The sequence below is a fragment of the Amia ocellicauda genome, chromosome 11, assembly GCF_036373705.1.
Source record: "Amia ocellicauda isolate fAmiCal2 chromosome 11, fAmiCal2.hap1, whole genome shotgun sequence".
In the NCBI taxonomy this organism is placed as follows: Eukaryota; Metazoa; Chordata; class Actinopteri; order Amiiformes; family Amiidae; genus Amia; species Amia ocellicauda.
This window is the reverse complement of record NC_089860.1, coordinates 5,745,433-5,815,299: the sequence shown is the minus strand read 5'-3', so window position 1 is coordinate 5,815,299 and position 69,867 is coordinate 5,745,433. Positions and strand designations below refer to the sequence as shown.

At 40.9% G+C, this 69,867-nt stretch overlaps 2 long non-coding RNA genes across 5 annotated transcripts; one reads left to right on the top strand and one right to left on the bottom strand.

The window, feature by feature from the left end:
* The first annotated feature begins 35,126 nt into the window (after positions 1 to 35,126).
* On the top strand, positions 35,127 to 38,592 carry LOC136762869 (uncharacterized). 4 transcript variants are annotated; one of them, XR_010820921.1, is made up of 4 exons: positions 35,127 to 35,400; positions 35,866 to 36,029; positions 36,244 to 36,642; positions 37,384 to 38,592. It is a non-coding gene; the product is annotated as an uncharacterized LOC136762869 (long non-coding RNA). The 4 variants fall into 4 exon arrangements; XR_010820920.1 differs by having other exon boundaries at positions 36,244 to 36,673; XR_010820919.1 differs by having other exon boundaries at positions 35,139 to 35,400; positions 36,244 to 36,311; positions 36,477 to 38,592.
* An 11,804-nt stretch (positions 38,593 to 50,396) lies between these two features.
* LOC136762763 (uncharacterized) lies at positions 50,397 to 52,768 on the bottom strand. The gene is made up of 4 exons (XR_010820887.1): positions 52,280 to 52,768; positions 51,531 to 51,727; positions 50,985 to 51,140; positions 50,397 to 50,912 (listed from the first exon to the last, which is right to left on the bottom strand). It is a non-coding gene; the product is annotated as an uncharacterized LOC136762763 (long non-coding RNA).
* Between the last annotated feature and the right edge of the window lie 17,099 nt (positions 52,769 to 69,867).

Here is a 69,867-nt window from a genome sequence, read left to right as displayed (position 1 = left end):
TGTAGCGGATACATTTAGGATTGGAAACAAATATAATCTTAGAAAAATAATAACTATCTGAACAGATCTTCTAGGGGGTGGTCAAGGGTTAGCCTTTATCCCAGGCACATATTATTATTATTATTATTATTATTATTATTATTATTATTTGTTATTATTAATTTCTTGGCAGACTTACAAAACATAAGCGCAATACAAAGTGGAAGTGATAACTATACATACATTGACACACACACAGTACACGGAACAGGCTCGGTGGGCGGTCGGATCGCACACACACACACACACAGACCGACATATTACAAGGTGTACTGTAAATAGTATTTATGTATGGAAATGCAATTTAGACAATAGTATAATTGTAAATATATCTGTGTAACACGATCATATATTTAACATGTATGTATAATTGGCTGAGAGCTGTGGGGGTTTAGTATGTCTCAAGTCAACTAGGGAATCCTCCTGTTGATGGTGGGGCCCCATTAGCTCTGGGTTGTGATTAATACAATTAGAATATCTGCTCCCTGAGTTGAACATAACAGGGGGAGAGTTCAGGTGTTGAGGTGCTCAAAAATCTTCGGGCGACATCTGTAGGGCTAACATGTTTCCTTGTTTGTTAATTAGTCATTACTTTAGAGCTGAATATAATCTATCTGAATACTATGAAGAACTGAGTGTTTTTCATATTGTTATACGTTTAAGCAATACCACTCAGCTAACCATAAATGCGAGCTGTGTCAGTCCTCCATCTGATACCATGGCCCAGCTGTAGAGAAGTGGGTGTCTTCTTTGGTGAGGTGAGTGGCTCCAGACATAGAGAGCACTGCACAATAAGCAAAATTACATAATTGGAAAGTACATTTCATAAGATAACCTATACTCCTGACCTAGTTTATGTACACAGGCACACCATAAAAAAGAATTGTAGTATTAAGCTATTTCTCACTGATAATTTTATTAACTGTGCCTCATTAAAGAAGAAAGAGACACTGTTTAAGGGGTGAATTAAATTTTATGACATTGACATGAATTTATGGGTTGCCTAACACCCAGCAACTAATTATGCATGTCCACACAAATAGCGGCTAATTGCATATTTAAAGAGGGTGTTTTTACACACATTATAAAACCATCATGCAGTAAAGTTCAGTGCTTAAGTTAGCTGCTAATTTGAGTTTTAATCAATGGACTGCAAATTATTATATACAAATTGTGCAGCTTTTGAACTGGAAAATTTCAGGGAATTAAGATCGTACACTCTTCCTTAAATGAACTACCGTATCTCAATGTCTTTGCAGTGTCTTGAATATTTTGCAGGGCCGGCTAATAGACCTCAACAGAGATTCAAAGAGAATCATATGCCGGATCCCATTGTCAAACATTTCTTTGTTCTCATTGCTCTCGAAGACAATAATTTGTTTAAATGCAGCTTAGGTTAAATAGTTGAGGCCTGTCCTCATCTTTCAATAATGGAGAAAAAAGGATAAAAAGTACTTCCTATTCGCAGGTCAAGTAAAACGCTTACTTTTCGAGAGTGTTGAAGGAATTTCGAGTGACTCTAAACTGAGCGCTTTCTTTGGATTCTTAAAGAAAGATACTGACTGCAAAGTGTAATCACAGAGAAAGGGTAGATGGGTAAATAAGTAAAAAAATTACACTAGATTAATGATGAATGACTCTTAAGATATGCCCTGGAGACATTATGTGAACCCTTTGGAGATGCAACAAGTATTGCAAAGTCCAATGTGATTAAAACTAAACTGAAACAGACAGGTAACTCAAATGTCATATTATATTTAGTTCTTTCCATTCTCTCTAAAGTACTTTCATTTACATAAAAGTCCCCACAGGCTTTGTGCTGCTGAAGGAGCAGAGGAAGCAGAGGAAGCAATTTTGAAAGGTCGCTAACCTTTGGGAAAAGTTTATTGTATTCTTAATATAGACTACATTGTGATTCTATATAAAAAAGCATCAGATCCACAGATAAAGCTAAACTACATTTTAATTCTGAAAGCAGGAATTTTACAAAAGTAAAAATTGTTTTATTGTTTTATTCAAACCAATCAGAATACATTATTATTATTATTATTATTATTATTATTATTATTATTATTATTATTATTATTCACAATGTACAACTCATTGTAATGTCATTGGCCCCAGAGTCAATCTCACAATACTCTAATTTAAACAATTTCTGACACATGATAGCCATGCCATTTATTTTGAAAAACATGTACAGAAAGGCAAGAGAGACCTTAGCAGAAAAGACCCTTTGACCCACCCACTAATAGAAAACTACAGACAAATTTTTAGTAAGATGCGACTTTCTTCTATACATGAATGTAACCGCTGATGTACAGGTTTGTATTCTGCTATTCTCTTGCAAAAAAAATCAAGAGAAATAAAATGTTGTATAGCACATGCAAAAGGGATAGAGACGAAACAAAATACAAAGAAAATGTTGAACTGCAAAGAGATGTTAAGAAAGGGATCATAAAAGCAAAGAGAGAAATAGAAAGAAACATAGCTCTTGGAGCTAAAACTAATTCAAAGAGCTTTTTTCAATACTACAACAGCAAGAGGTCAATAAAGGAGGAAGTAAAACAGACAAAGGGCAAAAATTGAAGTATCTTGGAAAATGAACAAGATGTGGCAAATGTTCTAAATTAATATTTCACAGAGGTTTTTACAAAAGAAAAAATTGATAACATGCCACGGGTTAACTACCAGTCCAGTCAAACCCTAAGAGAGATCAGGATAAATGAAGAGGAGGTACTAAACGGACTAGCAGAATTTAAAAAAAACAAATCACCTGGGCCAGATGGTATATTTCCAACAGTACTCAAAGAAATTAGGGAAATTATTTATAGGCTGCTAAGTAAAATATTCCAAATGACACTTGGGGATGTGCCAACTGACTGGAAGACGGCAAATGTCATACCAATCCACAAGAAAGGGGACAATGTCAATGGTACACCTAATGGTAGGTGTATTTTAACAGTGAGAGACAGAATAACAACAAAAAAATCAAGAAAAAAGCATTTCAAAAAAGTTATAAATTGATTTGCATGTTAATGAGGGAAATAAGTATTCGATCCCCTATCAATCAGCAAGATTTCTGGCTCCCAGGTGTCTTTTATACAGGTATCGAGCTGAGATTAGGAGCACTCTCTTAAAGGGAGTGCTCCTAATCTCAGCTCGTTACCTGTATAAAAGACACCTGTCCACAGAAGCAATCAATCAATCAGATTCCAAACTCTCCACCATTGCCAAGACCAAAGAGCTGTCCAAGGATGTCAGGGACAAGATTGTAGACCTACACAAGGCTGGAATGGGCTACAAGACCATGGCCAAGCAGCTTGGTGAGGAGGTGACAACAGTTGGTGCGATTATTCGCAAATGGAAGAAACAAAAAATAACTGTCAGTCTCCCTCTGTCTGGGGCTCCATGAAAGATCTCACCTTGTGGAGTTTCAATGATCATGACAACGATGAGGAATCAGCCCAGAACTACACGGGAGGACCTTGTTAATGATCTCAAGGCAGCTGGGACCATAGTCACCAAGAAAACAATTGGTAACACACTACGCCATGAAGGACTGAAATCCTGCAGCGCCCACAAGGTCCCCCTGCTCAAGAAAGCACATGTACAGGCCTGTCTGAAGTTTGCCAATGAACATCTGAATGATTCACAGGAGAACTGGGTGAAAGTGTTGTGGTCAGATGAGACCAAAATCGAGCTCTTTGGCATCAACTCAACTCGCCATGTTTGGAGGAGGAGGAATGACCCCAAGAACATCCCCACCGTCAAACATGGAGGTGGAAACAATATGCTTTGGGGGTGTTTTTCTGCTAAGGGGACTGGACAACTGCACCGCATCAAAGGGACGATGGACAGGGCCATGTACCTTCAAATCTTGGGTGAGAACCTCCTTCCCTCAGCCAGGGCATTGAAAATGGGTCGTGGACGGGTATTCCAGCATGACAATGACCCAAAACACACAGCCAAGGCAACAAAGGAGTGGCTCAAGAAGAAGCACATTAAGGTCCTGGAGTGGCCTAGCCAGTCTCCAGACCTTAATCCCATAGAAAATCTGTGGAGGGAGGTGAAGGTTCGAGTTGCCAAACGTCAGCCTCGAAAGCTTAATGACTTGGAGAGGATCTGCAAAGAGGAGTGGGACAAAATCCCTCCTGAGATGTGTGCAAACCTGGTGGCCATCTACAAGAAACATCTGACCTCTGTGATTGCCAACAAGGGATTTACCACCAAGTACTAAGTCGAAGGGGTCAAATACTTATTTCGCTCATTAACATGCAAATCAATTTATAACTTTTTTGAAATGCGTTTTTCTGGATTTTGTTGTTGTTATTCTGTCTCTCACTGTTAAAATACACCTACCATTAAAATTATAGACTGATCATTTCTTTGTCAGTGGGCAAACATACAAAATCAGCAGGGGATCAAATACTTTTTTCCCTCACTATACCTCTAACATTAAAGTGCAATAAACTTTGGGCTGAAACGTTTTTATGATATCTAACACAGTCTTATAGTATAAGTTATACAAGATATTCAAAAGTAGAAACCAGGACACATTGAAATAATATATAAAACAAATTACATCACTTAAAATTTCATGTAGTTTATTTTGTTTACCAGCGCATCGTAAATAACCGTGTTACTTCTCCCTGTATCATGATCCGATTAACATTGACAATATAGCTTAATTTAAGTATCCTAGATATTCTCCCTTATTATTTATCTGTGGGAGAATGAATTCCGTTGCATTATTAAATACAATGTGCTGGGTTTAAATCTGTCCCGTGTAGCCACTACATGTCTATATATCATGAAATATACAGTATGACAGTCAGAGCCAGTTTCTTAAGCAAAACAAATACAGGTGTATATAAATACGGCTACAACACTCTGGCATCCATAACTTACTTGAACAGTTTTACCACAAATTCAGTGTTAACATGTTTTCTCTGTATATATTTATATATATATTTATCAATGTTGCGAAATAAAAGAGTCACATGGCTTCAACTTTTATTTTAAATGGGATTCCTTTAAAAAAACACCTTTGACACTGTAATTAATGGATCAGTTGTATTAATCGATATGTTTTGTAAGGTTTGTATTTCTGCAGTCAGTAAAGCGTCTATACTTGGATTACCATTAACATACACCGATCAGCCATAACATTATGACCACTGACAGGTGAAGTGAATAACACTGATAATCTCGTTATCATGGCACCTGTCAGTGGGTGGGATATATTAGGCAGCAAGTGAACATTTTGTCCTCAAATTTCATATGTTAGAAGCAGGAAAAATGGGCAAGCATAAGGATCTGAGAGACTTTGACAAGGGCCAAATTGTGATGTCTAGACGACTGAGTCAGAGCATCTCCAAAACTGCAGCTCTTGTGCTGTGTTCCCGGTCTGCAGTGGTCAGTACCTATCAAACATGGTCCAAGGAAGGAAAAGCGGTGAACCGGCAACAGGGTCATGGGCGGCCAAGGCTCATTGATGCACGTGGGGAGCAAAGGCTGGCCCGTGTGGTCCGATCCAACAGACGAGCTACTGTAGCTCAAATTGCTGAAAAAGTTGATGCTGGTTCAGATAGAAAGGTGTCAGAACACACAGTGCAACACAGTTTGTTGCATATGGGGCTGTGTAACCCGCAGACCAGTCAGGGTGCCCATGCTGACCCACATCCACTGCCGAAAGCGCCTACAATGGGCACATGAGCATCAGAACTGGACCACGGAGCAATGGAAGAAGGTGTCCTGGTCTGCTGAATCACGTTTTCTTTTACATCACGTGAATGGCTGGGTGCATGTGCGTCACTTACCTGGAGAACACATGGCACCAGGATGCACTATGGGAATAAAGCAAGCCGCCGGAGGCAGTGTGATGCTTTGGGCAATGTTCTGCTGTGAAACCTTGGGTCCTGCCATTCATGTGGATGTTACTTTGAAATGTACTACCTACCTAAGCATTGTTGCAGACCATGTACACCCTTTCATGGACACGGTATTCCCTGATGGCATTGGCCTCTTTCAGCAGGATAATGGGCCTTGCCACAAAGCAAAAATGGTTCAGGAATGGTTTGAGGAAGACAACAACGAGTTCAAGGTGTTGACTTGGCTTCCAAATTCCCCAGATCTCAATCCAATCGGGCATCTGTGGGATGTGCTGGCCAAACAAGTCCGATCCATGGAGACTCCACCTCGTAACTTACAGGACTTAAAGGATCTGCTGCTAAGTCTTGGTGCCAGATACCACGGCACACCTTCAGAGGTCTAATGGAGTCCATGCCTCGACGGGTCAGGGCTGTTTTGGTGGCAAAAGGGGGACCTACACAATATTAGGCAGGTGGTCATAATGTTATGGCTGATTGGTGTATAGTTACAGCGATAATGAGGGATTACAAATATAATTAAAATATACGATTCTTCTTGTGATTGATCACATAAAAATTAGCTTTTAAGTTTTAAGATAGTGTAAACAGGGGGAAGCTAAAAACAGTGCCATTTAAATATTTTTTAGAGAATTTACAAGACATTTGGACATTTAATTTAAATTCAGGATGAATATTTAATATTTGCATGCATTTATTATCAAAATTAAAAATGTATTTCGTCACGGCACATTGTATTGCAGTATGATGAAGTCCTTTCTCCAGCAGGATTTTTGTGATATTTTCAAACACTCTTAAATGTCTTTCTGCTCCAAGCAATTAATCCTATGTGGCACTTTTCCACCGTACATTAAGAACTGCTCCAGATTAATCGTTTTCCCAAGGTAAACACACACATTCCTTCTTTGGAAAAGTTTCTACCACATCTCTCGCATCGAGAGCAGCTGCCATTACTGTAGTTACAATTTCCAAATGCAGACGTGTTGCGTCAGGGACATCACAGTATGTGACCTGGACCAGTTTGGGACGCAGCCGATATGATGTATGAAACTGTGCCTCCTGAAACTAGTTCGTCCATAGGCGGAGGTGCAGCTGAGCCCTAGTGGAACGGCCATGCTGAGGTGCAGCTAAATGTGGCTAGTGGAAACGGGGCATTAGAGTTCTTTGAACATGCAACTGCAGCTGTAAATCCTGTGAAAGCTTTTGATATGGTTCCATACCAAAGACTGATCCTTAAATTGGAAGCTGTAGACATTCAGGGTAATGTAAGTACATGGACTCCTCACTTTCCCCATCCAAACAATGTGGGGAAGCAATAAAAAAGGCAAACAGAATGTTAGGGTATATTGTCAAAAGTGTAGAAGTTAGAAGAAGTGAAGTAATTTTGAGACTGTACAATGCACTAGTTAGCCTCATCTGGAATACTGTGTACAGTTCTGGGCTCCACACTTCAAGAAAGATATCGCTGCTCTCGAGGCAACCAGACTTATTCCAGGTCTGAAGGGAATGTCCTACTGAGAGACTGAGGAAACTGAACCTTTTCACCCTGGAACAGAGGAGACTATGTGGGGACTTGATTCAAGTCCTGGGGACACAAATGGAAATTAGGCTTCAAGGCATTCAAGAAAATAGGAGACACTTCTTCACACAGAGAGTTGTCACAATCTGGAACAAACTCCTCAGCGATGTGGTTGAAGCTGAAAATGTGTGAACATTCAAAATTAGACTGGATAGGATCCTTGGATCACTTAGTTATTAATGGACACCAAACAAGCACGATGGATCGAATGGCCTCCTATCGTTTGTAAACTTTCTTATATTCTGAAATACAAACTGTTTTGTCTAGCACAAACCAAACACAGCACATCACCCAGGAAACATGGTGGTGGCAGCATCATGTAATGGGGATCCTTTGCATTGGCAGAGGCTGGGGAGCTTGTCAGAGTGGAGGGCAAAATTAATGGAGCTAAATGTAGGCAAATCATTGAGGAAAACCTGATTAACGGCAGGATTAAATCAAAAATGTTCGCAAAGTGCGAACGCGAAAAGTCGCGGAAGAGTCGCAGGAGAGGATCTCGCAGCTCAGTTCCTCGCAGAATTAAATCTAAAATGTACAGACGTGCGAACTGGGAGGAGCCTGTGTTTCTGGCGTGGCTTCTGGGGTGGGCGGGCAGCGCGAGAGACACCGCGAGCCAACCACAGTGTCTGCAATTTGAGTGACAGCGGGGGCGCGAGAGCAGGACGGGCTGCGAGAAGAGCGACGCATCAATAAAGCAGAGAAATCAAAACTGTGACCCACCCACTAATAACAAACTACACAACTGTACTCAGTTGCGGCTGCATTTTCAGTATGATGACATTTCTTCTAATCATAAATGTAACCGCTGTGATGTACAGGTGTGTAGTTTGCTATTAACTGGTGGGTCAAAGTTTTGATTTTATCCGGCCCCACCATGGCGCATGAAGGTACAGAAATATTCCGCTCCGCGCTGTAAATCGAAAGCATGAATCTACCCGCTGAAACAATTACAAACCTGTACTGTGTAGCAGTTACAAATATGAGTAGGAGAAAATAATACAATAATAAAAACAAAAGCCGCGCTTGATGACAGCTGTGTATTTTCATTTTTTTATGTCTTCGCAGACAACCTTATCCAGGCGTTATCTATTAGCCGGGGGATCCAATGCTGGTATCTTCGGGTATATGTGAACCAGAACAATGCAAGTCTCTTATTCAGGGACGCTTTACATCAGCGTTTACTTGTCATGTGCACTTTGTATTGCTCTGTTTTGTAAGACTGCCAATAAATAAATATAATAATAATAATAATAATAATAATAATAATAATAATAATAATAATAATATGTGTAGCGTGGTGCATTCAATAAAAACTGACCCACTGGCTAATACAAAACTACTAAATGAACATCATGGTTACATTAATTATTAGAATAAACGATCAACTGAAGAATGAAGCCGCGACTGAGTTCAGTTCTGTAGTTTTGTATTAGCGGGTGGGTCAAAGATTTGATTCAATCCGGCCCGTAGTTTTCCGGTATAATGTCGGTTGACGTGTGATTGTTCACTGGATGTGTCCCATTGTGATATGTGGTTGTGAAGCAAATATATATTTCATGGAGATATTGATATAAGTTGTTCGACTCCGAAATGACTCAGAATCGCTCATTTCAGATATTTAATGTTCTACATTTTCTGGTGGAGGACCCCCAGACCCCCGCCGTGAATTACTCATTATGCCTCGCACTCATTTTCCTGGCTACGCCACTGATCCATACATAAATACTCTTTACAGTACACGTTGTAATATGACATTGTAATATAATAATATAATATGTATATATAATGTCAATCTACATCATTGATTTTCCACAGTGCCAGCTGTGATAACGGTGCTGATAGTGGCTTGGCGCTCCCACAACGTCCCCTACTGTAGTTTGAAAGGAGCCTGTAACATATAGGCTAACGCGGCACATAATTGTCTCCACGGTGAGATGATGGTTGCGTGCAAATCTATTATTCAATTTATCCTTCAGCAGGTGACACAATAATGCTGTGTCTATCAACCCGATAACGTCTTATTAAAAGGTGATCGGAAGGTCTAGAAAGTTCCGATGGATCTGAAAGTGTAGGGCTGGCATCGTCTTTCACGCCTTCGGGCATCGATGTCTGCCATTATAATTTTAATTGTCATAATAGTCCACTTTCTCTTTTATAGATGGCGATATGGTGCGCATTCAATCCAATTGCGTCATGCGTGTGTGATCTGTGATTAGTAATGAATGATTGACTGATGCTACATTATTACAAGTTTCGTTATGCTTTTGCGTAAATGTTATATATGTAGACCTATTTATATATGAAATTGGCCATATCTCCCCTTCGAAAACCTAGAAACATTACATTGAATAGTTTTACAGGTTATTGTGGCAATTAAATCGACCAATTAGCGGCAATTGCTATTAACATTGCAGCCTTCTTTGTGTGTGTGTCAATGTAACGGTGCAGAGCAGTACAGTAGTGTATCATTATTATTTCCGTGTTATATAGGCTACTGTGTCTAGGATAAAGGCATAACGTTGGCCACCTGCTACTAGATAATTGATTGTTCAGATTATTCCATATTTTTCTAGAATATATATATATATATATATATATATATATATATATATATATATATTTTTTTTTTTTAATATATTGTTTGTGTGTGGGGGGGGGGGGGGTTTGCACCCAACGTGCAGTGCCTAACGTCACACACTTGTATGTGTACTGGCTTGCAAGTTATACAACCATATATGCCTGTAACAATATTCTATAAATGTCATCCAGACGTCTGCAGATGTTTTACCTTTTTGTGTACATATTCATAATAGCAATTATACAGTTACTGACAGTGTAATTCGATGTAGTGTTCGTGTCTTAAAAGTCGCCTTCATTCCCAAATATACCAATAGCCCACGGGCGTCGCTAGACCCTATTCAGTGGGGCTTTATCCCCCATACATTTTCTGTCAGCCCCCCTAAAAATATTACGATCAAAGACGTACGAAGCAACGGAGAACATTGAACAACCCCCCCCCCCCCCCCCCATTACGCCGTCTTTAGAAACACCGTTTTCCAGCCCCTATAACTGTCAGTGAGAAGCGCCGAGCAGCCTATAGAGAGAGATGCGTGAACTGTAGAAATACTGTACTGTCCCAACATCGGGTACAAAATGCATCAATCAAAATCCACATTCAATCCGTGTGAGTGCGTTGTATCCAAATGTATCAAACATGGAAACAACCCCGTTACATATGGTATAGGCTGAATATACTTCATTGTAGTGAGTACGAGTGAGGTGTAATATACACTCGATTGTAGGACTTTTCCCACGAAAGATCTGATAAGAAGGAATCAATTGTTAAGACATAAAAGGAAGAAAGCAAGAGCAGAATAAACGAGTTAAACAAGTCATGAAACCAAAACGAAACGAAACGAACACTGACACATTGCTGAACAAAACACAATATAAAATGTCATTCAATGTCAACATATTTTCTCTCTGTGCACGAATAATAAGCAACATTTCGTTTATGTGGATGTTGGGCGCAACACCTAATGTATTATTAGCGCACTGTACTCAGTTATTTCACTGACACACAGAGCCGCACTGTGAATAAAGCCGGAGCTGCGCTATCTGTCCAATGCGCCACAACCGCGAGAGGCTTTAGACAACTCCGCAGTGTGTAAGACTAGAGGAGCTGCGAGAGCATTTTCAGGGTGTTTTCTCGTAGATATTTTCTTGATTCAATTCAGCGAAAATGTAACCACTCCCACTGTATTGTTGGGCGGGATTAACTACAACTTTAACCAACCGCTAATAGCAAACTACACAACTGTACATCATGGGATTTACTTTAAAAATCAGAAGAGAGTAGCATCCAACTAAAAATTAAAGCGCGACTGAGTACAGTGGTGAAGTTTTGTAGTAGCGGTTGTGTGAAAGCCGTGTTTTATTCTCTCGTATTGTGCCCGAAAGGAGCAGCGAAAAGGTCGTTTTGCGGCGCAAATGGGGTTAGATTTAATACCACGATAGTTTAGCAGCGCGATTTCCATACGCAGACATTTCGCTAATGCTTCTGCGAGGGACTCGCAGCGCGAGCGCGAAGTTTGCTGTACACCAACGATCTCCATCAAACTTGACCGAGCTTGGAACAATTTAACCACGAAGAATGGTTGAATATTGCACAATTCAGATATGCAAACCTGGTAGAGACTTATCCCAAAAGACTCAAAGCTGTAAATGCTGCCAAACATGGTTCTACATAAAGATGACTATTTCAGACACTTAAGAAAAAGTGGGTGAATATTTCTATAACCAAAACATTTAATTTTTTTAAGTGTTGAGTAGGTTGTGTAAATCAAGGGGTGAAAAATAACATGTAAATGCATCAACATTTCTGGTTGTATCACAACAAAATGTGAAAAATTCCAAGGATGTAAATACTGCCTATAGCCACTGTATGTCTGTTGGACCACCATGAACCAGCATCCAAGAAAAACATTAGTTGCAAAGACAAAAGTTTACGTCAAACTGAATGAATTCAATTTCCTGCAATTTCATAAACCCCTGTAAAACTTTGTGATTGGAAAGGGTAAACTAATTGTCAATATTTTGCCCACTGAATTCAGATAAATTGTTATTTTCTTTTGTAATTAGCCGTCTAGAGTCCACAGACACCCACAGACTTGACACACTTAGATTGAGTTAGAATATTATAGCAGATTATGTGTGAAAGTAATTTTTTATCAGGAAAAATAATGTTTGTGTCAGCTATAGCTACCTGCGGAGACTTTGATAGCACATGATACATTGCTGGTTTAAAAGGAATAGACATTTGTCAACACCCAAGGCTGACACGCAACCAGGAAAAAATAGTACTGCTTAAATCACTGCCTTCAAGGCGAGATGAGAGCTTGATAGAGCAAATATTGTTCGAAGGTTCTATCTGGTATTTCCATGTTATTAAAATAAGTAGAAGTATATAGCTGGCTCACCTTTTGACATAAATCTGCCTGATTATTTCTTGTGACTTGGCCTTTGAGGACCTCATTTAATTGTGGTAACTTTTTAAATGAACCTTCCCTGAGGAAGGAGAAAAAAATAATAATAATTGCAAAATATATGTGGCCACATAAATGAAAGCAGTCATGTTCAGCTTCTGGGTGATGGTGTCTAATGACATCTAATGCATTTTATGTAAATATCTGTTTTTAATTTGTATTTTATTGGGGGGGGAATAAACGTAGCAAAGGGTACAACTGGAATAGAAGGCCTAACCGTTAACATTCCACATAACAGAAGAGTACTTACATACATACTTACATGCTTTAGGGAATTGGCCATTTTATTTTGTTTATAATGTCTATGTGCTGTTTGTTTGTTCTAACTTCCTGTAGACATTCAGCTTAAATGTATCGCTAAACCACCCACAACAAGAGCACTAGTAGTGTAGACAGACTTTAATGAAATCAAGTCTATGAGCAGACAGGATTCGTCTGTCCAGTGAATGGAGACCCATTATCAAGTACCTAATATGGTAACAAGTACCCCTTATCAGATATTAACTAATATGTTAGTTAACATGAACTAGCCAGTAACAAATGCATCAACAAGTCATGAAAAGTAATTTATTAGTGGTAACTAATGAATTAACTACTGCATTAATAAATGTATTGGTTTGTCTTTCTTCATGTCTGAATATTGGGAGGCAGTAACTAACATGAACAAATTACTTAGTTAACATGAATAAACATTACTTATATCAAGGACGACATATTTAGATGTTTGTTAATCTTAAGAGTTGTCAAAATAGTCACCAGATTTTCCATGTCGATGTAATGATCTTATGAAATAACATTACATACCTTTGTTAAAATAAAGGAAAATATAGATGTTGTAACAATTCCCAACCAAGACATAAGGGATCACCAGACTTAAAGATAGGGAGGATAAGGACTGCAGAATATGTGGTTGTAGACCCAAAGCATATTATACAAGACTTGTGAACATACATCAAAATCTCAACACCATTCCCCTTTACTCACACAGCAAACAGTATATACAAATACAAAAACAACAGATGAGTACACATTGAAATATATGAAAAACTATAGTGCTTTTTTACAACAGCATCCAATTTTACGTGTTCCTTGTTTGAGAACCCTTCCTGCAAGAGGGGTCAAGGACATTGAACCAAAGTATTACAATGGTGTTACAATGTATTTACTAAACATAATCAGTGCTTAGTCATGTTAACTAAATTATCAGCAAATGGTTTATTAGATGTTTTCTGGGACCTTTGTGCATCATGGTTAATGCGTAGATCATTATTCATTTGTGGGGCAATGACTTAGCCCAAAGGTATATTTAACAGGAATTATTATATTCTCACGAAAAAGTAGTAGCAGTAAGAGTTGAGATGAATGAACAAGGCTTTAATGGATATATGACTGACTTACTTGCTGAACTCCATGCTGCCATCTTCCTCTGCAAAACAGGATGAGAAAGGTGGGTACCATCCGGGTACATCTATGTGTGTGCGGTGTGCTTTACATTCATGATTTATGCCTTATTAATGGCTTAAGAGTTTTAATCACACATTATGTAAGCTAATTAGTGAATTAGTTAACGCTTTTGGAAGTGCCTGATGTAGTGGAAACTGTTCATGACTTACCAGTGTATTACTAGTGCTCCTAATGCATTAGTTAACATTAATAGGGTCTTGTTAACACATTGTGGTGTACCTGTGGTAAACTGGAAACTGTCCATTCCAAAATAATGGTTTGATTATGCTTGAAATGCTTATTAGACAGTGTTTTTAATGTTTTAATGAATATTTAATTCATTTAACTATACTGGTATAAATAACACAACCCAGTCTCACGAGAGAAAAGTCAACAGGCTAAGGTTTAGGCGCTGCACTGTTTTCTACTGGAAACATGTCACCTGGACCCTGTTCCTACCATGCAGAAGGAATAAATGCACCAGCAGAAAGTTACATAAACCTACCTAACACAATAATAATAATAATCATATTTCAATAATCTATCACTAAGGGTAATTATTTCCTTATGTATTTTTTAATAATCATATTCAAATGCAAGATTATGCCATGCAGTACGATCAGCACATTTAATAATAATAATAATAATAATAATAATAATAATAATAATAATAATAATAATAATAATAATATGATAATGATGATGTTAGGTAGGTAGATATATAGCCTAATACTAGCGCATATACATTTAAACCTGATCATGTTTTATGTAATAAAAATGTACATTGGAACAATGAAAATGCAATACATACGGTTGTTAATGCCAGTATACACTCACCTAAAGGATTATTAGGAACACCATACTAATACTGTGTTTGACCCCCTTTCGCCTTCAGAACTGCCTTAATTCTACGTGGCATTGATTCAACAAGGTGCTGAAAGCATTCTTTAGAAATGTTGGCCCATATTGATAGGATAGCATCTTGCAGTTGATGGAGATTTGTGGGATGCACATCCAGGGCACGAAGCTCCCGTTCCACCACATCCCAAAGATGCTCTATTGGGTTGAGATCTGGTGACTGTAGGGGCCAGTTTAGTACAGTGAAGTCATTGTCATGTTCAAGAAACCAATTTGAAATGATTCGACCTTTGTGACATGGTGCATTATCCTGCTGGAAGTAGCCATCAGAGGATGGGTACATGTTGGTCATAAAGGGATGGACATGGTCAGAAACAATGCTCAGGTAGGCCGTGGCATTTAAACGATGCCCAATTGGCACTAAGGGGCCTAAAGTGTGCCAAGAAAACATCCCCCACACCATTACACCACCACCACCAGCCTGCACAGTGGTAACAAGGCATGATGGATCCATGTTCTCATTCTGTTTACGCCAAATTCTGACTCTACCATCTGAATGTCTCAACAGAAATCGAGACTCATCAGACCAGGCAACATTTTTCCAGTCTTCAACTGTCCAATTTTGGTGAGCTTGTGCAAATTGTAGCCTCTTTTTCCTATTTGTAGTGGAGATGAGTGGTACCCGGTGGGGTCTTCTGCTGTTGTAGCCCATCCGCCTCAAGGTTGTACGTGTTGTGGCTTCACAAATGCTTTCCTGCATACCTCGGTTGTAACGAGTGGTTATTTCAGTCAAAGTTGCTCTTCTATCAGCTTGAATCAGTCGGCCCATTCTCCTCTGACCTCTAGCATCAACAAGGCATTTTCGCCCACAGGACTGCCGCATACTGGATGTTTTTCCCTTTTCACACCATTCTTTGTAAACCCTAGAAATGGTTGTGCGTGAAAATCCCAGTAACTGAGCAGATTGTGAAATACTCAGACCGGCCCGTCTGGCACCAACAACCATGCCACGCTCAAATTTGCTTAAATCACCTTTCTTTCCCATTCAGACATTCAGTTTGGAGTTCAGGAGATTGTCTTGACCAGGACCACACCCCTAAATGCATTGAAGCAACTGCCATGTGATTGGTTGGTTAGATAATTGCATTAATGAGAAATTGAACAGGTGTTCCTAATAATCCTTTAGGTGAGTGTATATTCAAAGCAAAATGTAGATATATTCTACTGGTTAACAATGAAGATCTTGCAGCCGACTGCCTACTTGCATAACGTTATGAAACTCCAGAACTACTTCCTCCCGGGTTGTTATCAAAGGCTCTCTGAACTCTTATTGGTTACTTGCCTTTAGGAAGCAGGACAAATACAATGCGACTGATTGGGTAATGTTTTAGGAATTCCAGCTCTTTGACTATTACTGTGCTTAATCCCACCTTCAAGGAGTAAATTATCCAATCAGACCCAATAAGACAAATAACCAAATAGATGTCAGAGAGCCTGTAAAAGGTTAGAATTATTTAAAATAAGAACCCGGGAGGAAGTAGTTTAATGTTATTTCATAATATCATTATATCGCTGTGGAAAATCTAAATATGTCGTCCTTGAAATGAGTAATGTTTATTCATGTTAACTAAGTAATTTGTTCGTGTTAGTTCCTGCCTCTGAATATTCAGACATGAAGAAAGACAAACCAATACATTAATTCATGCAGTAGATATTGAATTAGTTACCATTAATACATGTTTTTCATGACTTGTTGATGCATTAGTTACTGACTTGTTCATGTTAGCTGTCATATTAGTTAATGTCTGATAAGGGGTATTTATTGTAAATTGTTACCCTTAATATTAACAAATTAATATGGGTCTAGCCCTAATATTCCTAAGCACAATGTTTGCAGAAATAATTGCTCTACTGAGGTGCAGTTTGTCTTTTAGCATCTCTTCTTATATCTCTTCTTATATGTTACAAGTAGTAATAATAATAATAATAATTGTAATGAATTGTTGAAAAATGTGTGAGACAAAATAAGGCCAAATGAGGTAAAATACACTGGAAAACTATGTGAACTATAGGAAATGCAATCTACCTCATACTGAAACATTGCAGACTGTCAATCTTTATCACAAAAGCAAGCACCTGTTAAATTACTCAGCAGCTGTACTGTGAATGGAATAATTGTGATAGACACCTCTTGATATAATTTCCCCAGGAGACAAATTCAGCAGACACCAAACGAATGCCTCCATGGCTCACAGAGAGGGAGAGGGAGAGATTGTGCATGTGGCTTTCATAGCATATCTAAGGCAATCACAGGCTTTCAAGGCTGAGCAGCATTTTATTTATACATGTAAATGGAGTGAGAAGGGATCAGAGTGCTCCCTCTGCACCAGTAAGGCATTTGATGTGTAATAGAAATTGGCTAATAACTGACCATCATATGCCTCTAGAATATCTTATTTTTTTCATTTTGGTAACAGCCTGAATGTTCAAGTTTGTATATTATTTCAGACAATTAATAGACTTCAGTTAGAAGAATACACACCTTAGAGATATATTGGGACCCAGCTTTAATATATTGCAGTGTCACCTGTCATTCTCCGCTGAGAGAGTTATCCATCCATTGAACACTCCCTTCAAGGTAACCCTACCCTCAGAGTAACCAGTCTGAGATCAACCGTAATAAAACCTGCCAGGCTGTTCAGTGGATACTGTTTATTGAATCAGTTACCGGTGACAAAACGGATGATGTGGGAATGCATGCAGTAAGACCAACTGAAATGTCCCAGTGTCCCAGTTGTGCTTTGAAGTGATTATTGAATTGTATTTAATGGGTTTAAAGTGGATGCTGTGGTTGAATCATGGCATTGCTTGATTTACACCTATCATATTGGAAAGTTCCTTGAAAATTTCCTGGCATTTCTGTATACTCTGGTATGGGAATAAAGCAAAATAATCCTAGGGATAACCTAGAGCCAAGTTGGTCTATTGGATAAGTACAAGGGCTTGTTGCCAGAAGGTTTTTAGTTTAGGCTTTTCCACCAAGTGAACTCTGGATTACCCTGAGCAAGTGTACTTCAGATGAAGTATAGTACATCGACTGTGTAGCAGCAGTTACTGACATAGTTCACGCTCCAGCCACAGTTAGTTGCTGTGGATGAATTCCTTTGCTGAATAACTTTATTTGAGACAATTACAAAAATGAGAATAAGCTCAGAAAACAATAATAGTAGATTCTAACTGTATTACCGTGTTCTTTATTTTTTTAAATGTCAACCTTGCCCCTTAACAAAGCTAAACAAACTCCCCATTGCAAAGACCATCTAAAGCACTTCTATGAGTCAGCCCAAAAGTAATTAAATCAGAACTCAAGGTGCTACTGTAGACACAGTCCCGGATAAAATGTAAGAATGGCAGCTTCAAAAAGTCAAAGATTCACAATTTCACATGACATGAACCTAACGCCTCGTCCGTGTTCTGGGAAGGTATTCATGAGATTTCCAATTCAAGGGAAGATTGAATTCTGTTGAGAGGTCACAGACAGGCTAATGCAAACTTTAATTATATGAATACCCAAAGAAGTATTCTGCTATATTCCAATTCCACTTCTACTGCCAAGGGATTATAAAATGCTTCTTATCGCAGGTCTAAAAGGCTCTTTCGGAAGTCCCAGCTCAAATAAACTGCTAGTGTGAACTGAAGACTATGGGGAAACTGGGAAAAAAAAATGTGGCCCTACCAACAATGACCTATAATATACTGGTGAGCAGGGAAAGTTTCTGGCCTTTCTCATTCCAAACCTCCAGCTTGTTCAGCACAAGACATGTGGGAGAGATTTCACATTTCTGCAAGGTGTACCATAGCACCTACATGACACATGCATACAATGATCTGACCCCTCACCCGACACCCACCACCTGGCATCCCCACCCAACACCCACCACCCCCCAGTGTCACCAGCATTCGGATCCCTTTAAAAAAATTGTAGCCATTCTGAATTGTCCTTGGTTTCCCTTTCAAACTGAGATTTAAGATTTAAAAACATTAACTTAATCATTTTCAGCAATTTTTTTAGGTTATATAGGAAACATGTAAGCATATGCCATTAAAATAAAATGTCAACAACAATGTTGTAACTCATTTATGACATGAAGTCAATTCAATTCAATTCATTAACATTTCAATAGATTAAAAACCATATTGAACGTTTTGATATCATAACATTTTAAATATATAGGAATTATGATATTTTTATACTTGGATTTATATATTCTCTTAATACTTGCAAATTGCTTCATGGTATAAATTAAAACAAAACAATAATGACCATGTTGCCATCTTGTTTGTTATTTAAGGAAATCCAACAAAATATGCATTAAAACTACATAAATAATGTTATAAATATGTTATTGTGTTGTTAAAACAACATGACAATGTAAATGTGATGCCTACACACTTAAAAATACTCCTAAAAACAATACAAGTATAAGCATCACTCCAGATAATGAGTGACATTGTTGGATAACAGAAAGTGATTGTTTTCTGGTATGACAAAATACAAGTTTTAACTTAACTTAACTTAACTTAACCATTTATATAAATGTAGTACTTTGACCTAGAACTATCCAAAGTCATCTTTCACATTAAATATACATTGTTTTTATTGGTTTTATAGTTTTTTATTAGTTTTTGTAACATTTTTAAATTTTCATTTTAGGTGTGGACAGTTATCCAGTATGACATTTTGGATGATTGGAGATCAATAGCTCCTAAAATGTTAAATAAAATACTCCTATCAGTGAATAAAAATAGGAGTGCTGAGACATATTATTGTTTTAATAACAAATAAATACATGTAATATTTGTAATATGCTTGAGACACCAAAATGCATGCATCACGTCATTGACCCACGTCATTGGCCTGCTGGTCCCCTTGCCCATTATAGAAACACCATTTGATCGCATTGCAATGGATTTGTTAGGACCATTACCAAACTCTGCTATGGGCCACCAGTACATTCTGGTAATACTGGATTATGCAACCCGATGTCCAGAAGCAATTCCCTTACGTACAATGGCCTCTAAAGGAATTGCAAAGGAGCTTATGCTCATGTTTAGTAGAGTAGGAATTCCACGGGAAATTTTGACCGACCAGGGTACCCCCTTCATGTCACGAGTAATGGCTGATCTTTGTAAACTCCTTAAAATAAAACAATTAAAGACCTCCGTGTACCACCCCCAAACTGATGCCCTGGTAGAAAGGTTTAATAAAACCTTGGAAGTCAATGCTTAGAAAAGCCATTGACAAAGATGGGAGGAATTGGGATTTTCTTTTACCTTACCTCATGTTTGCCATACGTGAGGTACCACAGTCCTCAATTGGGTTTTCCCCATTTGAACTATTGTATGGAAGGCACCCCCGGGGAATTTTGGACATAGCTCGAGAAACGTGGGAACATGAAGCTACCCCCTTTCGTAGTGTGATTGAACACATTACAGAGATGCAGGATAGGATAGCCACAGTCACTCCTATAGTAAGGGAGCACTTAAGGCAGACTCAAGAGCACCAACAGTTTCTGTATAACCGACAGGCCACCCTCAGAGTATTTCAGCCAGGGGATAGGGTTTTGGTGTTGGTCCCTACCGTGGAATGCAAGCTACTCGCTACATGGAAAGGACCATATGAAATAGTCGAGAGAGATGGTGAAGTCAACTATAGGGTCCGACAGCCAGGTCGTCGGCCACCGGAGCAAGTATATCACATTAATTTGCTCAAAGCTTGGAAGGACAGGGAAACATTAGTGTCCATACTTACTTTTCCAACAGAACCCCTGAGGTGAATATTGCACCCACGCTTTCTTCAGTACACACAGAGGAAGTGAAAAGATTTGTAGAGAAGAATAGGGACGTATTCTCAGGGAGACCAGGAACGACACATATGGTGATGCATGATATAATCACCGAACCAGGAAAAAAGGTGAACATGAGACCTTATAGGGTCCCAGAAGCACGCAGGGCCGCAATAGGAGCAGAGATTCAAAGAATGTTGGAAGCAGGGGTAATAGAGGAATCCATGATTGAGTGGTCTAGCCCCATTGTCTTAGTCCCTAAACCTGATGATTTGTGGCGGTTTTGTAATGATTTCAGAAAGGTTAATGAAATATCTAAGTTTGATGCCTACCCCATGCCCAGGATTGATGAATTACTTGAGAAAATAGGAAAGGCCAGATACATTTCAACCCTCGATCTCACAAAAGGGTATTGGCAAAAGGGTAACCCAAAGAGCCAGAGAGAAAATGGCCTTTGCAACTCCTGATGGGCTGTTTCAATACACCGTTATGCCATTTGGGTTGCATGGTGCTCCCACCACCTTTCAGCGGCTAATGGATAGAATACTTTGACCCCACACTGAGTATTCCACAGCTTACCTGAACGACGTGGTAATCCACAGTCCTGACTGGGAGTCGCACTTACCACGTGTACAGGCTGTTCTCAATGCAATAAAAGCAGCAGGGATGTCTGCAAATCCAACAAAATGTGCCCTGGGGTTGGAGGAAGCACAATACCTAGGTTATACAGTAGGAAGGGGAAATGCTAAACCACAAGTGTCTAAGGTTGAGGCCATTAAAACCTGGGCAAAACCTGTTAATAAGAAACAGGTAAGGGCATTTCTGGGGTTGACTGGGTATTACCGGCGCTTTATCCCTAATTATGCTACGATAGCTGCTCCTCTCACTGAGATGACTTGGGCCAGGCAACCTAACATGGTTACATGGGATGGCAGGGCCGACCAAGCATTTGCACAACTTCAGGAGGCACTGTGTAGGGACCCAGTACTGGTAGTGCCTGACTTTAAGAAGGAATTTATACTGCAAACAGACACTTCAGAGGTGGGGCTAGGTGCCGTATTGTCGCAGGACGTAGGCGGAGTTGAACACCCGGTCTTGTTTTTGAGACGGAAGTTTGAGCCCCGGGAAATGAACTATGCTGTGGTGGAAAAAGAATGTCTGGCTGTTAAATGGGCTCTTGAAAGCCTGAAGTATTATTTATTGGGTAGGCATTTTACTCTGGTCAGTGATCATGCCCCGCTCACCTGGATGCACAGGGATAAAAATAAAAATGCCAGGGTGATGCGATGGTTCCTGAGTTTGCAGCCGTTTACTTTCACACTCCGGCATAGGGCTGGGAAAGAAATGGGTAATACTGATGGGCTCTCCCGCGTTCATGTTTTTTTTGCAGCTGTCGCTTGTCCCAGGGGGTCGTCGCTGGGGGGGAGATTGTGTGATAATCCAAGGGGCAGGGTGCTCAATGGGAGATATGTGAGGGCAGAGGTGTTAATGGGAATGTGTCCTGTGGAAAGGTGGCTGCTTAAAAACAAGGGGACTACAGAAAACAAAATGGAAACCCACAGAAAGACTACATGACTATAAGACTACAGAACCCTCAGCCAGCCATCTCCCCCTTAATGAGTCCACCTGGTGATAATCTACCACCAGGTATAAAAAGGGAAGAATCTGGGGGAAGAGGGCAGAGTTGAAAAAGCCAGCAGAGGGTGAATAGCTGAGTTGCCCTGTAGTTATTTCCATGAGGTTTACTTAAGTTTGGGAGTTTTGTGGTTTGTTTTGGCCCTTGAGCCGTATTTCTTTGTTTGTTTGGATAGTTATTAAAAGTATTATGTTTGAAGACTGGTCTCCTGCACAGTCTTAAAAAACTGCTTTGTCACAATATATATATATATATATATATATATATATATATATATATATATATATATATATATATATATATATATATGGTTCATTCTTAACCATTCAGAGCTGGATTTTTGCTTGTTCTCCCATTGGTGTGTGTACAATGGCAGACAAGACTTTTCATACTTGCAAGAACTGTCCAAAACATATGCCCTCTGCAGACAGCCATGAGATCTGTGTGGGCTACCTTGGACAGGAAGGAGGGCATTCTCAGGAGAAGCCATGGCCCTTCGATTTTGCTACTACATGCCCAGGCTCCCCCTTACACTCAGGACCAGCTGGAATACTGTACCCAGTGCACCCAAGACTCGTGGGGGCTCACCACAATGCAGTAGACAACCAGGTACTCTCTACAATTCTCCTGCCTGCCATGGGAACTGCCCAATTGCCAGGACTTGCTCAGTCAGGGCTGTATGTGGCACCACAACCTGTCCAGCCTGTAGCTCTGGTTTTGGCCCCTGATTGGCTCAAACTGAGAAAGTAATTACCACTTTGCAGAGTGCTAGGGCGGTCTCTACTCATTCCCAATATGGTTTCAAGTAGGGGGTGTTCCAGCAATAGTGTTTGGCAAGGGACCAGGATCCCACAACCTGTCCTATGGCAAGATGCCTTCTACCCTGAAAGTGTACTTGGCAGCCATTTCTACAGGCCATGTGAAGGTGTACTCCGTTTCTCCCAGAGCTCATTTTCTGTCCTGTCAGTTTTTTAAAGGGGCTCAGCTGTTGAGGCCACCACGAAAGAATGTTGGGCCTCAGTGGTGATTGAACATCATGCTGCAAGCCTTGACGAAACCTCCTTTTGAGCCAATGCATTCAGCAGACCTTAAACGTCTGTCTCTAAAGACAGCCTTCTTGCTAGCAATCACTTCCGCTAAGCATGTAAGTGAGTTGCAGGCCTTGTCTGTGTCCAGAGCTTGTTTGCTTTTTTCTCATGGTCGGTCCAGGATTACTCTGTGGCCTTTTTTCCTAAGACTATTTCATCCTTCCATGTCAATCAATCTATTGAGTTGGAAGTTTTCTTTCCCCCTCCTTTTCAATCAGACAGGGAGCATATTTTCCAAACTCTGTAGCCAGAGAGAGCGCTGGCGTACTATGTGGGGAGATCAGAGAACTTGCGCCAGTCTGGACAGTTGTTTGCATGCTATGGGTCACAGTCACAGGGCCAGACCAGGTCTAATCAGAGACTGTCCAGGTGGATTACAGAAACTGTTAAGATGGTGTTTCACCTCAGCAAGTTGCCTCAGCCTCAGATTGGTCACTGGTCACTCCACAATGGGACAGGCCACATCCGTCATCGACATCTGCAACACTGGGGATGGGTGTGTCCCCATACATTCTCCAGATTCTACCATCTGAATGTTGTGGATGCTCAACTCCCTGGTTTTGGAACGAGATTGTTGAGTGCAGTATTGTACTGTTGTCTGACTGGTGAGTCTTCTGCATGTGACAGTTCATGAGATTTGTTAAATATTCTTCAGAATTCTGGGTTCTTAAAGGGCAAGTAACTCATTAGTGATAGTTACTATTTATATTTCAGGGAACCAGGGTTATGATAGATAACCTTATGTTGTGACTCGCAGGGGCGTAGTTTGTGGGGGGGATGGGGGGGAGGTAACCCCCCCAATATTCAAATCTAGCAATTACAACCCCCCCAATATTTGTATCATGATCTCATGAAAAATATGTAGAATTTATTTATTTTGTAGCAATATTTTTGTTCCTAATTGAATGTTCGTCTTTCGGTATTTAAAACCAAAAAAAAAACTTGCTTCAGTAAACAGTAAACCCAGACCCTCAATCAGCATCTTCATTTGCTTAAACAGTGGCCTCAGTCTGGCACAGAAAAAAAAGCAGTGAAAAACAGTCTCCCTCTGAGAACAGAAAGGACAATTGTCTGTAACACCAGGCTTAATGATGGTCAGAAAAGAGTTGATGGCAATGATGGAATGAAGGATCCTCCACTGCAGATCCCTCAACCTTTTTTGCAGTGGAGGTTAGTACAAAGTACGCCAAGCCGGTTCAAATTCCTCCCCCACCCCTAACTGCTCTTGCCACTGCGTATCAGGTAACTGCTGGAGCTGCTGCTGGTGACGAACCTTAACGCAGGCCTTGTACACCTGCTTCCCCTCCATAGTAAATAGAGAAAGCATTCTCAACCTTCAGTAAATGCCCCGGCACCTCAGTGTGCTGACTGAATGCTGGGGACACTGTTAACAAGGGGAACTCAGAGTCAGGCTGTGGGGCCCTCCTTTGCCTAAGCATTCTCTCCACCAAAACCAGCCCCTCTGTCGGCAGCGCATTACGGACCTGGTTTAGAAACTGTTCCACTACATGCACAGAGTTAACGCCCAGCTCTGCAGCCAAAAGCTCAGGCTCCTTCCACCTAAAATGACTCAAGTCCAACAAGTGCCCGACTTTCACCACTCCAACCCTGACTAACACACTAGTGAAATGTGACCTCCCCACTAGCTGTGTTTGGAAAAAGGGATTCAGAATCAGGGGCTCCTCCAGTACACCATAGAAACTGAACCTCTCAGTATCTCTGCCGACAATTCTGAACAAGCTCCAGGCCTTCAGGAGACTGTAGTAGTACAGGGGCAACTGGGTCACCTTAAGGCAATGTATTTCTATTAGAAAAATATTCTCCCCCACCTGTCACAGGAAACCCAGAGCAAGCTGTGCCCAGGGCAGGTCCTCTGAAGAGTACAGCAGCCTCTGAAGTGCCTTCAGACGAAAGGCCGCAGTCCTACTGGCAATGTCGATCAGACCTTGCCCCCCCTCTGCCAAAGGCAGATAAAGCACACATTGTCTGATCCAGTGCAGCCCGTCCCAAAAAAATCCAACAAAATAGACTGAAGCTTCTTAATCAAAACCTCAGGAGGTTCCAAAATGATAAACCTGTGCCATACACTTGAGGCAACCAGGTTATTAACTACAAGTGCCCTGCCCCTATAGGACAGTTGAGGAAGTAGCCACCGCCATCGCTGTAACCTGGCTTTAAACTTCTCCACCAGACTTTCCCAGTTTTGAGTGGTGGCGTCATCACCCAAAAACACTCCTAAGTACTGGAAACCCCCCCTGTCACACCGCAGTCCTGCTGGCAGGTGTGGCGTAGCACAGCCATTCCAGTCACCCACTAGCACTGCACTGCTTTTCGCCCAGTTGATTTTTGCACTGGAGAGCCTCTCATAATTTCTCTGGCATGCCTCAAGCTGCTCCACATCCCCGTCTCCAACCACAAGCACTGCTATGTCATCAGCATATGCAGTGACCTTGAAGGACATATCTGGACACTGAGGAAAAGTCACCCCTGTCAGTACTCTCCGTAACTCATTCACCAGGGGCTCTATAGCCAAAGAGTACAGCATGCCAGAGAGAGGGCAGCCTTGCCGAATGCCCCGCCGTACCGAAAATGGGGCACTTAAAATGCCATTTATCTTCAGTACACCAAAAATATCACCATAAAGCAGCTGGATTTTCTCAATAAAGCCAACAGTAAACCCAAAGGCATCGAGGACCTTCCACAAATTCAAGTGATCTACTCTATCAAAAGCTTTCTCTTGATCCAATGACACGATACAAGCTTTAAAACCAAAAAGTTTAGAGGCTGCCATAATGTCCCGAATCAAAAAAATATTGTCAAAAATGGACCTGTTAGGTATACAGTACGTCTGATCTGGATGCACCACCTCACTCATGACAGTCTTTAAGCGATTGGCTAGGGCTTTCGAGATGATCTTATAATCAGTACAGAGTAGCGACACAGGTCTCCAGTTCCTTATGCTGCAGAGGTCCCCTTTTGGAGCAGCTTGATCACAGCCCTTCGGCAACTCAGAGGCAGTTCTTTCCTTTGCAGACTCTCCTCCAACACCTCACACAGATCTGCCTTCAACAAGGACCAGAACAATTTGTAGAACTCCACTGACAAGCCATCAATCCCAGGAGCCTTGCCAGTGTTCAGGCCCTGCAAAGCGTCAGTGAGCTCCTCCTCGCTCAGATGCTGCTCAAGTCGCCTGGCTCCCTCCTCTGAAACCTGCGGGAGGTCCTCAAGGAAGCGCTGGCCTCCGCCATGAACAAGTCCCTGTAGAACTCCATAGCCAGCCTGCGAATGTCCCCAGGCTCACGCAGCTCCTGTCCTGCTGAGGTCGTCAAGCAGTGTATCAGCTTACTCTGTGCCCTCTTTTTCTCTAGCCCAAAAAAATAATGAGTGGGAGCATCCATCTCCGCACAACTCTGAAAACGTGCCCTCACCAGGGCTCCCTGTACTTTCAATCCCAACAGATCCGACAATCCCCTCCTTTTCTTCTGCAGACTCTCAATCAGTCCAGCTGTTGGGCAGGAGTCTATGGCTCTCTGGAGCTCCAGAATCTCCACCTCTAAAACTTTCATGGCTTCAGTTAAGCCTTTGGTGACATTCATGGTGTACTGCTGACAAAAAGCCTAAATCTGTACTTTCCCCACATCCCACCATTGCCGTACAGAAGAGAAATTGGATTTCTGCGCCCTCCACCTCTCCCAAAAGAAGGTAAATACTCTCCTAAAGTGCATGTCAGCACCCAGAACTGCATTGAAATGCCAATGGGAGCTATGTGGCTTTACTGATGGAAACATCACAGTTGCTGTTACCAAACTGTGATCTGAAAAACCACTAGGGGTGATAAAACCAGCTTTTAAAATATTTACATTGTGCTGAAAGGTATAAAAGCGATCCAATCTAGCCAGAGAAACATCCTTCTCTGTGATCTTCGTCCAAGTATACTGTCTGGTATATTTCCAAACATCAGCCAATTGAAAAAGTTTAATAATCCTTAAAAGCTCTTTGCTGGACTGAGGATGAGGTTCTAAATGATTCCTATCCTTCTGAGGATCAACTGTACAATTAAAATCCCCCCCTATAACCACATTCTCCTCAGGTGTGCACTCCAAAAGCAGTGTTTCCAACACTTGGAGGAAACACACTCTCTCTCTTCCCTCAGTGGGTGCATAAACGTTTATAAAATGAAAAGCGTGTTTTTCCACCGCTGCCCGAACGCTCATCAAACGTCCTTTTACCACCTTGTTCAGAATTACAGTAGATGGCAAAAACCCTCTACTAAACAAAACCGCCACCCCTGCACTGACATTAGTCCCATTACTAAAGTCTCCTGCCCACTCCTTCTCCCAGTCTACTTGATTCACACTATCTATGTGGGGCTCCTGTAAGAAAGTAACACCCAGGCATTTCTGAATGATATAAGAGAGAACCGTGGCTCTCTTTACAGCATTCCTACCACCATTAATATTTAAGCTCCCAATATGTAAGTTATTATACATTGATAAGAAAGAGGAAGAGGAAAACAAAAACAGAGAAGTAAAAAAACAGGTGACCGCAATAAAAAAGCAAACACCAGTGTTACTATACATTGGAGTCTTTTTCAACCCTTTACGCAGTTTGCTGGAGATATTCTTTAAACAAACAAACTCTTGTGTACAGAACAGCTCTTGCCCAACCGCAGTGTGTTTCAGAGACTGCACCAAGCTCAGAAACAGACTTACAATCCGTCTCCTACCCTTTGTTTCATCAAGAAATTATTTAATAAACTGCGCGCTGTAACCACCTCGGACTCTCTGTACGTCAGAGGCTTCCGAGGCGATGGATGAGTCGGTGAGACTGCCCTCCCCCTCACTGTCAGACTCCGAGCTGTCACCCGCTGCAGTCACAGCCTGCACACTGCCTCATCCGGCTAAGGAGCTTGACTCCGTTTTTTAGCAGAAGCACCGTCCACAGATTTGCGAGTGCGTTTCTTCCCAGGCACTTTAAAAACCGTGCTGTCCTGACCAGGATCCGTCCCCACTTCCATTCCCGTGTCCCACACACTGCTCAGTGTTGTCTTCACAGTCTCCATCTTTTCAGTCTGGTCACCAGCCCTCTCGCTGCTCACCCCCACTCCACTACCTGATGCCCTGTCCTGCTGCTGTATACTGCCATTCAGTCCAGTTAAACGGCTGTCATCCGTACTGTCTGATGCTCCACTAACATTAGCTGACACACCGCTAATACCCGGGACCTCCACAGTCGGCACGGTACCGCCGCTGTCAGAAATACTCTCACCGCCCACACTCTCCTGTACCTGGACCTCCAGACCTTCACTCTCTTCAACAGTCTCCCTCGCAGCTCCTCTTCTCGCCTCCTCTGCCACTTCGGCTGTTCCGCTAGTAGGGCGGTCGGGCTGCTCACCACTCCCCGACCTGGTCTGCTTGGGCTGACCTCCCCGGTTCCCTGCCCCCAAGTTTCCCTGTCGACTGGGACCAGCACCCTCATCCTGATCCTTCTCAGGGCAATGCCTAACAGTGTGGCCTTCATTACCGCAGTTGAAGCACTTCATAGAATCAGATGTGACAAAGACAACATAATCATTGCCATCAACCTTGAACTTAAGCACAATATTCAGATCCCCCATGTCATTCAAAATCATAAATACCTGCCTTCTGAACGAAACAACATGTTTCAACTGCTGTGACTTACACCCATTTCAACACCGACATTATCTGCCCATCTCTCGCCAGTTCCCTCTCTAATAGGTCGTTTGCTAGAAAAGGAGGAACATTAGACAAAGTAACTCTCCTGGCCGGGCTGCTAGGTGGGTAACATTGATCAAAACACCATGGATTACTATACCAGTCTCAATGATACACGAGACTATTATTATTATTATTATTATTATTATTATTATTATTATTATTATTATTATTATTATTATTATTATTTTTATTTCTTGGCAGACGCCCTTATCCAGGGCGACTTACAACATAAGTGCAAACATACGAGCTGCTGACTCATAACCAACAACTTGCCCGATCGCCAGAACACACTCCTTCAGCGGCAAAAACTCATCAGAGGTTACTTTAACGCCATGCCGACGTGTTAAAGTCTCAAATAAAAAACTCAAATTCCCCCCCCTCCCCGACCCAGCCCCAGACATCCCAATCGCTTCACTGACTGCAGGAGTCAGCTCAGCATGGGGAAACTCTTCAGAAAAACCTTTTACAAAACTGTAAAAAAGACATTAAAAAAAAGAAAGAAATAAAGGAAAAAGTAAAGGAGAAAAAACACAAACAAACCTGGCAACAGCAAACATGCACACCTGCACCTCCACACTCACTCCCAACAATCACAGCGGCAGACAGCAACAGTCGATAGATACAGTGAGGGAAAAAGGTATTTGATCCCCAGCTGATTTTGTACATTTGCCCACTGACAAAGAAATGATCAGTCTATAATTTTAATGGTAGGTGTATTTTAACAGTGAGAGACAGAATAACAACAACAAAATCCAGAAAAATGCATTTCAAAAAAGTTATAAATTGATTTGCATGTTAATGAGGGAAATAAGTATTTGATACCCTATCAATCAGCAAGATTTCTGGCTCCCAGGTGTCTTTTATACAGGTAATGAGCTGAGATTAGGAGCACTCTCTTAAAGGGTGTGCTCCTAATCTCAGCTCGTTACCTGTATAAAAGACACCTGTCCACAGAAGCAATCAATCAATCAGATTCCAAACTCTCCACCATGGCCAAGACCAAAGAGCTGTCCAAGGATGTCAGGGACAAGATTGTAGACCTACACAAGGCTGGAATGGGCTACAAGACCATCGCCAAGCAGCTTGGTGAGAAGATGACAACAGTTGGTGCGATTATTCGCAAATGGAAGAAACACAAAATAACTGTCAGTCTCCCTCGGTCTGGGGCTCCATGCAAGATCTCACCTTGTGGAGTTTCAATGATCATGAGAACCGTGAGGAATCAGCCCAGAACTACACGGGAGGATCTTGTTAATGATCTCAAAGCAGCTGGGACCATAGTCACCAAGAAAACAATTGGTAACACACTATGCTGTGAAGGACTGAAATCCTGCAGCGCCCGCAAGGTCCCCCTGCTCAAGAAACCACATGTACAGGCCCGTCTGAAGATTGCCAATGAACATCTGAATGTTTCAGAGAACTGGGTGAAAGTGTTGTGGTCAGATGAGACCAAAATCGAGGTCTTTGGCATCAACTCAACTTGCCGTGTTTGGAGGAGGAACGACCCCAAGAACATCATCCCCACCGTCAAACATGGAGGTGGAAACATTATGCTTTGGGGGTGTTTTTCTGCTAAGGGGACAGGACAACTGCACCGCATTAAAGGGACGATGGACGGGGCCATGTACCGTCAAATCTTGGGTGAGAACCTCCTTCCCTCAGCCAGGGCATTGAAAATGGGTCGTGGATGGGTATTCCAGCATGACAATGACCCAAAACACACAGCCAAGGCAACAAAGGAGTGGCTCAAGAAGAAGCACATTAAGGTCCTGGAGTGGCCTAGCCAGTCTCCAGACCTTAATCCCATAGAAAATCTGTGGAGGGAGCTGAAGGTTCGAGTTGCCAAACGTCAGCCTCGAAACCTTAATGACTTGGAGAGGATCTGCAAAGAGGAGTGGGACAAAATCCCTGCTGAGATGTGTGCAAACCTGGTGGCCAACTACAAGAAACATCTGACCTCTGTGATTGCCAACAAGGGTTTTGCCACCAAGTACTAAGTCGAAGGGGTCAAATACTTATTTCCCTCATTAACAAGCAAATCAATTTATAACTTTTTTTAAATGCGTTTTTCTGGATTGTTTTGTTGTTATTCTGTCTCTCACTGTTAAAATACACCTACCATTAAAATTATAGACTGATCATTTCTTTGTCAGTGGGCAAACATACAAAATCAGCAGGGGATCAAATACTTTTTTCCCTCACTGTAGATAGATAGATAGATAGATAAGCAGAGAGACAGACAAATAGATATATATTATCCAATAACACTGCACATATAACAAATATGATTTTTAAATGTATTTATTATTTTTCTTATAAAAAAATATCAGGATGCATTCCCACACTTTCAACCTCCCCAATGTTCAAACCAAATCTATGCCCTTGGCGACTCGAAGGGTAATATAGGTTATGTTTTCTGTGATTACTGTAAATGTTGTGGGTTAAGAGTTACTGTGAATTAAAGAATCATGCTATAAAAATGGTGGTAAGACACTGTGCAGACCTAATGGTCAAAGATTCTAAATATTTCAGTGTGGGGCAAGATTGACTTTCCAATCTTAAAGTTTGTGATTGGCCAAAATGAATAAAAGGAAATTAATTTAAAAACTGAAAAGCATAACCTACATAAGCAGATTTGTGTTGGCCAGGACTTTAGTAATTAGTAAGGCTGGTTTAAAAAATGACCTTAAATATGCAGGATATTTTTTAATCCACACTTAAACCATTAGGATAATTAATTATAATGCGGAATAGTAAATAGTACATAAATGAAAACACATTTCTATCCTTATATTTGTCTGTTTAATTTAGTACATATTAATATAAATTTCTAAATGCAAACCATCTGATAGTGAAGCATTCAGTATCCAGTAAGAGAGAAAAAATATGTGAATTATTGGTTGTCTTTTAGTTGTTTCTCTCACTAATAATACGGTTGTACTTGACTGTATCAAATTAAAAAGCAATTATGCAAATAGAAAAAAGGGTAATATTGCATACTAATCAACATAAGAAAGAAATCAGCTATATTTTCCTGACACATAATTACTATTATCAAGAAAAAATATATTTAAATGATAACAGTTAATAGGAAAAGCATATGTCCATCTTGACGTAGAGTTAAGTTTTCCAGTAGGGGGTGCAGTATGATTGGTAAAATTAAATCTGGAAAGTTCCACATTTTCTTTCAACAGGTTCAGATGGCCTGGGGGTGCATGTTTTCAAAGAGTGAGTGCTAACTGCATGTTCGACTGCACAGCTGTAAGTACACATTAGGACATATCTAAACTTTTCTGTTTTTTTTTTTACATTAAAGTTAAAATATTGTTCTGAAACAATTGATGGCAGTAATTTGCAACATTACTCAAAACACAGTTATATTATACTATAAGAGAAACACTTGATTGTGCATTGACCTTGGTGTGTCTGTTAGTACTGTGACCCTGTTCTGGATGAAGCTGTTAATGAAAATGAATGAATGGATGTCTCCTACGTGTTTTTTCTTCCAGAATAATGGGTAATTTGTATTCACAGTTGCTTCTAATTTAGCTGCACGATCAAGCTGCACAGACAGGCTTGAAACAGTTTCCTGTCTGTATTTCTTCTTGTGTAAGTAAGGCTGTGGTGTAATGTCTGGTGGTGTTGGTAGGAAGTGTGAAATACATTTACAAGTGTATAAAAACACTTGCACCACAGGAACCACTGCTGTAGTTGGCACATAGACATGTTTACAGTCTCTCCTTTCAGAGGTGGAAACCAAACAACATTCCCAATGAAGCTGTCATGTTCAGTAAGAATGTGTCTAAAACAATTGCTGAAGAATATCACTGGGGATAGTGAGGCCTAGAACATGAATTTTTTTGTTTTGTTTGTTTGTTTTTTGTTTGTTTGTTTTTTGGTGGTTTTAAAAGGAGATGATAAAAAACAGAAGTGAGTAGCTTATTTAGGAAAAGGAAGATAGCAGTTTATCAACTCACGATCAGCTCCTTCTTCCATGGGTATCTGGCTTGTCTGCAGTTTTTTGAAATAGAATATTACCATTAAAGGAAGAGAAACCAAGTTAGACGATAATAACACAAAAAAGTTTCACAAACGCACTGACTTAACCAGATTTGATGGTCCAAATAATTTCTCCTTTAGTGGTTTTCTGCCTGTTTGGTGATGTCAGCCTTCCTTTTTTCAGTTTTTCAGAAAATGTGAATACTGTCAGGGTATGCAACTATGACAGGAGATAAAAAAATAACTGCATAAGGAGACTCAGATGGGTTCTATTTGATGTAATGATACAATTAAGATGCACAGGCTATATGCAACTTTGAATTTACTCAGTTAAATGTATGTTCTGTATTTCACAACTCCATTTGAAGGCCTTGTTTAAGTCGCATAAGTAATTTTGCTGCAGGGCAGTTATTCTAAAAAATGATGATCCTTACATCCTTAATAAAACTATTCACTCAACCTCCCATCTGGTTGCAGCTTTATAATCACAGCTGCAACAAGAATTTAAAAAACAAGAAACTAAACAGTCATTCAACTTCATGAAGTATATACCCCTTGTGAAGAACTTACCCACAGATATTCATGCAGAGAGACTTTCAAAATCTCCAACAAATAAATAATACATCACAATCCTTCCCTCAGGAGTATTTATTACATTTAATTAGAGAAAACAAACAGTTGCAGTCCAGATGTGATTTTTTTTTCAGATTGGCAGAAAAATCCACTTTGCTGTGATTGAATTGTTTTGGCTTTTTCCCTCCGAGATAGGGCTAATAAACAAAGCTCTCATTCGGGACTGGTGCAATTGGAATTTTATTTCTTTGTAATTGTCAGAGATTCATAAACTGCTCCTCTGTAATGGTACTAAAACGTAATAGCTCCATTCATTCCAGAGGCAATCTGTATGAAATGTTAATTGTGATCCAAATATTTTGACACCAGCGGAGTGCAAGGTTATGAAATTAAAATGCTTCAATTAAAAATGTCAAGAAATCCTCTGGCTTCCAAATATCAGTGATACAAAATCATGTAGAAATAAGTGCTACACCAAATTGAGTATTGATTTAGTATTGCATTGCACAGTGCCTACTTCTGGTGTAAAGGCAATCAATAGAATAGGGCTAATTGGTGCATTTTTTTAATTATTTTTCTTCATGAAAATGTGATACTTCGGTCATTTTCTCTCAAGAAAATGATATTCAGAAAGTACATAGAATTTCCAACAACCTATATATATATATATATATATATATATATATATATATATATATATATATATATATATATATAATATATAATATACAATGCATGATTTCATTAAAACTTTATGTCAAGGGCATGGATTTCTCCAGTTGCTTTTTTAAACATTTTTCTGTTAATGTATAAACATAGTCAGGTGCCTATGTATTCACCCTTTCATTCATACATCCATCATTCACTCTCTCTATTATTATTATTATTATTGAAGTACCCTCATGAGTCAATAGTCTCTAGAGTGTATTGAACACTGATTTCCACCTGCAGCACTGATTAAGACTCCAGCTGACTGGGTTGTGTAAAGACATATTTGTATGCAGTTAACTTCTCTTGCTAGTTCCAGACACCTAGGCTTTTTTTTGTCAGTAACCTCATAATGGCTTTTTGTTGAACAAAAACATGTTTCTCAGTTCTCAGTGGTACAAGTTTGATACAGTTGTACCCATGTCTCTTTTATGGCTATTTTCCAGACAACCAATCATTTTTATTTTATTACATGTATATACTGTGTATGTATCTTGATGCACTGCTCAGAGAACTGCTGCAAAACCCACCATCATTTAAGCATATTGGTGATGTAAATAAAAATTTGGGAGAAAGGTACAACCCTCATCCCGCCCACACCACGTATAAATAAAGGGCACAAACAGTACCTTCCCAGCATTCTTTGCTTTGTATCCATCGAGCCTCCCCAAATACCATATTTGCAGGAAACTCCCTGGCCATTCCACACTGTGTTTGTGTGTGGGGGTGTCCCAATGCTATGTTCAGGGCGTAGTTCCCTTAGCCAAGCGAGTTCAAGACAAATCTAAATATATTATTACACTCCATCCATCGGGTTCCGCCAAAGCTTCTGAGTTTGAACCTCTCATAGCACAAAAGTTTAGCAATATGAAGTGAACTATTGGAAGGATTTTGTCGGGACTTCTGTTACAAAGGACTATATTTAAATTGCAATGGATGTGATGCAAAGCAATTCAGGTATGGATCTACTCATTGTAAAGAAAAAATAACCTTGTTTGATTGTAGTTGTTGTTTCTTTATTTCCTTAATGTGAAATGTTTAAAGATAAAAAGTTCTGGGTGCAATATATGCTTATGAAACAGATAATCTTGGCATGTAGATATGGTACTTCCAATGTTTGACCTCAAACTGAAACTCAGATTTAAATGCCCTTTTCTATAATCAAGGCTTTATAATCAAGCTAGTCTCCAAAAATTGAGTAATTTGGGCGTAATCATTTTAGGGATATCTCCTGAATTGTGTCACCCAAATTATTTTAATTTAATTTAATTCCAAAATGGAGGAAACAAAACAAAACAAAAAAATGTGCCTGCATATAATTTCTAAAGAACATGTTTTACCACTGAATGATTAACTTATAATGCAGGGTCACTTTGTAAGGAATTCTGACTAGATGGTGTGTTTACCATCATATTTTTCCAGAATAACTGCTTTCAAATGTTACAAGCTATGGGTTGCTGAAGAGCAAAGTAAAGTTTACCCCAGCGACTACACCAACCCTGTTTTACGAGGAAGCGGAGCTCGGACCACCCAGTTTCTCCCACACAGGCCTCAGATCAGGACCCCAGGACACCACAACAGGCACAGTAAGTTGAACTCCAGGTGCAGGGTGCAGGGCATGAAGACTGCAGCTGGGCACATGGTTGATACAAGGAAAATCACATAATATATAATATCTAACTAGAATCTCCTTTATTATAAAAGTTAGGGCAAATAAAAGAAGCTAAAATATCCTACCCTAAATATAAAGAAAACAAATGGTGAGTGTCTTTTACTTTTCTTCTTTCTCTTTTGTTGCAGGTGACCAGGGAAACACCAGCCTGTGCGTCTTAGAGGGAGAGGGAGAAGAACAACCCAGAGAACAGCAGGTTAATAAAACAGTTCAGAAAGGAATTTTGTAACATGGCTGTATTCCTCAAGATGTCTTTCCTTTCACATGATCTGTTGCAGTCGGTTCACTTAGCTTGCCCAGGAGAGCTGTCCTGTCTTCAGCGGAATGCCAAGTCTCATTAGATTCCAATTTCCAATCACAGTATGAAGTCTGGAACACAGCTTGCCATCCTCTGCTTTCTCCCCCTCCTGTGCTGCTTCTGTGGTTGCTGGTTGAGAGCTGTTGCCGCCGCCACTGCTGCTGACTGCCGACGGATTGAAAGCCAGTCAGTTTTAGCTCCCCTTCTCAGGACAGGGACACATGTTGAGGTACTTAGTGGAGGAATGTGGTTACATCTAGGTGGGTATTGCACTGCATTAGCAAACTTAATTATAATCCCTAAAACAATGTTTTGCTACTGTTTTTATACTGTAAACTACTCGTACTGTCCTTGTGGAAACCGTTCCTTAGGCATTCAATGTTTCCTTATGAATCCAAAGCTAGTCTGTAGTTTTCCCATTACTGGCTTGTAATCCTTCAGTTTGTGTGCAGATATTGTACTGTAGCTCTTGTGATGTAATATTTTGCGTGATTCGTCTTTATAATTTAACACTATAAAAAGTGCAGGGCTGGTCAGTTTGAATTATTTAATTTGAATTACTCTGTGCTACTGAATACACTGGCATAACCGTTCTTGACTTTTCCTAAATATATCGATTAAATGTGCCTATTGAATTTTAGCTGTATAGCATTACAAGTGTATTTTTCTTTATCACTTATACATTTTCACTACTTTATTGCATAAACTGTGTGGAATGTATGATTTTGAGTTTATATCACTTATTGTATTGTTTTTGTTTGATCACGGTTTTAATGAGTCCGCTCCCTCCACTGGCTCCCGATAGCGGCACCATTCAGTTCAAGACTTTGACCCTCACCTATCGCTGTCTTGACCACACTGCACCAAGCTACCTTCAGTCACTCGTCTCTCCATACATCCCCTCCAGACCACTGCGCTCCTCCAGTGCCAGAAGACTAACTCTGCCTCCTCTCCACTCTCCTTCCTCCAGAGCCGCTCCTTCTCATCCCTGGCCCCTAAGTGGTGGAACGACCTGCCCACTGAATTCAAAACAGCAGAGTCCTTGACCTCATTCCGGCACTTACTCAAGACGCATCTCTTCCGACAGCACTTGTAATATTAGTCCTCTATCCCTGCTAGATAGCACTTCAGCTTATTATGCTCCTCGCGTTCTTGATTGTTTTCCTCCTTGCTCCCTTTCCCGTAGCCCTAGCCTGTAACCCTACATCTTGACAGCACTTAGCTTTCACCGTCCAGGATGTAGGAAGTCTCTTACTGTACTTGTGTAAATTGTAAATTGGAATCTGTAAAATGTATTTTGAATTGTTATGTTTTAGCTAAGTTGAACTTGTAATGATTGATGCCTTGTACTTCTCTGTATTTTTGCACTTATGTTGTAAGTCGCCCTGGATAAGGGCATCTGCCAAGAAATACAAATAATAATAATAATAATAATTTAACATTCACTTTGCACGTTCAGTTTCCTTTGCACATCAGCTGCCTATCTCCCCTGTCATTGGTCAGAGGTGCCGATGTCTCTCCTTGTTTGAATACTTAGGGGAGAGCAAGATGAGATGAGAGAGGGTGATTTTCTTTTCTCTTGTGGAAGAGGGACTGTGATTGCTGCCAGCTGGATTGTTGGAGCATTATGTGAGCAGTGGATCCCAACCATCAACTTTGACCATTGATAGTGAAAGTGAGGAATGGTTCAAATTACTTCTCTACAGGGAAGTAAGAAACTGTGCATAGTGTGATCCTTTTTACTGTTAATGCGGGAAAGCTTTGTGTGTGGATCCCGAGCCGCAGTTCAACAGCTTCCTCCCCAGAGGTTTGAGAGTGGAGAGAGGTGCTGCCCCTGCCTGTTGAGGAGTCTGCGCTGCATCCACAATTACACAGAGAGAGACTACGTTACCCAAGAGGCAGACTGGGCAAGTATCAGTTTTCATGGGAGCTCGTGTGTGCCCTGTTTAAAAAGCGCCACCCTTGGGTATTTTCCTTTGTGGTTTCTTTACGTGTTTTACTTTTTAACCTTTTATTGTATGGTTTTTTTTTGGGGTGATTTTGGGACTAAAAGTTAACCTTATTTAAATTCTATATATATGCACTAATAGATAACTCAGCCTCTCTGGTCCAGCCATACATGGGATCACACTAACAAAAGACTAATTAAAAGTTTAATTAAAGCACAGTTTTAAACTTACCTCTGTTTGTGGCTTGTGTGCTTTTGAAGATTCAAAAGAACCTGCTACAAAGAAAGGAAACTGATTGGGGAACAACTGAGGTCCCAGACCCTCAGTTCAAAACCACTAGCTGGCGTAGTCCTCAGTATTCTGACTGTGGCATGTCTTACAACTGTAGTGGACACAGTGATTACGCCACAAATAAACAATTGTTTCATTCATTTGACCATGCAGTGTTCACATTAAAAAAAAAGCGCTTTGATGTTATTTATACAAATAATTGTAATGTTTTATGTTAATATTTACATTTAAATACTACTCCATTTGTGCTAGTTTTATTGGATCGTTTGCCTTTCATTATACGTTTTTTTTTTTTTTTTTTTATTAAGTTATTAAGCAAACATGCCACCAAAACAAACCGCAATACAGAAAAATGTAAAAACTGTGGAAGGATTGAACCATTCCACCCAGCCGACACCTGCACCCACTGCCAACCTCACCCCACTTTGAACCCACCCCCTTATCCCTCTGTAGTCTGGAGAGCAAGTGCATCTCCAGTCTGCTAACAGGACTTCTGCTGCAGAGTATGAAGCTGAATGAAGCGAGGCACATATTCTTTCCAAAAAATATTATAAATATGCAGGTTCTATTTTTCCTCACAGATTATTGTCAATTTACAAATACAAAAAAGCAATAGTAAGAGCACTTCACTAGCTCGATCTTTTTTGGAATATGTCCCTTTTTATTTTGGACATTGAGAATCTTTAATCTTCATTCAAATTAAATCAATAAATCTTAATTGTATATAGTGGAACACCATGCCAAAGCATGTCACAACATTAAAGAATAAAGAATAAGTGCATCATAGAAGCCTGCAGGTGAGTGTAGTAATTAATGTAGTAATTAATGTAGTAATGAAACTACATTCCAGTTCTAAGAAATATGTCTCTGTGGTTGCTCTCAGATTTAAGCATAACCACCCCATGACTGACTGTGGTGGGGACTGCAGAGCAACAGGCAGGCAGTATAATGAACAGCGTTTAACAAAATAACAGTATCTGTCAGTAATGTTATTTCGGCTTCTCTCAGCAATTTGGTTCAATAAGAAAAGTGATTAATCAGTGAAGTAATAAAACAATAAAGCAATCAATCAAAAACACACATGAAATAGTGATAATAAATAAGAACAAGCAACAAAGATAACAAAACCTACCTCAAATAAATAAAAAAAACACAGGTAAACAAAAATAACACAATATAACTAATAAGGAGCCTTGTCATCCCATGTCACAGTGTCTGCCCGGGTCGCTACAATATGTTCAAAATGGAGACCAGCTTTCTCAGTAATTTCAATGGAAATACAGTATGTTTTAGTTTTTTCCCATAAGGTTACAAAGGAACATTGTACTTTCTGTAGTTTCTTTCACTATTACATTGCAACTTAACCCATCATGAATTTTAGATGCTTTACGTGAATTGTAGAAAATCAAGCTACATAGCAATGTACAATTCCAATGTACTCCTCTTGTGCGTTTTCTTAGCACAACATAAATCATACCTGATATAACCAATGTAATATAATAATTATTATTATTTATTTATTAGCAGATGCCCTTGTCCAGGGCGACTTACAAAATATAAGCGCAATAAGTGCAATAATACAGTGCAATTCAAGGCATAATACATTTTACAAATTCACAGTTTACACAAGTGTATATGAGATATACAGTAAACAATATATAAGGTCTTACATCCTAGAATGAAAAAGCTGATGAGTGCAGACAAGATGTTAAGTAAAAGTTAAGAGCTAAGGGAAAGGGAGCATAGGGGATATCAAAATAAACAATACAAGTGCATGTAATGCAAAGGCAAGAGTATGACAGAACGTTGTATAAGTGTAATCTTACAGGAGAATATATGACTAAATTACAAGTAGAGTCTGAAAAGATGCGTCTTGAGTAATCGCCGGAAAGAGGTCAGGGACTCCAGTGGGAAGGTCATTCCACCACTTAGGGGTCAGGGATGAAAAGGAAGGGGAGTGGAGAGGAAGCAGGGTAAGTCTTCTGGCACCAGAAGACCTCAGCAGTCTGGAGGGGATGTATGGAGAGACAAGGATCTGCAGGTAACTCTGTGCTGTCTGTTTGAGACAGCGGTAGGTGAGGGTCAGTGTCTCGAACTGAATGCGTGCCGGTATGGGGAGCCAGTGGAGGGAGCGGAGCAGTGGAGTAGCGCGTGCGAATCGAGGCAGAGAGAATACCAGGTGAGCCGCAGAGTTCTGGATGAGCTGGAGTGGCGAATACTAGTTGCAGGCAGGCAGGCTGGCCAGGAAGGAGTTGCAGTAGTCCAGGCGGGAGAGGACCAGAGACTGGACAGACAGCTGAGTCAAGTAGTCGGTGAGGAAGGGATGGATTCAGCGTATGTTGCTCAGGAAGAATCTACAGGTGCGTGTAAGCGTGGTGATGTGCTGGGTGTAGGAGAGTGCAGGATCGAGGAGATGGAGAGATCAGCAGAAGGTGAGGAAGAGGGGGGATAAAAGAGGAGATCAGATTTGGAGAGGTTGACCTTGAGGTGGTGTGAGTGCATCCAGGCAGAGATAGCAGACAAGCAGGAAGAGATGCGAGGGGATGAGAGTGTCGGATGAGGGAAAAAACAGGAAGATCTGGGCATCATCTGCATAGAAATGGTAAGAGAAACCATGGGATGTGATGAGGGGGCTCAGGGAGCGAGTGTAGAGAGCAGTCCCAGAGATTCCAAGGTCAGCGAGGCAGGAGAGGAGGATGGAGTGATCAACAGTGTCAAATGCTGCAGAGAGATCGAGGAGGATGAGGGCTGAGAAGAGGGAGGCTGCCCGAGCACAGCTGAGGGAGTCAGTGACTGCCAGGAGAGCAGTCTCAGTGGAGTGAGCTGTGCGGAAGCTGGATTGCAGAGGATCAAGAAGTGAGTGATGGGAAAGAAATGCAGAGAGCTGACGGTGGACAGCACGCTCGAGGGTCTTTGAAAGGAAGGGGAGTAGGGAGACAGGGTGGTAGTTCTGAGGTAGGGTCAAGGGTAGGTTTCTTGTGTGTGTTTGAGAATTGTAGAACATTGTGTTAAATTTGCAGCTGAATAAGTGATGCTGTTGCACAAATGAGCAATGAGAAAAGATAAAGAAAAAAGCAACCACAATCACATTTGTGTGCTGTGACTGTATTCGTTTTAAAGCTCTACTGTGCCATAAATCATCTAAAAAGATTATTGGGAATAATGTCAATTGTCGATGTGAGGAAACATAATTTGGTCCTCTGGGCAGAATTAAGAGACAATAACAGACACCTTGTCATCTTGTAACAGACAGCTAATTTGCCGTTAACTAATTAGGTAAGGTTCTTATCACATTTCTCAACACAGGGAGATTTACGTATGTATCATTCTACTCTTCATGCATGTGTAGGTGTTTAACAAATAACCTAAAATATGTTATACTTCTGAAGAAATGTTACTGTGATTGATTCATATTTCATTAAGGAGCTTCCCAAAGGACAGAACATTCAGGGTCAGCTGTGCAAGTAAATTGTATCTCTATTATCAACCTTTAGTGCTGCCAATTTGGTAGCTGTTGTAGTGTTAAGTAGCCAAAATATTACATGAAAATGGCCAACAGGAGGAATAACAACAATTTGGTTAACCAAATGTATATATTTGCAACATAACTTCCTGTTTAATGCATCACTCTTAAGGTACTGCACAATTCTCTTGCCCTGGTGTCAATCAACAAACATTTCCTTAGCACAGTCAACAGTAACAAGTGGGTCATGTATTAAATTAATCTACTGTTCTGTACTGAACATGTCTTCAAACACATCAAGTGTATGGCGATGGTGTATGCTGTCTGTTTGAATGCTACAAATGTAGGAGACAGAACAGTGAATATACTAAACAAAAATGCTAAAGCTAAAAATAATATATTTCTGGTGTGTTTTTTCATTGTAAGTATTGTCATGTCTCCAAATTGTACAATTTAAACAATTGTTATAACTAAAGGCCAGAGAAAATTGTGATTTCGCAGACTGCAAGAAAATTGTGAAATTAACCAAAAAAAAGTTTTTCTGTACTGCATGTACTAAATGTAATGCATTTTTTCTATTTGCATTAATGCATACATATACATACAGTTAGTATGAAATAGCTGAACTATATGTATGTATATGTATGTATGTGTATATATATATATATACACTCACCTAAAGGATTATTAGGAACACCTGTTCAATTTCTCATTAATGCAATTATCTAACCAACCAATCACATGGCAGTTGCTTCAATGCATTTAGGGGTGTGGTCCTGGTCAAGACAATCTCCTGAACTCCAAACTGAATGTCTGAATGGGAAAGAAAGGTGATTTAAGCAATTTTGAGCGTGGCATGGTTGTTGGTGCCAGACGGGCCGGTCTGAGTATTTCACAATCTGCTCAGTTACTGGGATTTTCACGCACAACCATTTCTAGGGTTTACAAAGAATGGTGTGAAAAGGGAAAAACATCCAGTATGCGGCAGTCCTGTGGGCGAAAATGCCTTGTTGATGCTAGAGGTCAGAGGAGAATGGGCCGACTGATTCAAGCTGATAGAAGAGCAACTTTGACTGAAATAACCACTCGTTACAACCGAGGTATGCAGCAAAGCATTTGTGAAGCCACAACACGTACAACCTTGAGGCGGATGGGCTACAACAGCAGAAGATCCCACCGGGTACCACTCATTTCCACTACAAATAGGAAAAAGAGGCTACAATTTGCACAAGCTCACCAAAATTGGACAGTTGAAGACTGGAAAAATGTTGCCTGGTCTGATGAGTCTCGATTTCTGTTGAGACATTCAGATGGTAGAGTCAGAATTTGGCGTAAACGGAATGAGAACATGGATCCATCATGCCTTGTTACCACTGTGCAGGCTGGTGGTGGTGGTGTAATGGTGTGGGGGATGTTTTCTTGGCACACTTTAGGCCCCTTAGTGCCAATTGGGCATCGTTTAAATGCCACGGCCTACCTGAGCATTGTTTCTGACCATGTCCATCCCTTTATGACCACCATGTACCCATCCTCTGATGGCTACTTCCAGCAGGATAATGCACCATGTCACAAAGGTCGAATAATTTCAAATTGGTTTCTTGAACATGACAATAAGTTCACTGTACTAAACTGGCCCCCACAGTCACCAGATCTCAACCCAATAGAGCATCTTTGGGATGTGGTGGAACGGGAGCTTCGTGCCCTGGATGTGCATCCCACAAATCTCCATCAACTGCAAGATGCTATCCTATCAATATGGGCCAACATTTCTAAAGAATGCTTTCAGCACCTTGTTGAATCAATGCCACATAGAATTAAGGCACTTCTGAAGGCGAAAGGGGGTCAAACACAGTATTAGTATGGTGTTCCTAATAATCCTTTAGGTGAGTATATATATATATATATATATATATATATATATATATATATATATATATATATTTCAGCTATTTCATACTAACAAGCTATACCTACATATTCAAAAAACAGGCACACTAGTTGGAGGGGAGAATCCAGGAGACGTAAGTCAAGCGAGAGATTGATTGATCAGGAAAACTAGGCTAATACGGAAATCCAAGGTCAAGAATGAGTAACAAAATTAAATCAGGAACACAGGAGAGAAAAACGAAATTGAATGCTCAGAATTGCAGCGAAAAAGCAAATAAGAATTCACAGAAAGTTTTGTGAGAAGAGGGTTTAAATATAAGAGCTAATGAAGAGGGAGATGAGGGTCAGGTGAGGTCATTAATTCAATAATGAGGAGAATCAGGGGAGGAAAACTGAAAAGCATATACCTTGAGAAAATATTATTCTCTTTGATTAAAAATGTGAGAATTGATTTGATTGCTTATTTCATGTTCTATGTTCTGATTATTTGTTCTGTAGGCCTACTTCGTTCAAAGTGTTTATGATTATATTGTGAAATAATTAAAAAATAAGAAACAACTAAATAAATAATATTTGTGGAAATGACAGTTCCGGTTAGTAGATTCAACTGAACTCAACTGAACAAGACCATACTTCTTACTTATTTAATAACTGATACTGCAACTAAAACAAAATGCCAGAACTGTAAAAAAATATTGTTGTTGTTTACATACCCATTTACTTGTTGCTTATACAGTAATACCAGCTGTGTCAAAGGCCCAACTTCGGTTGACCTTTTTTCTTTTTCTTTACTGTAATGCAACTAGTGTGTGTCTTAATTTACTATAAAAACAAAACAGTAATCAGTTTCTGTTTGAGAAACTGACAGGAGAACACTAACAGTATATTTTGTTTGTGTGCTTTTAATGTTACATATTATTGCAATAGGGTCTCTGAAGAATAGCTTCCCTTTCAAGTTCCCCCCCATAAAAAATATTGTGATCAACCTTTTCTAGGAGAGGGTTATTGTATTTCTTTCTCTTTCAGGTTCATTTAGTCCTCTAACTATCATCCTTTGACTATTTATTTGACTTCTCTGTATTTTTGCACTTATGTTGTAAGTCGCCCTGGATCAGGGCGTCTGCCAAGAAATAAAAATAATAATAATAATAATTTAATCTGCAATCCATTGATTTTAAGGGCTTATGCAGTGTTCATAGTTGAGAGAACCCAGATATCCCAAATGCTCTGTGCCTTAATACTGCCCTTTTCCTCCATAGCGGTTTTGTGGTTGCAAATCCGTGATCAATAACAAGAAGAATTGCTTATGGGGATTCAGAAACTCTTCAACTTTAGCTTGTAAGCAAATTGCAAAACACTGTACCATTGTGACTCACTACATTCCTAAGGTTCTGAAGAATTTGAAAGTGAGGATTTAAATAAAACCATCCCATGGCTAGACTGTGACTCTATTTCAGGTTTTGCAAGAAGCAACTTCCTACGAAACTGGCAATTCTAGATATACTTGGAACTCAAAGGGAGTGCTCCTAATCTCAGCTCGTTACCTGTATAAAAGACACCTGTCCACAGAAGCAATCAATCAATCAGATTCCAAACTCTCCACCATGGCCAAGACCAAAGAGCTGTCCAAGGATGTCAGGGACAAGATTGTAGACCTACACAAGGCTGGAATGGGCTACAAGACCATCGCCAAGCAGCTTGGTGAGAAGGTGACAACAGTTGGTGCGATTATTCGCAAATGGAAGAAACACAAAATAACTGTCAGTCTCCCTCGGTCTAGGGCTCCATGCAAGATCTCACCTCGTGGAGTTTCAATGATCATGAGAACGGTGAGGAATCAGCCCAGAACTACACGGGAGGATCTTGTTAATGATCTCAAGGCAGCTGGGACCATAGTCACCAAGAAAACAATTGGTAACACACTATGCCGTGAAGGACTGAAATCCTGCAGCGCCCGCAAGGTCCCCCTGCTCAAGAAACCACATGTACAGGCTCGTCTGAAGTTTGCCAATGAACATCTGAATGATTCAGAGGAGAACTGGGTGAAAGTGTTGTGGTCAGATGAGACCAAAATCGAGGTCTTTGGCATCAACTCAACTCGCCGTGTTTGGAGGAGGAGGAATGCTGCCTATGACCCCACGAACACCATCCCCACCGTCAAACATGGAGGTGGAAACATTATGCTTTGGGGGACAGGACAACTGCACCGCATCAAAGGGACGATGGACGGGGCCATGTACCTTCAAATCTTCAAATGACCCAAAACACACAGCCAAAGTAACAAAGGAGTGGCTCAAGCAGAAGCACATTAAGGTCCTGGAGTGGCCTAGCCAGTCTCCAGACCTTAATCCCATAGAAAATCTGTGGAGGGAGCTGAAGGTTCGAGTTGCCAAACGTCAGCCTCGAAACCTTAATGACTTGGAGAGGATCTGCAAAGAGGAGTGGGACAAAATCCCTTCTGAGATGTGTGCAAACCTGGTGGCCAACTACAAGAAACGTCTGACCTCTGTGATTGCCAACAAGGGTTTTGCCACCAAGTACTAAGTGGAAGGGGTCAAATACTTAACATGCAAATCAATTTATAACTTTTTTGAAATGCGTTTTTCTTGATTTTTTGTTGTTATTCTGTCTCTCACTGTTAAAATTAGTTACAAAATTAGTTACAGGTGAAATATTTAACAGCCCCCTGGACCCCTGCGCCAGCAGTCAGCGCCAGCAGCCTTCAGTGCCCCCCTTCCGAAGGGCCCCATCTCCAAAGGGCAGGGACTCTAGTTGTTGGACTCACAAGGACCTCATCTTCTCTAGAGGTTGCTCCCCTTCAACACTCTCTGTAACACCAATGGACATCTCAGACCACCACTTCATCTTCTTCTCCATTTCCCTCCCCTCCCTAACCACTCCACCCACTCCCTCTGTCACCTTCCACCGTAATCTCCACTCTGTCTCCCCCCCCACCCTTGCTTCCACTGCCCTCACTCTCTTACCTTCCATTGACTGTTTTTCCCATCTATCTGTCAACTGTGCTACCTCCTCTTTGTTCTCCTCACTCACCTCCTACCTTGAGTCTCTCTGTCCTCTCACGTCTCGACCTGCCCGTCCCTCCCCTCCTCAGCCTTGGCTCTCTGCTGTTCTCCACTCAACCCGAACTAGTCTGCGTGCCACTGAATAGAAGTGGAAAAGGACCAAACTCCCAGCTGCCCTCGAAGTCTACCGCTCTCTACTCTTTACATTCCCTCCTCACTCACCTCAGCCAAGAAGTCTTACTTCCAATCACTCTTCGAATCCACTGTCAACAACCCCCGCAAAACTCTACTCCACCTTCTCCTCCCTCCTTGCCCCCCCTCCCCGTCCTCCTCCCTCATCTCTCACTGCTGGTGATTTTGCCTCCTTCTTCTCCTCCAAGATTGCAGACATCCGCAGGCTCTTCAACAGTCCCCCCTCCTCTCTCATCACACCCAAACCTCCCACCGATCAAGCTTCCTTTTCTTCATTCTCACCTCTCTCAGATGCTGAAGTTTTCACTCTCCTCTTACGTCACAAACCTACAACGTGTGCCCTGGACCCTCTCCCTTCTCGCCTCCTCCAAGCGACAGCTCCTGATCTACTCCCCTTCATCTCCTCCCACCTCAACTCCTCACTCCTCTAGCTGTTTGCCCTCTGCATTTAAACAAGCTGCTGTCATTCCACTCCTCAAGAAACCAACCCTTGACGCCACCTCTGCTCAGAACTACCGCCCTGTCTCCATACTCCCCTTCCTCTCAAAGACTCTCGAGCCGTCAACTCTCTGACTTTCTGTTCCAACACTCACTCCTTGATCCTCTGCAATCTGGCTTCTGCACAGCTGACTCCACTGAGACAGCTCTCCTGGCAGTCACTGACTCCCTCAGCTGTGCTCGGACGGCCTCCCTCTCCTCAGTCCTCATCCTCTTTGATCTCTCCACAGCATTTGACACCATCGATCAGTCCATCCTCCTCTCCTGCCTCGATGACCTTGGAATCTCTGGGACTGCTCTCACCTGGTTCTCCTCCTACCTCAGCGACCGGACCTACCAAGTGATATGGCGAGGTTTCTCATCCACCCCCCAACCTCTCCTCACAGGCATTCCCCAAGGCTCCATCCTGGGCCCCCTCCTGTTCTCTCTCTACACTCGCTCCTTGGGCCCCTTCATCAAATCCACCATCGCATTTATCCTACCACTTCTTCGCTGATGATGCCCAGATCTCCCTGTCTTTTCCCTCTTCGGACCCTCTCATCCCCTCGCATCTCTTCTTGCTTGTCTGCTATCTCCACCTGGATGCACCACCTCAAGCTCAACCTCTACAAATCGGATCTCCTGTTTTTCCCCCACTCTTCCTCACCTTCTGCTGACCTCTCCATCTCAATCCCCTTGGAATCCACCACACTCTCTCCTTCTTCTTCTGCTAAAAATCTAGGAGTCACCTCGATCCTGTGCTCTCCTACACCCAGCACATCACCACGCTGACACGCACCTGTAGATTCTTCCTGAGCAACATACGCTGAATCCGTCCCTTCCTCACCGACTACTCGATGCAGCTGCTCGTCCAGTCACTGGTCCTCTCCCGCCTGGACTACTGCAACTCCCTCCTTGCCGGCCTAATAGCAACTACTATTCGCCGCTCCAGGTCATGCAGAACTCTGCGGCTCGTCTGATATTCTCTCTGCCCCGCTTCGCACACGCTACTCCACTGCTCCGTTCCCTCCACTGGCTCCCGATACCGGCACGTATTCAGTTCAAGACATTGACCAAGTTACCTTCGGACACTCGTCTCTCCATACATCCCCTCCAGACCACTGTGGTCTTCCAGTGCCAGGAGACTAACTCTACCTCCTCTCCACTCCCCTTCCTCCAGAGCCCGCTCCTTCTCATCCCTGGCCCCTAAATGGTGGAACGACCTTCCCACCGAAGTCAAAACAGCAGAGTCCTTGACCTCATTCCGGCGCTTTCTCAAGATGCATCTTTTCAGACAGTACTTATAATATTAATCCTTTTAATCCCCGTTAGATAGCACTTCAAAGAGTTTTATTATGCTTCTTGCATTTTTGATTGTTTTCCTCCTTGCTCCCTTTCCCGTAGCCCTTGACTGTGACCCTACATTTTGACAGCACTTAGCTTTTACTGTCCAGGATGTAGGACTTCACTTACTGTAATCGCCTGTGTAAATTGGATGTTGTAAAATGTATATATATATATATGTTTTATGTAAATTTAATTTGTAATGATTGATGCCTTTACTTAACTGTATTTTTGCACTTTGTGTTGCACTTATGTTGTAAGTCGCCTTGGATAAGGGCATCTGCCAAGAAATAAAAATAATAATAATAATAATAATAACATTAATAATCTCGTTATCATGGCACCTGTCAGTGGGTGGGATATATTAGGCAGCAAGTGAACATTTTGTCCTCAAAGTTGATGTGTTAGAAGCAGCTCTTGTGGGGTGTTCCCAGTCTGCAGTGGTCAGTACCTATCAAAAGTGGTCCAAGGAAGGAAAAGCAGTGAACCGGTGACAGGGTCATGGACACCCAAGGTTCATTGATGCATGTGGGGAGCGAAGGCTGGCCCATGTGGTCTGATCCAACAGACGAGCTACTGAAGCTCAAATTGCTGAAAAAGTTAATGCTGGTTCTGATAGAAAGGTGTCAGAACACACAGTGCATCGCAGTTTGTTGCGTATGGGGCTGCATAGCCGCAGACCAGTCAGGGTGTCCATGCTGACCCCTGTCCACAGCCGAAAGCACCTACAATGAGCACGTGAGCATCAGAACTGGACCACAGAGCAATGGAAGAAGGTGGCCTGGTCTGATGAATCACGAGTTCAAGGTGTTGACTTGGCCTCCAAATTCCCCAGATCTCAATCCAATCGAGCATCTGTGGGATGTGCTGGCCAAACAAGTCCGATCCATGGAGGCCCCACTTCGCAACTTACAGGACTTAAAGGATCTGCTGCCAACGTCTTGGTGCTAGATACCACAGCACAACTTCAGAGGTCTAGTGGAGTCCATGCCTCGACGGGTCAGGGCTGTTTTTGTGGCAAAAGGGGGACCTACACAATATTAGGCAGATGGTCATAATGTTATGGCTGATTGGTGTATATACACACAGACAATTAAGTTTGGTCTGACGTGCTAATGTGGCAGCGTCTTAACGGCAGGTGGCAAACATGCATCATTGGAGCAGATAAGAGACTCTTCCCTAATTACAAATCAAAAAGTTAAAATTAAAAATAAATTGTATGTTACTGTAGCTTGATTTTAAAATTGAGGATTTTGTGCACTTTATCATTATCCTTTGTTGTTTTTCTTGATTTATTTCACTTATTAACCGGGTTTTGGTTTCCTTTGTTTAGTTTGATTGTTTTGAATTGCTTAATTGCTAAACACATGCTGCCCAGCTTGCATTGCCACAGAATTCCCTAATTATTGTCACCTGCACCCCTGCCTCCATTGTCTCCCTAAAATAGTAGGGAGCACTATTCATTCAGGAGGGCAGAGACACACCAACAGAGAGCAAAGAAAGAGACCCCACCAAGTAGTCGACAAAGACACGTGTTGGAGGAGAGAGCGGGTGGCTAAATGGTGAAGATACAGGCTGAGGGGACCTGGATAAGAGGAAGAACCAGAACTGCTACAATGAAGATTCGGAGAACAAACGATGTTTGGAGACTGCAGAAGAAGGCAGATATTCTCTGCATGGATAAGTACTTAGTTTCTCTAGTTAAAAATAATTGTGAAAATAAAGGACTTGCAGCACTTTATTTCAGACACCACAGAAAGGTGGTAATGACAGTTTGGGTTCCCCCTGGAATTGGACCTTGATTGTATTTTGTACTGTTGATTGTCGCAGTCTCCCATCACTCCCCTCTGGTGACGGTTCCTGAACTTGAAATCTATAAAGGAAGAGAGAGACATTAACAATGTATTTTTTTTACAGAAACTGCTTCTATTGACGAGTTACTTACCCTTATCTCTCAGAGAGATGATCAGTGCGGAGCCAGTCCAGGTTTTGCCTGGCCCAAAACGCAAAATGGCTACCTGCCTTGGAGGTGCCAAGGATTAATTAAGTCTTGGAGTAGATCTCTCACTTCCCTGTAGGTGGTTCATGGGGTTGCAGCTACCTGATGAGACAGAAGCCAAATAATATAATTTCTGCTGCTAAAGTCTTGTCTCTATATTAGAGTATCTGCAGGAGAGAGACACCTCTGAATCTGCTTGTATTTAGGGTGTATGTTTACAGTTAGGGAAGATTAGTTTTATATACAGTATATAGCTTTTTACTAGATAATTTATTATTTCTTTACATTCCTTTGGGTAGGGTATTTTAGCTTTTTAGTCACCCTGAACATTAAAGGAAGGTTTTAGTTTAGTTAGGTTTTGTTATTAAATAAAATTACTTCCCACTTACTTCTGAACCACAAAACTAACATGTTCAAGTTCATCTCCACTTCCACTGTACAGAGAGTTATGGGATACAGAAGATCTGCGAGCCAAATTGAACAGAGCCTCACCAAGCCATGATTACTGTGGCAACCCCTTCATTCAGGACTGCAGGGAGTGCTCCATTGCCATGGTAACCCCACAGCTTGGGGAGGCTTGGAGCCTCATGTCCTGTTTCAAGGCTCAGGGACAATCAAGTTCCACTCTGCGCTCTGGCACTGCACTTCCAGGTTTGATGAGCCCGTTTTCAATATTGTCACTACAGCACCTATAGGGATGTTATACAAAGAATGTTCAGTTGTTCATTTTTGGGATTTTCGTTCAACAGATTTAAAAAAACACATTTTGGAATTCTAATTAAAATTGTTAATTCTAAGTGAAGCTGTGCCTCAGTTGCCCAATTGGAGCACTGTGGAGTAGCGATTAGGGCTCTGGACTCATGACTGGAAGGTTGTGGGGTCAAATCCCCGTGTGGGGAAGTGCCGTTGTACCCTTGAGCAAGGTACTTCACTTAGATTGCTCCAGTACAATGCCCAGCTGTATAAACGGGTACAAATGTAAGTCTCCCTGGATAAGTGTGTCAGCTAAATGACAAAAATAATAAGATGAACCACCTGTGCTCCTCCAGAGACCTGCCTTTATTATTCTTGGAGAATAAAACACTAAAATCCCCTAACCAACACAACCAAGTTCTCTAATAAAAGCTATTTAAAAACACATTTCCCCTCCCCAACAAACAATTACACACTTCATCGAAGAGACTCCCGGGACATAAATCCACAATTCAACAAATATAGCAGCCGAAGATTAATTATTGTACCTCTGTCTTGTCAGGTAGCGGCAACACCAAGAACCACATACAGGTAAGCGAGTTGCCTCCAAAGCCAGTAGCCATTTTGGGCCAGGCCAGACCTGGACTGGCTCTACACCGACCAACCAGGAATGTCACTTCTCAGGTGTGGAACCCAGAGCAGCCAACAGAGGGAAGACCGCAGAATTTCAAGGGTCTAAGGTGAAATTACAGATTTTATCCAAACAGCCATGGACATCACTCCACCTCATGTGGAGGATTTCAATAGAGTATTCCAATGCTGTGCAATATTATTTGCATGAATCATTACTGCTTTTGCCTTTCAACAAATAAACCATATACTTATCCATGCAGGGAGTCTCCACTTTTATCTACAGTCTCCAAACACCAGGTCATTTGTTCAGTGTCTTCTGTTCAGTGTCTTCTGTTCAGTGTCTTCTGTTCAGTGTCTTCTGTTCAGTGTCTTCTGTTCAGTGTCTTCTGTTCAGTGTCTTCTGTTCAGTGTCTTCTGTTCAGTGTCTTCTGTTCAGTGTCTTCTGTTCAGTGTCTTCTGTTCAGTGTCTTCTGTTCAGTGTCTTCTGTTCAGTGTCTTCTGTTCAGTGCTCTTCCAGTCTGTCTCTGCTGAATTAACAAAGCCTCGTGATTTTATAGCCAAGAGTTAGAGTCCGGGTTGCAGGTGAGGGTAATTAGGGAGGTGATGTGGGGAGGTTTATGTGGGAATGCGACCGGGCAGCGTGCACTTGACAATTAACTAAGATAGACACACATAAAAACCATAAACCAATTCAAAAACTATTCACGAAAATAATAGTGAAACCAAAACAAGGTTAAGTTATAAGTAAAAATAACAAAGGAAACAGTCAAATATAATCATAAAGTGAACACAGCAACCAAGAGAGAAAAAACAATAACCATCAATAATTACCTAATAAATTAATTAAAGCCAGTCACACCCCACTCGTGACAAACATAATAGGTGATTAAGGAGCTAATTACACCATCCGTGACACTAGAGAAGAGTGCTAAATTCAATTAAATGTTTTCTGTATATATGCAAATAATCCACAACCCCATCTGGCTCTTCTGTTAAAAAAGCCTGGAAAGAAAGAACCGTATGTGCACAAAAGCACACCAATGCAGGCTATTTCATTGGACAGTTAGTTGAAAATGCCAGCACCTCCAACCAAAATATACAGAACTGCAAAAACTGGTTTGTTAATAGTTAATGCCGATTTATTCATGGGCTTACTTCTAAGTCATACCACAACATTTGCTCTATACATTTACATCAAAGTAGGTTCATTGAGAAAAGTTATAATACTGTTACTGTTTTGCACTCTGCTCTCCACTCCGCATGTACACAGCCACAGCCTTTCTGCAATGTATTTTCAAGTTTATGGTAAACTGATAATTTAAATACTCTTGGTGTGCTGAATTTTATTTTTGCTATTACATTGACAATGTGATGAATGTTGATAGCTAAGCTACACTATCTTAGAGTTACCACACATCCAGTTTTTACCAGACGTGTATCTTTTTCATCCTTTAATCTCCGTTTGGATGGATTTTTTAAATATCTAAAAATGTCTGTGATTTGCCTTGCTTGACCTTTTTCCAACACAGAACTACAGTTCCCAGGGTGCTTTTTTTTCCACTCTGGCAGCGCTACAATTTGATCATAGATGACTGATGATGTGTAAGGCGATAATGTTTGCCTATGTCAAGCCTTTTTGACCAACTATTTGTTGTTAATAAATGACTGTCGTCTGTAAAGACTTCAACAACCAATCAGGAAGGTTTTATTTCATTGGGGCATTAACAATTTACAAATGGAGAAAGTTAGGTTGAGACGAGAAGAGAGAGTATGAGTGAGAAGGCAGAATTTGACATGGCAGCAAAAAGTCATGATTTTAGAGGGAGATTATGAATAGAAAATCAGCAGGATGTTTTACAAATTTTCTTTGAAAAGCAGTGGCAGGCCTGGGTCACAGCAGAATGTACAAACCTTCTCAAATTACTAGTGTTTAGTTGTTGTTACTTTCTTCATAGTTTTATATTTGTACTATATTACCTTGTTAAAGTGTTAAAATGCATTTTCATATAATTGTGTTTTGTTTCTGCAAAGTTAATACTTTTTTTATATACTGTAATGAGCCCCGGGGGTGAGGGTGATTACTATAATAATAAAACACAAACAGAAAGGTTTCAAAAACAAAAAGTGTTTATTGGAACAGGGCAGCTCCTCTCACCTTCTCTCCTCTTCTCTGCACCCCCCCCCCTTCTCTCATCCATCGCAACCAACAGCTTTGAATTCCATGCAGTGGAACTCACCTCTCCCTCTCACCTCTTCCTTCTAGTTCTCTACCACCCTCCTGGTCCACTCACCTCCTTCTTGGATGAACTGCCCTTCCTTCTGCCCTCCCTCCCGTCACTGTCCTCACCCACGATCCTCCTGGGAGATTTCAACATCTACCTCTCCAACCCCTCCCACTCTGCTGAATTTCTTCCCCTCCTCCACTATTTTAACATATCCCTTTCCCTGTCTCCCCCCACTCACAGGGCAAGCTACCAGCTAGATCTGATCTTCGCTAGAGGCTGCTTTGCTTTGTTGCTCTCAGTGACACCCCTGGACATCTCAGACCACCACTTAATCTCTTTCTCCCCCTTCTCTCCCCTCCCTGCCCACCCCACCCATTCCCTCTATCACCTTCCGCCATAATCTCTGCTCTGTCTCCCCCTCCACTGCTCTCACTCTCTTACCTTCCATTGACTCCTCTTTGTTCTCCTCCCTCACCTCCTGATTCTCTCTGTCCTCTCACGTCACATCCTGTCCGCCCCTCCCCTCCTCAGCCCTGGATCTCCTCCATCCCTTGCTCAGCCTGATCCAGTCTGCTCGCCGCTGAACAAAAGTGGAAAAGGTCCAAACTCCCAGCTGCCCTCAAACTCTACCGCTCTCTACTGTCCACATTCTCCTCCTCACCAGAGGCGATTCTAGAGTTTGTGGGGGCCCCAGGCAAAATAATTCCTGATGGTGATGCCGCAGGGGTGCGGTGGAATTTTGTCCCGTGAGAGTGGGGGGGGGTGCGGCGCAGTTTTCTTCCATGTGAGCGGGGGGAACGGGGCGGAGTTTTGTCCGGACCGAGGGGGGAAGGGGTTCCCATTTGGTGGGCCCCCCTCAGCCCCAGGCCCCAGGCAATTGCCTAGGATGCCTACTCCCTTGCGACGCCCCTGCTCCTCACTCACCTCAGCCAAGAAGTCTTACTTCCTATCACTCTTTGAATCCTCTGTCAACAACCCCGCAAACTCTACTCCATCTTCTCCTCCCTCTTTGCCCCCCCCTTCCTCCCCCCTCATCTCTCTCTGCTGATGATTTCTCCAAGATGTCTCCTTCTTCTCCAAGATCACAGACATCTCCAAGCTCTTCAACAGTCCCCACTCCTCTCCCATCCTACAAAAATCTCTTGCTAATCAATCTTCCTTTTCTTCATTCTCACCCTCTCTTGCACTCTGAACTTTCCTCTCTCCTCCTAGGTCACAAAACCAATAACATGTGCCTTGGACCCTCTTCCCTGAGTAGGGTATTGCTGCAGACCCGGAAACATTGGAATGTGGGAGGGGTAACTGTCAATCACTTTTTATGCGGCCAATCACCTGCAGAAGATACTTGTCAGTTATGTTTTATGCAGCCAATCACCTTCTTCATTTCTTTGTAAGCGCTTCAAGGAGGAGGCGTGTTTACACTCTGTGGAGCTGAATGTCAGTTGCCAGTGTTGCATGTAACTTGACAATATTTGTTAATATATAATGTAGTATAATTGTCAGGTCGGTCATGGTGCACTAACCAGGCGAACGGGGACCCAGGTGCGGAGTGAGCTCTATCCAGGCAGGGAGGTCGGGGCCGGTAAACAGGAGTAGCAGAGACAGTTCCGAAAACGTTGTCAGGAGAACAGGCAGAGGTCGAGAGGCAGGTAATCCAAAAACGTAGTCGAGGTAAAGCAAGCAAAAGTTCAAGAATCCAGGAAGCAAGACAAAATAAGGAAATCCGAAGAACAGTGGTCAAGGGGAAGCAAGAGTCAAACACGAAAGAGCGAGGAACAAGGAAAGGTTTGGAAACTGATGCTAGAGCAAACAATGACTTCGCGTTGATCCGGGGTTTCAGCTGGGCTTAAATACACTGGGAGTTTGAGTCAGTAGCGTAGCCAGAAAAGAGACTGTGGGTGTACATCTGAAAAACTTGGTGTGCCACACAGTAGTGCATTATTTGATTGTTATTGTTATTTTAAACATCACAGTGCAATCATTATTTACATAGGCTTGTATTATTTTATTATTATAATTAGACCATAATAGCCTAATGATGGGATCACACTACAATAATTTGACCCTCACGACAAATCGGCACTGATCGTCAAGTGCATCAAGTGCCGATGCTCGTGTAGTGAGAGACGGGCGGATGCATCGCAGAACTCCGATCCGATCGTAAGCTGGTCGGAGCCACTTCGAGTTTATTAAACATGTTTAATATTTACGACTCGATCGGCACCGATCATGGAGAGTGACGTGATCAGCAGCCAATAAGAGCTGAGCTGACTGAAGAAGATAAAAGAAACAGAAGAATAAACATGACATGAGAATAAGATTAAAGATTTATTAAGATTTATTAAAATACTTAAATACCAATGGTTGTTTCGGCGCAGGTTATTTTAAAATACTCTAATACATGGAAAATAATATTATACCAATTAGTATCTGTAATTGACCCAGGTCTGCGCTAAATATCGATACTACAATGCGATGCTCACACTGTGGGATGGATAGAGCCTGTGTGTTGCTCAGCTGCAGCTCTCACAGTGCAGCTCTCACGGCCATGTCTTCACACTCATCCTCTTCTCTCCGCTTGTTGTGTTTGTCTGACACACGAACACGGACAGTAACAGCAGTTTGTGGTCGTGCTCTTGTTGCGCAGATTTCCGCAGTTTTGCACAGATCTGCAGAAATCCACTGATCCCATTGGAGAACTGCGGACATCTGCACTACACGAATGTGACCTGTACATGTGCACGCCGTGATTGTCGACCTTCTCTCTGTGCTGATCACGCGTGTTTGTGCGAGATGTGGCAGTGCGGAGGCTGTGACGCAGATTCACGACAGGATGTCAGATCAGTCTGTGTCCCTGTAGTGAAGCGCTCGGCTGTGTGCGCTCCTTCAGAACGCAAAAGACACAAATTCGGTGCAAAATAGTCGTTAAGTGCGAGCTGCACACTGTTCACAAAATCGGGTCGGATTGTAGAAATCGTGTAGTGTGACCCCAGCATAAGGCGATAACAAAAAATGCATTCTACATCTGATTTATGGGTGTGCCAGCTGCCTCTTTGGGTGGCACAGGCACACCCTGGCACACCCGTGGCTACGCCACTGGTTTGAGTGAGGGAAATCAAAAACAGGTGCTAGGGATAATGGAATAATGACATGAGAGGAAAAGGGTGCGGACATCTGGTGGTTAGCTGGAGGAGGTGCAGGCAGACAGCATGACAATAATATGATATGCAGTTAAGATAAAGATGCACATTAAATGACACTCGCTTTTTTCTATTAATTTTGTTTTATTATTATTTTTAAAAAGCATTAGCTTTGGTAAGACAGAACTTGTGAACATTACTTTTGATTATAATTAAATAGTATACAGTTAATATATATATATATATATATATATATATATATATATATATATATATATATATATATATATATATATATATATACAGCTCTTGAAAAAAATAGGAGACCACTTAACATTGATTTCTGAACTTGGAGTGGTCTCTTAATTTTTTCCAGAGCTGTGTATATAAATATCTATAGCGAATGATTGTAAAAATAATATACAAGTTATTAATGATCTGATTGTAAGAATAACACGCTGCTTTACAGTTGCCTCTCCTGATTAACGACCTCAAAACTACTAGCTATCCATTTACTAACATCAACGCAATTCTTAGAAAGAATCACACCAGGATCCGTTCCTCGCAGCTGCTAGCCAAGTTAGCTAGATAACTTTCAGGATAATTTGACAGAAGCTGAGTAAATTACCATAGGAGATAATTTAATTCAAGCTATCGTATTAACTGAATCCGGCTCATTAACCCGAATTAGTTAAACCAGGTAGGAGGAATGGGGCCCAGGCTCTGTCCTGGGTCCCCTCCTGTTCTCCCTCTACTCTCACTCCCTGGGCACCTCATCACATCCCATGGTTTCTCTTACCATTTCTACACAGAAGATGCCCAGATCTTACTGTATTTTTCCTCCTCTGATCCTCTCGCATCTCTTCCTATTTGTCTGCTATCTCCACCTGGATGCATTCACACCACCTCAAGCTCAACCTCTCCAAATCTGATCTCCTCTTTTTCCTCACTTCTTCTGATCTCTCCATCTCAATCCCATTGGAATCTACAACACTCTCACTCTTCTTCCACTAAAAACCTAGGAGTCACCCTTGATCCTTTGCTCTCCTACACTCAGCACATCACCACACTGACACGCACTTGCCGATTCTTCCTGAGCAACATACACCGAATCCGACCTGTCCTAGTACTACTTGACTCAGCTACTGGACTACTGCAACTCCCTCCTGGCCGGCCTGCCTGCAACTTCTACCCGCCCGCTCCAGCTCATCCAGAACTCTGCAGCTTGCCTGTATTCTCTCTGCCCCAATTCGCACACGCTACTCCACTGCTGCGCTCCCTCCACTGGCTCCTGATAGTGGCGCACATTCAGTTCAAGACATTGATCCTCACCTACCGTTGTCTGGACCAGACTGCACCGAGTTACCTTCAGACCCTCAACTCTCCGTACATCCCCTCCAGACCACTGCGGTCTTCCAGTGCCAGAAGACTAACCTTGCCTCCTCTCCACTCCCCTTCCTCCAGAGCCCACTCCTTTTCATCCATGGCCCCTAAGTGGTGGAACGAGTCCCTGACCTCTTTCTGGCGATTACTCAAGACGCATCGTTTCAGACTGTACTTGTAATTTAGTAGTTTATTCTCCTGTAAAATTGCACTTATACAATGTTTTGTCATACTTCTTGCTTTGTATTACTAGTAACTTGTATTGTTTATTTGATTTCCCCTATGCCCCCTTTCCCTTAGCTCTTAACTATGACTTCACATCTTGTCTGCACTTATTAGCTTTTATAATTCTACTACTACTACTACTACTACTGTATATTTCCTATACACTCATGTAAATTGGAATTTGTAAATTGCATTAATCTTTGAACTCTACTGTATTATTGCACTTTGTATTGTTCTTATATTTTGTAAGTCACCCTGGATAAGGGCGTTTGCTAATAAATAAATAATAATAATAATAATAATATTGGTAGACCAGGGTGGTACATCTACTATCCAGCCCCCTGCATGTCTCACCACAAAAACACCCAAGACTGTATCTTGTTAACTCCCGCTCTAAGCTTCCTGTGCGGCGCGTCATCTGCCTCTTTAATTCCCTTCTCCCACGTAACCCCCACCCCCCAATCACCACTCTCCCAAGCCCCATGTGAGACACTGAACTCAGCTGAGCTGAAGCTAATGTCACTTAAGACTACATTTTTGCAGGCAATCACCTGCAAAACACGTAAGCACATCACACACCCTGTCCATACACCCCAGTTGTGTTGCCGAGGCCCCCGCTCATTGTCTCCTCCCTTGTGCCGGTTTTGTCCCCCTCTTGCAGTGCTTCCAACTTGAAAGATAATGATAGGTTGTGAATGCAACCCTGGTTATCTGAAAAAGGAAGCACTGCCAAGGGTTGCAAGGTCGCATGGGAGTCCTAGCTCCTGGCAAAAGAGGACAAACCTAAACAGACGTCACGTTTTATAGAACAGGAAGTGGGAAGGGACCAGTTTGGAGTTATGTGCACAGGGGACAATGGCAGCTTTGATAGAGTGTTATTTTCAATCGGGTTCCTACGGAAATTTACAGAAACCCCCTCCCCCTTGGGCAGTGCTTCCAACTTGAAAGATAACCCTAGCTAGCTCTGGTTATCTCAAATAATGATCAGTGGAGCAGTAACTTTAGCTAATGGGTTAAATGGGGCTTCTTAATGTAGAATGTTAAAGATGCATTCCAGTGATTTGGGTTGTGTACCCATTCTGTCCTATCAGGCATTTTCTTTCTTTCTTTTCGCATATTGAGGGGACCCTATTTTGTTCACTAATACCATTCCCTCTTGCATCCATATTAAAGCATTTTTGTGGGTGTGGCAGGTGGAGAAGTTGTCTAAATTGTCTATTGTGTTCATGGTAATAAGGTATCACTGTTGACATTTTAAAAAAAAATCTGCCCGGGGGAGATTGCCCCCAGAACCCTCTAGCAGATTTTGGCCCCTCTGTAATAATCATGCCTTCCTTATGGCCCCTCCATTTCCAAAATCCTAGAATTGAAGAGTAAATATGAGAAATAGAGACCACATGGATTTGTACTTGTCTTCCATTTCGAAGAACAGTGCCTTGGGGATCCTGTGAGGGGACCAAAGGGTTATGGTATCTGGTAGTAAAATTGTAGCTGAGAGGTCCCTGCATTCCAAAAACCCAAGGTGGCATAATACGGCTACAGTTAACTGAAATATTAGCACTGGTGTCAGCTTCACCTGGGACACTCCAACCTTATGTTTTTCTGTTTATTTGCAGTGAAAACACTAAAATGAGAGTAATATATCTCTCCCTGTCTGCCTTTAAAGCTGTGTTTGGTGTTGTGAATTAATCCATTAATTCACAACAATCACAGAGATCTGATGAAGCATCTCTGAGATAATGACACACTTTAAACTCTAATCAGGTGATACCAATTAATCCAGCTATTAGAGGAATTAAATAGACAGTGACTTGTTACCTAATTCTAACTATTAATGATAATTATTATAATAATAATTGTTCCTCTATATGTAGAGAAGAGATGTATTTTAAATGGGTTGAACCTATCTAGGAGTAGTGTTTCTATACTGAAATCGCCTGAAATCTGTTAACCTCTATTCTTGCAAGAAAATGTCCAGTGGTCTTAAACCAGGGTTTAGGGAGCAGACGTGTGGTTGCTGGTCATTAAATAATAGTATGAGTCTGATGGGGAGGAATTTAAAGTGTTCATGTACACCAAGTGGTTGCAAAATAGAGTTGCTGGCCTGAGTAGGTTTGTGCATTTACATAAGTTATGCACATATACTATATATATACATATACAAGTGCCATCTACTAAAATGCAAGAAGTTGTATCCTTCAGCCTCATACACTAAGTTACACAATTTAGACAAGAAGTGCAGTACAAATCCCCTGTAATATATTTGACTGAGTATGCAACAAATAAACCTCAATACTATTTGTGACTTTAATTTCAGTGCAGAGATGCCCTACTTTTGCTTTCCAAGATTTAAATTGCATTAGCATGTTGCAACATCTGGGTGTACTTCAGTTACCGAAGAATTGTTTGGCTCAGGTTGCCCTGTGTCTAAGCAATTAAAATAGCTGTCATTGGAGCAATGAGACACAATGGCAGCCAGATTCCAAATGGAGTTGGCAAATGTCATTTGGCCAACATGGGCAGGGCAGGCTTTCACGTGTGAAAGGGAGGAGGCAGAGCAGAATCAATTAAAAATGGACAAAGCATCACAAAAAGGAGCTGAGATTTATTTTTTCCTTTTGCACAAATGTAGTGATTACAATTATATGTACAAAGATCTAGCATGTGTAATTATTATTATTATTATTATTATTATTATTATTATTATTATTATTATTATTATTATTATTATTATTAATAGTAGTAGTAGTAGTAGTAGTAGTAGTATAGTATAGTATTATCAGTGGTATTAGCAGAAGGAATTTTAATTTGGATTCACAATCTTCTGCAGTTTTGCAAAATCAACAACAACATATAATTTTTTAATAGGACATTAAATGAGTGTTTGTGTTTTATGTTGCTTCCTCCTGCAACACTTGCAGACAATAATAATTGTAAGAGACTGATATCTCTTCACTGGTAATTCAATGAATTTGCTAATTAATTATTTTGTACATATTAAAAAGTGTATAATTCTTATTAGTATATATATCCCTCCCCATAACTGTCATGGTGCAGAGCAGTGCCCAGACTACTGTAACAATCCCCCTTGACATTTTTAACTATACTATCGTCCATGAGAACCCAATGATGTAAAATTGTAAAATTATACTGCAAAGGGGAATGACAGCTAAAGCAGGAAGGCCGTATGTGTTTCCTCATTTATATATACACACCAAAGAAAATAAGTCTAGGACTAATATTTAGGAGGTGCAGTTTTTTAAGTCATGAAAGATTTAATTAGAAAGACATTTCTTAAAAATTCTTAAAAAACACCTACTAATCTAATAACTAACAAAACAAAATAAAATAAAACAAATACACTTAATACCATTCTGTAATTACTGTTTCCTTCTTTAAGACAAAATGTGAATATGGTTCTGAAAAAGTGAATTACAATAATTAAATAATGTATTGTTCCGTAATAATGTATTGTCCCGGAGTGGACCCGGCTCCAGATTCTAGGAGGCTGCATGATGCGATGCCAGGGAGAGTGTAGACTTGGCTTGATGGTCTGTTCCCTTACAGGTGTCTGACCCTGCACCTGTACTAGTGGAGGACCTCCCCCCTGGACTTGAGGTGGGTGATGGGGAAGCCAAGGGGCTTATAGAGCCCAAGGCGGGGTTGGCACCAGTGGTTGGGGGCCCTGAAGTATTGCCTCTGAGGAGGTCAATTTGGGGGTAAAACATAGAGGGGGATTAATAATAAAAAAGGGGAAGGCAATCGATCTAGGAGGGGGAAAGTCTCCCAATTTGCTCGTGAAATTTGATGCTGATTATTATTATTTTTTGTACATCCTTCTCATATTTTGGAAATACAACTTTTGGCTGTTTGTGCATGGAGTCGGGTATTATTATTGTTGTAGTGCATATGTGAAACACACCAAATTGAGAATTTATTTTACAGCTAAGATGTAAAGCATATTTTTTATTTAAAAAACAAGCATTATGTGTATCACAAGAGCATTACAGAGTGCTCCTTTGGTGCTGATTGGTGTCTCCTAAAATGTATTTACAGTATATTATAAAATGGGTATTGATTTCCTGCTTTACTTGTAATGAGACACCATCAAATTATGTTAGGAAAATTATTCCAACTATTTGAGATCCTATATGCAAGTTCTCCCTTGCATGTAAGCAGCCTTGGAACAACCAGGTTAGCATTATCATTAGAGGGTAAATTTTAAAGTATTTCTGTCTACCACGTGAGTTATGCAGTACATCTAATTTATACTGAGATTTTTTTACAAGCAGTTTGATAAATGGAGTCACCATAATCTAAAATTGGTAGAATAGTAGCCATCACCAACTTTAGAGAGAGACTAATTTTGGTCTAATCTTTAAAACCAGTTTATCAATATGATGATTAAATTTAAGATTATAATCAATGTACATGCCTAAATACTTATAATATTTAACCCTCTGAAGTGACTCTCCATGAAGAGTAACAATGTCCCATGATACATTGTCAGCCTTCTTCTTATATTCTTATATATATAAATACACCATTGTATTTAATATAGATCCATTTAGCAGTAGTCGATCACAAAGTAACCTCTTCTGTATAACATTAAAAGCATTCTGCAAGTTCTCTTCTACAAGCTCTACTGTTTTCCCAGACATGTATAGAATTGTATCATCAGCATGTAAATGTATGTTAGTATTATTATCTGTGTCTGAACCCAAGCAGTTATTATAAAGGGTAAAGAGAACTGGGCCAAGTACTGAACATTGAGGAATCCCTTTAAATAATTCCATCAGCTTTTATTGCTTGTGTTCGATCTAGCCCAACTACCCCGCCCCGCCCCCCCATTTTCGCCTGATTTTTACAGTTGTCACATTTGTATTTATAACTCTGTAACTACAAGTGTTAAAGTGTATGTTATATGGAATTACTCAGCACAAACTGGAGATTCAGTAAATAACATAGATAAGTGTGTTTGCCCCACCAAATTTACTACAGAAATCAAAAAAAGGAAAGAAAACCAATAGTGCTTATAAGAAAAAACTAAATATATTGTCAATATTACACTTTTTAAGTGCTCCAAGCAGATTTTTGACACTGAACAATGAAACTTCAAAGTCTTATGAACGTGTAAAAAGGAAAAACTCCAGAATAAAAATTACAGCCATTTATATTGGACTACCAAAAAAACACAATAACTATATTGTTGCACCCCTGTAGAACTATCCTGTCGCATTGCAAACTCGGTCTACTCTTCATGACACACACTGTGCACATTTGCAAGCAAAACGTTGTCTCTCTTACAATAACATAACTTCTTCTAACCTCTGAGCTCGCTAAACCATCTTTTAATCCCTGAATATCTGCATTACAGAATATGTGAGTGTATGGTATATCTTCAAAATTACATACAGTCTTATAAAAGCATTAAGCAAAATAACACAAATAATTAAGGGGGGCATCATTATGACAGGGGTATTTCATGTCCACTGTAATGCTTAACATTCTAACAGGGTCCCACAATATACGTATAAAAAATAAAAAATAAATAAACAGGGAAACAGAATTACAGACACACAATGATCTTTATAACAGTTCCTGTCGATGATGAGGCACAGTGACACATCACAGCCAGCACATTGCCATGGGGTTTTCTTCTCGCATAGAGCACAATGTCTTGTGCCTTCAGTGACTTTCATAGTGCTGTCAACAGACTCATCATCTATATTAGTGTCAGATTTTTCGACTTGTCTTTGGTTTTCTTTCTGTTTCACGTCTTTCTGCTCTCAGTCTCTGTGTTCTATCTAAACTGTGCGCCCCGTCTACTCTGTGCACTCTCGCACAAACACACAGCTGAACACAAGCCTAGCTTTCATGAAAATACCCAATATTATTATTATTATTATTATTATTATTATTATTATTATTATTATTATTATTATTATTATTATTATTATTTATTTCTAAGCAGACGCCCTTGTCCAGGGCGACTTACAAAATATAAGAGCAATTCAAAGTTCAATAATACAGTGCAATTCAAGGCATAATTCATTTTACAAGTGTATACGAAATATACAGTAAACAATATATAAGGTCTTACATCCTAGATTGTAAAAGCTGATGAGTGCAGAGAAGATGTTATGTCACAGTCAAGGGCCAAGGGAAAAGGAGCATAGGGGAAATCAAAATAAACAATACGAGTACTAGCAATGCAAAGCAAGAAGTATGACAAAACATTGTATAAGTGCAATCTAACAGGAGAGTAAATGACTACATTGAAAGTACTGTCTGAAAAGATGTAAGGAGGTCAGGGACTCTGCTGTTTTGACTTCAGTGGGAAGGTCATTCCACCACTTAGGGGCCAGGGATTAAAAGTAGCAGGCTCTGGAGGAAGGGGAGTGGAGAGGAGGCAGAGTTAGTATATTTGGTATCATTCGAAAGCTGGCCTTTACAAGAGTGACAGCTATTTGTGCCTATGAGAGACTGTGAAATAGGGCATGGAATGCAGCCCCCTTCTCCCCTCTGGTACGTCACCGACAAAAAGATGGCATTTCTTTCACAGCTTGCAGTGGTGGGCAACCTGCGGCCCAAAGTGCATCCACTGACAATCAGACTTCTGGCCCACTGATTAATTTAGGTTGCTCACCACTGGCCTATAACCAAGCACTGTTTATACAGAAATGCGTCATATTTGATGTCATTCGAAAGCTATGAATAACATGTAATGAATGAATGGAATGAATGTTTTAAGTGCCTATGAGAGACTGTGTTAGAGTAATCTGATGTAGAACGCTCGTCCCACCCCCTGGACAATTTTAAAAAGCCACAGACCTAGTAGAGTTAAGATAATCTTTGACATTTGATTATGAAAATCACACACTGTAACATACATTACTGTCCATTAGCCATTAGCATACAAACCAGGGTAGGCAAGTGGAATGATTTAAGTCATCAAATGTTGGATTGCATCTGGAATCAATGTGATCACTGCAGATTTTTAATTTTGGAAAGGAAAAAAGGAGAAAATAATAACTCCATCTTCACTGTGTTTCCTACAGCCATAGACATAGCAACACTTCATGTTGTCAATGGAAACTATGATTATCATCAAGAAAATACTAACACTCGGTTGACAATAATAATTACTTGAGTTGCCAAGAGGAAGACAAATCATGTTGTGACAGAGAATGTAGATAAGCCTTTTCTAGGCCTGGTTATCAGATTTATATTGACTCGATTGACTCATGGATTGTGACTATGGACTGTTAATTAATATCAAACATACCTGGCAAGGTGGAAGATCAGTAACAGGACCAGGACATCAGTGTGCACACCAACAGCCATGAGGAGAGAAAGACAAAAAAGAACACAGCAAATCAGTAATTGTAAATGGGATTGCAAAGTGTATAACCTTATAACCTAACTCTGTTAAACTCAGGTTTCATCACCTGTGAATAGAAGTACCATCAGCCAATTATCTTGGAGATTGTTTGGAGTGTCTTTGTTAGTGTTTGTTTTGTTTTGTTTTGTTTGTTTTATCATGGAACCTCATGGAGGACCCATAATTTGTATACGACATGAGAGATCCAAAGGTGAAACACCAAAGAGGAAGTTCTGATGTGTGTGTCACTAGGGCTCAGACAGCCCCTACCTGTTTCCTATTTGTATAACTAGTGACGCACACATCGGAACTTCCTCTCTGCCGTTTCACCTTTGGATCTCTCAGGTCATATGCAAAGTATGGGTCCTCCATCCAAGATAGTTGGCTGATGGTAATCTATTCACAGGTGATGTCTGAGTGACACACACACGAGCCTATAAGCATCTTTGGTAGAATAATGTTTCATATGAGATAAAATGGAAACTGGCTTAACCATTCCCTTTTGGGTAGTATTCTCAAATTGAAAGATAACATTAGTTTCAGTGAGAGCTTCACAGTCACACCAGTGATTTGTAGTTTTTCTGCTCTCCACAAAGTTATGACACAACATATCCTGAAAAACTGAAGAAGCACACATGCTGGGTTTTGACATCTGACATTATTTGTAAGTTTTACATTTCTAAGTTTTGAAAGTTGCTAGAATCAACCTGAAAGAGTGGTATTCAACTTTTACGCTATAGAAACATTTAAAAATGCATAACCATACCATTTTTGGTAATTGTGCACATTTCCTTTTAAGAAAAAACTATTAAATATCACTTATCTGTTCGAATTATATATATATATATATATCCATTATGTATGTTGTGGCAGTGTGAGAGGCAAGTCTGGGGTCAGGGCGGGTCTTTCAGTGGAGGAGACTACAAAACCTCTCCTCCAAGACTCCAAACCCCAGAAGCCAGCAGGGCTCCTGATGGCCATAGCCCCGTCCACCACTTCCCCTATAAAAGGAAGCGGGAAGCGAACCAGTGTGTGCATGCTTGGCTGGGGTAGCAAGGCGCACAGGAGGGCGAGGGCGAGGGCGAGGGCGAGGGCGAGGGCGAGGGCGAGGGCAGAGCTCACAGCTCACAGTTGACGGATTCACTGGCTTATGACCCTTTTTCTGGACCTGGACCATTCTCTTGAACCCCGGACTGTCTGACAACCCCCCACCAGTAACGAACTTTGATTACGGACTGTGACTACGAACCTGCCTTATCCCTTTATGCTTCTGTCTGCCCGGTGTTCGGCTCTACCGACCCGAGCATTTACTGTTACTGTTAGTGTTTGTTTTATAGTTAGGGATTGTTTACGTTTAGTTAGTGCTCGGACAGAGCTAGGTTTTGTTTCGTTTTTTGACACTGTGCCTGCCATTAAGGGAAGCAATAAAACAACGGCAAGCCTGTTTTGTACCCTCTGCCTGCCTCCCTACTGTGTGTTTCAAGACCAGACCCCGCCCACATACAGCCCTTTCTTGTGACGGGCCCCCAACCCGTTACAATGTATACAAATAATGTTAAGTTTAGTGAAAGTAGACGGGCATACTGAGCAATACATTTTGTAACTGCAGGCTTGCTAATAAAATCAGAAAAATATTTACTTAAACTGCCTAAAAATATTGTCTGATCACCCATGGTTTGTTTTCACACTTAAACCATGAATGCATTTTTTTTTTTTTTTGTTAGACTGCAAATTGGAATATGGCATTGTCAAATGTATGTGTTTAAAAGGAACAAGCACACATGGCAAGCTTACACCAACCATAGAATCCATAAACGTTTTAACGAGCCAAGGCATAAAATAATATGCTAAAATAACATTCAGGAAATAACTGTTTTTTTGTATTGTTTCTTGTAGAGAACGGTTGCCCACACTGCATTAAACATGAGTAAATGACAATAGAAAGTCAGATGTTGGACTGTTTCAAACGATTTTGTGCTGAACAAATAAATAAAGAGCATCCTATTCTGAGGCTGAGGAGGAGTTCGAAGCATAGTAGTCTTTTCCAAACTGAGTTAATCATAAATGTGATGTCATTTCCTTTTCTGTCCCAAAGGGAGAGATTTCTCTACACAGCCGCCCAACTTTTGGGATTATAAACTCACAGGAAAGTAGGCCATGGTAGAAGCTTTACAGAACTATTGTGAAATGATCGAGATCACCTTCCAAAACAGTTTTTAACAGTTGCATAACTGGCATTGGGCCTCCCAAAGGCACCAGAGTATGCAGGCAAACCATATTGTTGTCACAGGGTTTTGGTACCAATTTTTAGAAAGAGGTCAAAACCTTTATTATCCATTATGCTGACTGTTTGAAAGAGTTTTAAGTATGGAGAGCAGATTGTCTTTCTTGCTTTCACTCTCAGTCCTACTGATTTTACATATCTTTTGTTTTTAAATTGGAGGTGTGAACAAATACTTTCTTAAGATTCTCATTGTTGTATGGAAATTAATTTGTTTTTATGCATATATTGCACTCACATATAAACACATGTAAATGTATATGATGTATATTAAAACGCACGTTTTTCAGATGTATTTCATGAACTTTCTAGTGTGCTCCCATAAATTCTATGTATACATTAAGGGTAGCTTTCTTTCGTCTTTCTTTTTCTAATGTTTCTTTTCTCCATGGGATAAAACATTGCCACAACATTGTTGTTAAAAAAAATAGGTCTTAATCTGCAATAGCTGTGATAACGTATTTATTATAAATGTATTATTTACTTATACACATGTCTATGGCAGTATGAAGAGAAACACAGCAGGGGATACTGTATTGGTTTATTCTTTGTGTGTGTGTTTAATATAAAATAAAATAATGTAACACCTGTATAGTACATCATAGACTGGCAAAAAGTAAAGATCCTCAGAATGATTTTTCTTCTTTTTTTGGGGGGGGCGGGGATTATAGCAAGTCAGTATCTCTTTCGTAAAGGTATTTGTTGGAGACTGTTTTAGCAAGTTTTCTACTCAAGAAGACAGAATCCCCTGGCTACTGTATTTCAGTGCTTGTCCATATTCAAAACAAGGACTAAGTAGTGCCTTGTCAGGTTTTAATATGACTTCCCTTGATTTCAATTCTAGCTTTTTAGCCTTTTACCCCTG